At 61.1% G+C, this 65,433-nt stretch overlaps 1 protein-coding gene and 1 long non-coding RNA gene across 2 annotated transcripts; both read left to right on the top strand.

Moving 5' to 3' along the window:
• Positions 1–19,200: 19,200 nt before the first annotated feature.
• Positions 19,201–32,482, top strand: LOC133233805 (uncharacterized). The gene is made up of 2 exons (XR_009731874.1): positions 19,201–20,053; positions 26,964–32,482. It is a non-coding gene; the product is annotated as an uncharacterized LOC133233805 (long non-coding RNA).
• Positions 32,483–42,369: 9,887 nt separating this feature from the next.
• Positions 42,370–62,896, top strand: NKD2 (NKD inhibitor of WNT signaling pathway 2). The gene is made up of 10 exons (XM_061393934.1): positions 42,370–42,502; positions 42,599–42,634; positions 42,898–42,995; positions 58,462–58,522; positions 58,888–59,015; positions 59,312–59,407; positions 60,016–60,163; positions 60,624–60,708; positions 61,124–61,251; positions 61,371–62,896. Exons 1-10 carry the CDS (start codon positions 42,478–42,480, stop codon positions 61,919–61,921), a joined length of 1,356 nt encoding a protein of 451 aa, XP_061249918.1. The 5' UTR covers positions 42,370–42,477; the 3' UTR covers positions 61,922–62,896.
• The last annotated feature ends 2,537 nt before the right edge of the window (positions 62,897–65,433 follow it).

Here is a 65,433-nt window from a genome sequence, read left to right as displayed (position 1 = left end):
CTTTTGGCTGGACGTCTTTTTTCTCCATTACCTGAGTATGTTTTGACAGGGAACCACTATCACCTTACTTATGATTTGGGACTAGAACCCTTTTCCTAACACCTGATTTACCATTTATGACTGGAGACCTTTCTGAATTATTTATGACTGGAACTTTAGCCTCAAACATCTGAATGATCATTTCTGAAGTAATGTTTTCTTTCTCTATCACCTTGGTTATAATTTATGACTTCAAATCTTACTTCTCTATTTACTGAGTGCTTATTTTTGTAGGCACTGGGCAAAGAAAGGTATTCAGTTGCAAGAGAATTTCAGAAAAACGTCTACTTCTGCTTCATTGACTAAGCTAAAACCTTTGACTGTGTGGATCACAACAAACTGTGGAAAATTCTGAAAGAGATGGGAATACCAGACCACCATACCAGCCTCCTGAAAAACATGTATGCAGGTCAAGAAGCAACAGTTAGAACTGGACATGAAACAACAGACTGGTTCCAAACTGGGAAAGGAGTAATTCAAGGCTGTATATTGTCACCCTGCTTATTTAACTTATATCCAGAGTACATCATGAGAAATGCTGGGCTGGATGAAACACAAACTGGAATCAAGATTGCTGGGAGAAATATCAATAACCTCAGATATGCAGATGACACCACCCTTATGGCAGAAAGTAAAGAATAACTAAAGATCCTCTTGATGAAAGTGAAAGAGGAGAGTGAAAAAGTTGTGTTAAAGCTCAACATTCAGAAAACTAAGATCATGGCATCCAGTCCCATCACTTCATGGCAAATAGATGGGGAAACAGAGGCTGACTTTATTTTTTTGGAACTCCAAAATCACTGCAGATGGTGACTGCAGCCATGAAATTGAAAGACGCTTACTACTTGGAAGGAAAGTTATGACCAACCTAGACAGCATATTAAAATTAGAAACATTACTTTGGCAACAAAGGTCCATCTAGTCAAAGCTATGGTTTTTCCAGTCGTCCTGCCCTGCCTGGTTCTGAGTCCACTTCTGGGTCTCCTCTGACAGTCGTCCTGCTCTGCCTGGCCTTGAGTCCACTACGGGTCTCCTCTGGCCAGTCATCCTGCCCTGCCTGGTTCTGGGTCCACTTCCGGGTCTCCTCTGACGGTCATCCTGCCCTGCCTGGTTCTGGGTCTATACTTGGATACTTGGTTTATCTCAGGGTCCTCCCACGTGTGTGCTTGTCTCTCATCCAAGATGGGTCCCAGTGAAGGGCCTCGTGGGTGGGTTACCACGTACTCTGAGGTGACACCCTCCGTTTGACCTCCAGAGAGCGTTTCTGTTCCTGTGCAGTCAGGAAAGTCTCCTTGACTTCAGAATGAGGAACATGTGGGCCCTGTCTCTTCTCTGGGCAGAGTCCAGCCTACTCGCTCGACTGTCCTGCTATCGAAATTTGGAGCATCTGTCCACAGGGGCTGAGCTGCTCAGCCTGGGGCCCACCTACCCCCACCTCAGTGCTGGCTCCCAGGCCCACAGGGAGGCGGGGCCAGGACCCCAGAAGCCCTGGGCCAGGGTGGCCCCTGTGTCTGTCCTTTCCCCGACTCCAGGCAGACCTAGTGTGGTGGGCGTGAGGAAGCTGGGGTTGGAGGTCTGGATAAGTATTAAACACAGGCACAGAGAAAGACGTGGACGTGAGTTTGAGTGAACTCCGGGAGATGGTGATGGACAGGGAGGCCTGGCGTGCTGCGATTCACGGGGTCAACAAAGAGTTGGACATGACTGAGCAACTGAACTGAAGCCACCTGAGGCTGCCAGCCAGAAAGAGCCAGAGCTGGATTTGGACCCCAGGGAGGTGTGCCCCCCAGAGGGGAGAGGGGCAGAGCTTGGGCCCCAGGGAGGTGTGCCCCCCAAGGGGGAGGGGGGCAGAGCTTGGGCCCCAGGGAGGTGTGCCCCCAGGGGGAGGGGGCCACACCGGTCGACAGGCTCGGCTCCTCTGGGCTCCCTGAGTTCCCCTTGAGAAAGAGGCTCCTTTCCTTCCTCTTGTGGTTGCTGACCCCTCCAGGCCTGTGTCCTGGGGCTGGACATGTGCCTGTCGTGCGGCCACTCGCTTCTGTGCAGTCGCCAAGGTGCGGCACACTTGCTGCGGGCGTCCTGTGCACGCAGGCCCTGGAGGGGGGCTCCAGCAGTCCCGAGGGGGCTGGCCCATGTCCAGGATGACAAGAAGGTGTCCAGGCTAAACGGGGCCCTGAGCAGATGGCCAGTGCCCCCACCCCCATCTCCTCGGTCTTACAGAGCCCGGCCAGGGATCCTGGCGGTGACCTGGAGGCCAGATCAGCGCAGACGTGTGACCTATTGTCCCACAGAGGCCACTAGAGCCCCAGGGGTGGCTGTTCCACTCCTCAGACAGCCTGGGGAGAGGGGCTGCGCCCGCCACTCCAGCAGACCCTCACAGCGACCCTCACAATGGACCCCACTCCAGCAGACCCCACTCCAGCGGACCCTCACAGTGAGGACCTTGGGGTCAGGAGCTAGATTTCCTCTGGTCCTGGAACACGACCACTCATATTTATCCAGTGCATCTCAGACTTTAGAAAATCCAGGAAGTTTCCCTCAAGAGCCGTCTCTCCTGAAAGCCCCGTCTGTGACAGCAGTGAGACTAAGCTTCCGCGGCTGGGGGCAGGACGCCGGCCCCGCACTGGTTCTGTGCCCCCCTACTCCCTGCCGCTGCGTCTGCGGCAGCCCAGGCCCATTGTGAGGTCCCCTCGGAAAGGATGAATTCCTTCTCTGGCTTGGGGTGAGTCCAGAAAGCAGGGATCACGGGAGGCAGGGCTGGGAGGGGAACTGGTTCCAGGAAAACCATTTTGTCGGCTTCCCAGAGAGGCGGGTGGAGGGTTCTCAGGAGCTTGCAATCCTTCCCCCACATCGAGGGGCAACAGAAGGCTGTTTGGTGTCCCCTGGGCAGGCGGGAGAGTTTTTAGGGCTCAGCCCGGAGACCCCAGGCCCTGCGTTCCCCTGGCAGAGGCTCTCCCAGAGTCGATGCCTCTCAGAGGCCACCTGAGCATCACAGGGACCCAGGGGACTCCAACCCAACCAGGCGGGAGTCCTCGCAAAGGGGGCAAGGTCAGAGGGCGGCAGCGCCCAAGGACTGAGGCCTCTGTGCCAGTGTTGACAGCCAGGTGGGCCCACACGGACCTGGAGTGATAGTGACCTGCCACCCAGGGGGCAGGGGTCACGGCCCATGGCCACGCTAGGGTCAAGGGGGCAGCTCCAGGCAGCACGCAGGCGTCAAAGCCTCCAGCGGTGGACTTACCAGGCGTGACCTGTTTCATTTGACCCAGGGTTTTCTTTTCATAACAATGCTGGTCTGTGTCCAGTACAACTGGCCTGTGTCCAGTACAACAGGAAGGTGTCCGGTCTAAGCAGGGCCCCTGAGCAGATGGCCGGTGCCCCCGCCCCCACCTCCATGGTCTTAGCCCGGCCAGGGCCCCTGGTGGTGACCTGGAGGCCAGCTCAGAGCGGATGGAGGCTGCGGTCTTGACCAACATTTGGAGCATCTTTCTTTCGCAAGTTTCGCAAAGAAGTGACTGTGTGAGCACGGGTCACAGGGCCGCGTGCCAGGACCACAGTGTGAGCTCGGGGTGTCGGGAAAGTGGAGCTCTAAGCCCAGGATCGGGGCACAGACCTGGGGGTCTGGGGAGGGTCTCTGCTGAACCTGAGACAGAGGCATCCAGGGACACTCCCGCTGACCCCCGGCCACTGGTCCCTCGTCAGCCTCCACAAGCGGAGCGTCCGCCTCCCCTCAACTAGACACAGAGCGCTGCTGGCGTGGCCCATCAGCCTGCCGTCAGGACGCGCCTCAGAGACCGGAGACCAGGCAGCGGTCTGGGTGGGCGTGGTGGCTGGCGGCTGGGCCCAGGTGACCAGGGCTCGTGGGCCTCGGGTGGCATGGACGCCCCAGCCTCGTGGGCTCTGCTCTGGCCCTGGGTGGGGGGATGGTGGCCCCACCCGCCGAGCCTGTCTCCCCTTCTTTTCTGCACGGGTGGGAGGGTGGGCCTGGCCTCACTCGCCCATATTGTCTGTCTCCTGCCAGACATCAGATGAAAAATGCTGCGTGGAAATCCTACCCCCAGCATCGGTACCATGCCCACCCCTCACCACAGCAGGCACAGCATCGGTGCCATGCCCACCCCACACCACAGCAGGCACAGGGCGTGGTTTGCACACCCTGTCGCCCCCCACTGTCAGTGGGGCGTGTGGCTGCATCCAGCGTCCGGCCCCCTCACAGCCGGCCTGCGTGAAGCAGGACGCGTGGAAGGGCCTCAGATCACCAGGGCCTCAGGGCCACCTGCATCAGCCCAGGCCCTGCATCCACACGGGCCAATCGGGGAATGGGGCCACCCTGCTCCTCCTGGGGAGACGGCCGCTCAGAGACGCGAACATGGGCAGACGCGACCAGGCAGGGGCTGGGCTCGTGTGAGGGCCCCTACCCCGCGCCCCGTGCTCCATGCCCCGCCAGCCCTCCAGCCGCCTGGCACCCCGAGCAGCAGTGGGTCACGGAAATCGCGCCAGGAAAACAGCCTCCTGTTTCCAATTGCACGGCTCGCAGCCTCTTCTCCGAGCAAATCCAGGAGGGCCCCTTGTTGTCATTATTGTCTTGGCTGCGGCGGGTCTCTGTGAGTTCCAGCTGTGAGGAGCCGGGGCTCCCCTCTAGGGGTAGTGCCCGGCTTCCTGTGTGGAGCCCAGGCTGCACGTTCCCCGGTGTCAGCGGTTGCTGCTCCGAGGCTCCGGAGCACCGGCTCAGGGGCTGTGGCGCACACGCTTCAGTGCTCTGAGGCACGTGGGGCCTTCCCAGTCCAGGATCGCACTCGTGTGCCCTGCGCTGGCAGGGGGCGCTCAACCCCTGGACCACCTTGGAAGCCCCCCGAGGCCGTTTCTAACTGAATGGGCCCCTCCATCGGGGAAGGCTCAGCCTCTGAGCGCAGTCTGTGTCGACCCGGTGGGGGTCCCCCTTCCCTCCTGTGTCGACCCGGCAGGGGTCCCCCTTTCTTCCAAGTCCTAGGGAGGCTGGTGTCTGGGCTGTGACTCTCCCTGCTGGCTTTGCCGGCTGCCCTGAAACTGTCAGCTCCCCAGGGTCTGCGTGCAAACCTCCGTCCACGTGTCCTTTCTGCTTCATTCAGACTCAGAGTTGCCAGGGCCTCTGTCCTCAGGGCGCCCTCGCCGTGGGCAGATGCGGAGGCCAGCAGGGGAGGTGAAGGGCAGGGCCAGGGCCGGGGCACAGCCCCACAGTGGCCAGCCCTGCGAGCTGTCCCAGGGCCCAGCTGCCTGCTCCTGAAGGCAGGTGTCGGGCTCCCGCAGTCCAGACCAGCACCAGGGCACTGACCTCCGCCTGAGCATTTGAGGGCAGGCCTCCTACAACCAGGAGACGACCAGCAGGGACCCGACCCAAAGCCCAGGGCTCCGAGTTCCGTGACCTCGAAGGTGCTCTCCATCGTGGTGCTGCCTCGCGGGGGCCCAGGCCCCCTCCAGCCCTCCTCTTCTTGACGCTGAGGTCACCACAGGCCTCTTCTGTTCAGACACTCCAGTTTGCTGGTATCAATGGGGCCCAGAGAGACTGAGTGACTTTTCTGGGGTCACACAGTCAGGAGTGGCCAGGAGAGGCTTTTGAGTGGAGAATGCCTGGTCTTCACAGTCTGGGGTTTGAAACCGGGGCCATTCCCCTGCCAGCACACAGGGCTGCAGGCCATGCCCACCGTTATCAGGGGCCACTGACGGCCCCCTGTGGTGCCCATGCTGCAGAAACGGGCAGATGCCTGCCTGGACTGTGGTTTGGTCGAGACTGGTGACCTCCCTCCCTCCCTACCGCCCCACCACGCGCATGAGAACAGGATGTGAGAAGCTTTATCTCTCATGTAATACGGCTTTCTGGGGGAGAGCCAGGCTGCTCCAGTGGGTCTGAAAACAGCCTGAGGGGCTGGGAAAGGCCCTCACAGTGGTCGGGGTGGGGCCGGGGGTGGGCCCTGCACACGGGACGCTCACACGGCTTGACTCCTGCCAGTGCCAAAGGCAGGAGCCGTTTCCCAGCAGCCTGTCCAGGAGGGGACGGGGCTGGACTGCTGGCAGACCAGACGCCACAGGCAGGGTCTGCATCGGTCACAGCCCAGAGGGACCTTGTGAGTCTGAGTCCCACCTTCACACACACATGCGGACACACACAGAAACACAGATATGCAGAGACATAGACACACACAGACGCACATGCACATACATGTAGACAAACAGACACACGTGCATATAGACACACACACACACATACACACACAGATACACACACAGATACACAGAGACGTAGAGACACAGACACACACAGACAGACACATATACATACACAGAGATACACTGAAACACAGTCACACAAATACACAGAGATAGACACACACGTGTACACACATACACACGGACACACACACATAGACACACAGACACACACAGAAACACAGACACGTAGATACATGGAAACGTAGACACACACATACAGACACACACACATATAGACACACAGAGACACATGTGCGTGTAGACAGACACACACAGACAAACACATATTCATATAGACACACTGCTCGGCAACCCACTCCAGGGTTCTTGCCTGGAGAATCCCAAGGACAGCGGAGCCTGGTGGGCTGCCGTCTATGGGATCGCACAGAGTCGGACACAACTGAAGCGACTTAGCAGCAGCAGCAGCAGCTGCTCATATAGACACACACAGAGACACATACAGACACACATATACACACACAGACACACACATACATATGGACACGCAGAGACATGCACAGAAACACAGATACATGGAGACATAAGTGTGCACACACACACCTGTAGACACACAGACACACATGCTCTGTGCCAGGAGCACAGGCTGTGGGTGGGACGTGGGGAAGGTTCCTCCCAGGTCGCAGGGTGCGGCTGACTCCAGGCCGAACCCCGGACGCCTCTGTCTGCATCCAGACTCAGCTGGCAAGGGGCTAGGCCCTTCTGTCTGGTGAAGGTGGGGCAGCAGGGTCTGGAACCTGGCCTGGGCAGGGCTGGTCTTGAAGCATCTGTGCCACCCAAGGGCAGTGGAATTGCCACAAGCTGCGGGGTGAGGGGTGCAGGTGGGAGGTTTCTGCCTCCTGACTGAGGCTCTCACGCACCCAGAGCCAGGGGTCTCTGCTTGCCCCTAATGCTCGGGAGGTGGGGACAGTACGGTCACCAGGGGCTCTCATCCAGGCTGTGGACGGCGCCCCCACGAGCTCACACCCCACCCTAGCTGGCCAATCCAGGAACTGCACCGTCTGGGCACCCTGCCTTAGTCCTGTCTGGAGCAGGCACCTCGGGCTGTGGGCAGCTGAGGACGGGAGGCTGGGGCCGGGGAAGCCTGCGAGGTCATCAGGGCATGGGCCTCCACCCAGGGCGTGGCCAGGCCAGTTGGCCCTGCGGAACCTCCACGAGGGATACTTGTGTCCTGGGCTGAGGGGCCAAGCAGCTGCTTCCCCAGATTTGACCCAGGAACCATGGGAACCCTGATTCAAGGGGGCAGGTGACGTCTGGGGCAGGGAACTCTCTGGTCCCTGTGGGCCAGTGGGTCTGGGGGCTGCCCAGAAAATGTGGGGCCCAGCTGGATGCCAGCCGAGGGAGAGCTAACCTGATTATTTCCAGTGGGGGCGCCTCACACGCTGAACCAGGGCCCTCTTGTCTTCAGGGTAGGAGCGTTTCCTTAAAAAGGTTTTCACCTCTTTTATCTTTACTACACTTTTCACTTGCAGAATTTCCATGTGCTTCTTTTTGAGCACGCTCATTTCTCTTTCAAAATATTCCACCATTTTTTCACTCACTCTATATTTTTTTAAAAGAAACAATTTCAGAATAGTTCTGAAGTTACAGGGAAGCTGCTGAGGCGGCACCTCGAATCCCTGGACACAGGCACTGTTCCCCTGAGTTAGTGTCCCACGTGGGTTAGTGCGGGACGTTTGTCTACCAGCCACATTGCTTGTTGTTATTCTCCAAAGTCCACGGTTTTTCAGACTGCCTTAGTATTTCCCGGACGTCCCAGGACCTTGTCCGGAACGACCCAGCACTGGCTCTCTCGGCCGCGACAGCTTCTCAGACGTGGCCTGCTTTGAGGGAGACGGGCCAGGTGTCGCGTAGCCGTCCCTCCAGCACGACTGTCCTGAGTGTTTTGGCATCAGATTCGGGCTCCGTGATTTGGAGGAAGACCACCAGATGCGGTTCCCTTCCCCTACTGTTTCACTGTCTTGGAGAGGAGCCTGCACCCCTGCAGAGGCGAGTGTCCCCCGCCTCCGTTCACTGCATGTCCCCGTTCCTTCTGTCTCCTCCCGTCCATGTGGGACGTGTCTGCGTGTGGATTTGGGGAATTTACTCTCTCTGCTGCGCCCTGAGGAGCTTCATGCCACTGTGGTTTGGTGCCTGTCATTACTTACGAAAAGTTCCCAGCGGTTGTTGCGTCAAATTCTCCTCCCTCCCCGCTCTCCCCTGTCTTCCCGGGGCCCCAGGGGCACACTGGCTGGGCTGCTGGACTGTCCTGCGGCCCCTGGCCCTCTGGGTGTCCCGTCCTCCTTTCTCTATGACGTCAGCCCGCCTTAGCTCGTGGACTCTTCCATTGCCATGGCCGACTACTGCTGAGCCTGTCTTCGTTCCTGTAGCGACCGACTCCTAGCATTTCCTTGGGATCTTTCTGAGAGTTTTTTCTCTGCTGACATTACCCATTACTCTGCTGTGATCTTGTCCGTGTTCTCACTGGGGCCTCCGTGGGTCGTCACAGGTGTTCTAGATCCCTCTTCTCAAGGTCCTCACATCTCTGCTCTGTCTCGTTGGGTCTTGCCCTGATGGCTCGCTTGCTCCTGACCATGTTTCTCTTGGCCTCTTCCCGCCTTGTAATGAGTTTCTGGAAGACAGACCTGCTGTGTGGGGTCTGCATCTTTCGGCTTTCTCAACTATGACCCCTAGGTCACAGTGGGCCCCGGATGGTGCGCTGGTCAGTGGCGGGCACCCATAACCTTGTGATCAAACTTCATCCTCGGTGGAGACTGGCTCTCTGGGCTGTCTCGCTGCCATTCTTCAGCGTCCAGAGGGGATGGTTCTGGATCTTCAGCACGAGAACCTGGTGGGGCTCCTGAAGGTCAGGCCACGGAGGTTTGGGGAAGTCTGTCTGCCACTGGAGCAGCCCCCTGGTCTGTGACCCCCCTCTCCAGATTCAGGGAGGTGGCCTATCGTGTGACCTCAGTCCTCTGGGGGTTACGCTGTGACCGAGAGGACAGGGTGAGGACAATCCTCCCCAGTGATCAGGACAGGGACCCTGCCCCCTGCCTGGGGCCCTGGTCACTCAGACCCACCGGCTCACCGCCTGCCCTCCTGTGGAGAAGCTGGAGGGCAGTGTCCCCTGTTGCCTGGGGGCCGAGTCCACCCCCCACCCCACCCTCCAGGCCTGCTCTGTCCTTGCCGTCATCCCTCACCTCCTCCCCCGTCACACTGCAGCAGGTCAAAGAAGGGGGTGGGGGTCGCTCAGCCCCCTCGAGACTTCCCAGGGAACTCCTGGAGATCAATCCCTTTTCAATGAACAAGGCACGAGGCCAGAGGGAAAGTGTCCTGAGGGTGGACAAGCTGTGCGGGGGTCCCCGGGAGGCTGGCCTGTGGCCTGGGTGTGATGGGTGTTGCCCAGGGGCAGGGGAAGGGGTCTCCCCGAGCCCAGGACAGCATCTGCCCTCAGAGCCGGGCATCTACCACTCACATGGGGCTCTGGGTCCCAGAGCAGAGAGTCTGGGTCCTCACCAGTCCTGACTGTGTGGCCCCTGCCCCGCCCTGGGCCCCGAATGCCCCCCGACTCCACAAGGGACTGGTCTGACACAGTCTCCCCCACTGGCCGTGTAGACCAAGTGGAGCATCGAAGCTGACTCGGGACCCGGGGTGGGCGTGCAGCGGCTGACCTGGAGGCCTGCGGGCACCTGGAGCCACCCCTGCGGAGACAGGCACTGCGGGTGTGAAGGCGCCAGGCGTGGACGCAGGGCAGCTCAGCAACAATGTTAACTGTTGTTATAGGCGGAGGGTGCCTGGGGTTAAATAACATGTACTGCTAACATTAGTATCATCTATTTCTTTCTGATTCCTTTAATACAGCTGCTTGAAGGTCTGTATTTATCCTGGCGGCTTGGCTGGCGCTGATCCGGGTAGAGAGAGCCACCCAGGCGATGAGTCTGCAGCCTTTAATGTGAGGAGAAAGGGCTTCAGAGGAGGCCAGATGGACACCTGGTTAAAGCTCGTGGTCCGGCCGGGAAGGGTTCACTGCAGCCTGACCCTTCATGGTCTCGCGTGAGAAGGTGCGCACGCTGGGAGAGGGGCCCTGAGGCCTCCGTGCTCTCACGTGTTATATTTTAGTTTTGGCTCTGCTGGGTCTTGGGAGCAGCCTCTCAGGCCCCAGATCATCGGGAGAGGTTCTGGGGTGGGAGGGAGGACCCAGGGAGGACAAGAGGCTCTGCAGGGTGCAGGCAGCGATGGCTGGGGGGTCCTCCTCCTTCCTCCAGGTGCCTCCCAGGAGCCCCCGCCCTTCTCTCTCTCCTATTTGGATCTGACTTCCCTCCTCTCTGGGCTTCCCTGGTGGCTCAGCTGGTAAAGAATCTGCCTGCAATGCAGGAAACCTGGGTTCGATCCCTGGGTTGGGAAGATCCCCTGGAGAAGAGAAAGGCCACCCGCTCCAGTATCCTGGCCTGGAGAATTCCATGGGCTGTATAGTCTATGGGGTTGCGAAGAGTCAGACACGACTGAGCGACTTTCACATCACTTTCCCTCCCCTCTAGGCTTCCAGAACTTCACAACAGGAGCCGCCTCCCCAAGGCCCCCACAGCGGCTGAGCGCCCTGCACACAGCAGGGACCCAGCAGATGCCTCAGGGGAGTGGTGAACCGCCTGGGGCTGGGCCTGCAGGAGGCCCCAGCCTCACCCAAGCTCCCAGCCATGGTGGACTGGGGGCAGGGAGCAGGCTCGGGTCTGCCAACCTTTCTGCAGGAGAACGGGGCAGGGAGGGCTGGCCTCCCTCACCTGGGCAGATGGCATCACCCAGCACAGACCAGGCGAGGGAGGAGGTGACGGGCAGCGTGGCCGTCTCCTCCTGTCCTGGGAGACACTGGGAGGCCGCCCTGCAGCTCTAGGGGCGGAGGAGGCTCCTGCAGCACGCCGGCTGCCTCCTGAGCCGGGAGCTGGCGAGAAACACGGGCCCAAATGCCCTCAAAGGCACGCGGGTTGGGATGGACCATCCAGGGCCACAGCCACGTCCTACAGCCCGTCAGCTCAGTCCACAGAGAAGCCCCACGTGGGCTGGTGCCTCCATTTTTCCCTTAATTGACTCAACATGGTGGTGTCGTGGAGACGTTGACAAGGAGTGAGCTCCTGGCCGGAGCTTAAACTTCAGAACAGCTTCCCGAGAAAGCCTCTGTTTTTCCCTGGCCCCCAGCCCCAGGGACTCTGCAGGGTGTTTGCGCCGGAGGCCCAGGACTCAGGGTGGAGGAAGACAGGGAAGAAGCTGAGAGCGTTAACTAGGATGGCTTCTGCCCTTCTGGACCCTGGAGCCCTGAAAGGAGAGCCAGCATTGATGGGTACATTTTGAAGGATCGTGTGTGCTTTCAGGAGTAGTGGGGGGGTCTCATGAAGCCGAGGACTAACTGTCACACAGTAGGGCTTTGTGATGGACACTTACAGTCAACCTCTGTGCATCTTATTTTATTTGTTTTTTAAAGGCTGTACCAATTGTTAAAACTTTTTAAGAGACGTGTTTATGTATATATATTTTAGTTTTGGCTCTGCTGGGTCTTGGGTGCTGCTGTGGGCTGTCTCTGGCTGTGGTGAGCAGGGGTGCTCTTTGCTGCAGTCTGAGGGCTTCTCAGCGCAGTGGCTTTTCTTGTTGGGCGCAGGCTCTATAGCTGTGGAGCATGGGTTTAGCTGCTCCACGCATGCGGCACCTCCTGGACCAGGAGTCAAACCCGCGTCCCCTGTTTTGGCAGCAGGTTCTTTAATCACTACACCATCGAGGAAGCCCACCTCTGCCCATTTTAACACGGAGCTCATCTTTTTGACAGACTAACATTTAGTGAATACAATAAGTCCTCTGCACACGAACCTTCAAGTTGTGAGATTAAAGATGCAAATGTGTATTGTTGTCCGTTCACTTGCCTGGAGTTCACTGCCACGTGCGTGCAGCATCTGCAGGCAGGTGTGATTCTGTGTACTTTACAGGTCTGTGTACAGAAACTGAGCAGTTAAGTTGGACTATAAAGAAGGCTGAACACCAAAGAATTGATGCTTTCAAATAATGGTGCTGGAGAAGACTCTTGAGAGTCCCTTGGACAGCAAGGAGATCCAACCAGTCCATCCTAAAGGAGATCAGTCCTGACTATTCATTGGAAGGACTGATGCTGAAGCTGAAGCTCCAATACTTTGGCCACCTGACGCAAAGTGCTGACTCACTGGAAAAGACCCTGATGCTGGGAAAGATTGAAGGCGGGAGGAGAAGGGGATGACAGAGAATGAGATGGTTGGATGGCATCACCGACTCGATGGAAGTGAATTTGATCAAACTCCAGGAGATGGTGGAGGACAGAGGAAGCTGGCCTGCTGCAGTCCCTGGGGGCGCAGAGTCGGACACGGCCGAGCGAGTGAACAGCAGCAGAAGCCTACGGTAGTTCAGGACCCTTATTTCAAGCCCAGGACGTCCGGAAGCAACTGGTTCAGTTCTTCAGAAGTAACTGAAGAACCAAAGAGGGTCAGGACACAGGGAATGGCGAGGAATGTGAGGAGGCACTGCTGGCTTTTAAGGCGCGGAGCCTGAATCGGGAAGAGCACAGGAAGACCGCAGCAGCCGTTCAGAACACAACCCAGCGCTAGGGGGTCATTTACGGCGAGAAGAGAAGTGCCCAGACATCACTGGGTTATTTTTTCAAGACAGTAGATGGGGTTGAACGCAGCAAGGACCTGAAACCTATCCTTTGACTTCGGTGTGAGTGCTGCTGCGGCTGGCCCTCCATCCCCACTGCTCACGACGCTTCAGCTCTGCTGCCCCCGCCCCCTGCTCCAGCCTGTGACCCTTCTCACCTATTCACGGATGCCAGCCCCTGGGTGCCCACTGTTGTCCTGGACTACTCTACTTCTCAAAGTGCTGTGCTGTAAGATTAAAAGCGTTTTTGTTATTTTTTCACGCTTGTTTTTCACGTGTTATTTGTGCGGAAAGGCTTCCAAATCTACTACAGCATCGTACCACATAGCCGACTGTGTTCGCTGGGTCCCTGGGCTAACTTTGCTGGACTTAGGAACACACTGGACTTACTAATGTGCTCTTGGAAGGGAACTCACTCGTTTGTAGCAGATTTACTATACTCATCTGCTTTTCATTTCCCAGGCATCACAGGGAGGCCCGAGGTCAGCAGGGAGGCCCTGAGGTCACGCTGCTAGGAAGGTCCGGACCTGAAGAAGGGAGTGGTGTTGCCTAAGGTGGCCGTTTGGGCAGCGTCTTGCTGGGCGCTGGGCAGCCTCCGCTCTGAGCAGTGGGAGTTTCTCTTCTTGGAACAGAGTAGACAGCCATCCTTCTCGTCCTCCTGGGCATGCAGCCGTGTTGTGGCTGTAGAGGCGGGGAGGGCAGGGGTGGCCTCCTTCCAAAGTGTTTCGCAAGCCTCCCCTCTAGATTAGACCCTGGGCCACTGGTCGGGTTTCAGATCCCAATTGGAAACAGATTTGTCTTCTCTGCTTTGATGAAGTTTTGCTATTTTTCAGGGCTTTGAAGTTTATTTATTGTTTTAAATTGCATTAATTATTTTTGAAGTTCATACTTTTGTTCATGACTTGAAGGCTCTAAAGGGCACAGTGTGACAGAGATTCAAATAATTCAAAGGAATGCGTCCAATCCTTTCTTTTAATTGGCAGCAGAAGACGGCATCCAATTTACTACAAACTTACATGCTGCGATTTAGGACTAATTTAACTTCCTCTTGAAGCTGGAATTCAAAACCTCACTCATGGCCCGCCACGGTGTTACCCGGGGAGAAGGCGTTTCATAAGCTGCAGCAAGAACTAGGGTCTTGTGCGAGGCCCAGCGTTACTTCCATATGAGGGGGCTGGACGGAAGGACAGAGCTGGACGCCTGACCAGGGTGCCCAGGCTTGGAGACCAGGGACCACTCTCCACGGTACCTGTCTTCTTGAGCTGAGATCCAGCCGGGGTGCACGCGCTGGGGTCACAGGAAGGCAGTGACGGAAGCACCCACTCCCAGTTCTCCCCACCCCCAGAGGGGGCAGGCCAGGCCCCTCCCCCACGTCCATCCTGGCAGGCACCTCCCCTGCCTGCATGGAGCAGCTGCCCTTGCTCACTCAATCCATAGTCTTTCTTTCTTTTTTTTCTCTTTCTCAACAATTTTTGGGGCACCTGCTTGGGAAGCCCTCTTCCAGGCTCTGGGTACCCAGCAATGAGATAATGTCCCCACCCTCAAGAGGGTCAGTCCTCCAGGGGATGCAGCGGGCACAGGTTGCCTCTCGTAAGCTGGCAGGGGCCCATATGGGTCAGAGAAGGGAAGCAGGTGTGGTGTCCCCCACACACAGACCCCAAAACAGGGCATCGGACACAAGCACATATCTGGGAGGGACCCCACAAAGCATAATGGCCTGACGGCCCCAGAGGGGGACTGCAGGCAGTCTCCTCCATCACCACTGCCCTGGGGTGCTGGAGCCTGCACATGGGGTTGCCCAGCTCTGGGCCCAGGGTGCAGCCACCTGGTGAGGCTGGGGAGGCATGAGCACGTCTGTGCGGTGTCCACACGGCGGCTCTGAGCAGGGCCCAGGGGGCGGGGTGCCCATAGTGCAGCCTCCTAGCAGAAACCCAAGGCCTGTGGGACCTGGCCTCTGCACTTCTCGGGCAGACAACCCCTGTCCTGGGGCAGGACCAGTGGGTTTGGCTGGAGGAAGCTGAGGTGGGCAGGCAGTGGCCTGTGCTGTGGGCACTTTGGGGACTCTAGTCCTACTGGGAGGCTGAAGTGTGGGCCTGCGGGAGCTGCTTAGGGGTGGCTGGGCCTGGTTCTAGGGGTCCTTTGGCTCCCCATGATGGATACACTATGGGAAGCATAAGAGCAAGACCCACCAGGAGGGTGGTCAGTGCCCAGAGCACCTTCTGGGCCTGGACAGGGCAGGGGTGGGGGTTTCTGCGTCCTGGGTGGGCTACAGGAGAGCTGAGAGCATCTGCCAATGGGTGGAGTGTGAGGGGGCAGCCAGGACCATCCTGGGGTTTATCCGGAGGCCCAGAAGGAGGCAGGGGCTGGTGCCCAGGAGCAGGGAGGGCTGTGGGTGGACATGTGTAGCGGATGTGCCAGAGGGGCACCCAGAGAGGATGTCAGAAAAATTCACGTCTGTGGTCCCAGGGAGAGGACCCAAGGTCATCACATGTGGGACCTTGGAGAGGCTGGGGACCAGGAGAAGTGGTCAGCAAGGTGATGGGAACCGAGAGCGGGGGCAACCAGCAAGCCTGGAGGCTGGGCACAGCCCTGCCAGCCCACTCAGGTTTTCAGAGTTCACTGACTATTTGGACATTTCCTGTCATCTCTTAAATTTCAATTTGCTTTTCTCATTCATTTTTCTTATTTTTGCCTTTCTTCAGGTTGACAGCAAATGCTCACCTGATCAGAGGAGGGTCTCATGGCCTCTCAGAGCCCCTGGTCTCCATGTCCTGGCCCCTCATCCCCCAACACTATGGAGAGTTCTAGTTCTGGGCTCAAGCTTGTTTTTTTTCTTTGGTCTTAATTTTTTCTTAAGACAACAATAAAGTTATATAAAGGTATAGTTTTAACCTTTCTCTTTTTCTTCTCATATCTCTTACAGCTTTTCTGGGTTTGTTTCTTTTTATTTTGAGGTTTCCTCCAAAAATATTTTCACTGTGGGTTTCGTTGGCAAGTCTTTTGAAATCTTATGAGAATAGCTTCATTATGCCCTCAAAATCGTTTGTCTTTTCAACTATTGTGTACCTACTATTTCTACTTTCTTCCTTTTTCAGGATATTTTCCTTTTTCCTATTGCTAATATCTTCCCTTATTTTTAGAGGATATTTGTCATGCTAATTTCAAATAATTTGTCCGTCCTAACATTTCTGTTTCAGATGTTATAAGCTCGCTTGTTTGTGGCTTTCCCTTTGTGATTTTTTAAACCTCTCCAGAGTTTAGATTCCTCGACTCAGGGCTACGTCCCCCTAGAAGTGAACGAAATGGTCTTTGGAGGAAAATACATCATCCAAGACCTCTGTTTCCATGCATTGCATCCCAAATACACCCAACGTTTTCAGCCACACCAAGGGCCGAGTGGCCAAGCACAACAAGACAAGAAGACGATGTAGCCAGAGTCAGATGCGAACAGATGCTGGCCTTACCAGACGCGGATTTTAGTTAACTGTTTTCATTCCTTCTAGACCAGTTTTTAGCAATTAACAGTTTACTAACATATACACAGAGATAAGACAAGATGGACAATTTAATAGGAGAACTGGAATCATATTTTTAATTGGTAGAAATTCTAGAACTGAAATCTACATTGATTGAAATTAAATACTTGAAAGGTTGAGACCCTGATGCTGGGAAAGATTGAAGGCAAAAGGAGAAGGCGGTGACAGTGTGAGATGGTTAGATAGCATCAGTGACTCAATAGATGTGAATTTGAGCAAACTCAGGAAGGTAGTGGAGGACAGGGAAGCCTGGTGGGCTGCAGTCCATGGGGCTGCAAAGAGTCAGACATGACTTAGAGACTGAAAGACAGCAACACTTGAGATGTGGATTTAGTGACGACTTAGAGCACAGAATAGAGGCCAGTGAGCCAGCAAATAGGTTGGCAGGAAAAAATCAGTAAGAATATAAAAACACCTGAGATTCAGTGAAAAGCTATAACATGCAAAGGAGAGCAGAGAGAACAAAAGAAAGACTTGAAGAAATGCTGGTCAAGAAATTCTCAAGCCAATGGAAGATATCAAGCCATATATTTGTGAAAATGCGGAAGAATGGAGCAATATGAACACAAAGGAAACCACACCCGAGCACATCGCAGTCCAACTTCAAAAGTGAAAGTAAAGGGAATATTGTGAACAGGGCGACAGACAGCAGGCTTTTCCACACAGTGATGGAAGGTGGGAGACCACTGAAGGGTGGATTTACAGTCCTGGGGAAATAAGCTCACCCAGAGTTCTCTATCCAGGTAAAACGTTTCTTTGAGAATAAACATAAATGAAGATGTATTAAAATAAAAATTAAGAAAATTTGTCAATAGTGATTTTCATTAAAGGTCATGTTAAAGGAAAATTTTTAGGTAGAAGGGAAATATTGATTTTTTTAAGGTGAGAAATTTATGGAAAACTATAGAAAGAATAAATGTGAAGGGAAACCTAGATGGCTACTGGCTTACTGTAACAATAATATCATGTAGACATTAAATATGTGTAAAATCAGGTACAGAAAAAGAAAGAAGCTGGGATAGGTGAGTGGGATTCAAGAGCTGAGGTGTGGTTGCTTTGTCGAGAAAGCTGGGAGTACTAACTCTAATATATCAAGGATACATGTGGGAAATCATTGAAAGAGATATAGAAAACGTATCTGGGGAAAATAATAAATTAATTGATTAGCCAAAATCTGGCAGAGGAAGATTTAAAATGGACAGAGAAGATCCCTACAAAGCAAACTGTAACGCGGTAAATTTGACACAAATATATCGTTTATTACACCAAAATAACACGACCATCATTTTATTAAATAATTAAAGCACATTAATATTCTAATTGAAGACAAAGATGGTCAGGCTGGATTACAAAAGTGAAAGAAAATAAGCAATTGTTTCTCCAATAACACATATAAATGTGAGCACAGATATATAGAGGAGGGGGAGAGGTACCACAAGCAGAGGAACAGTGGTAGGAAAAATGAAGATCTGAAAATCACGATAAACAGCTCTGACCTGGTTAGCGTGCACAGAGCCCTGCGTCTGGCGGATGACTGCAGTACACACTTTTCTCCTGAGTGTACAAGGAACGTTCGCCAAAGCTGATGACCTTTTGTGTCATTAAAATCCCTCAATGAATTGTTAAGTGTTGAAAACATACAATGATCAATGACCACACTGCAATTAATCTAGAGATCAATAACTGAAAGTTACGTGTGGAAAATCTCAAATGTTTGAAAATAACATGCTAAAGTTCTAAATGATCCATTAGTCTAAGAGAAGTCTCAATGAAAATTAGGAACTATTTTGAATTGGATGATATAAAAACTTGTGTGATGTACTAAAGCTGTACTGAAAAGAAAGTGTCTAACTTTTAATTGTGTATATTAGACAAAATGCTGACTATCAAAGAACTAATTACTTTACTCAAGAACTTGAGAAAAGGACAGAAAAGTAAAAAAATTACACTCAATAAATTAGAAAGAATACAGCAATGATAAAATCAGTAATTAATGAAATATAAAACATATAAGAGAAAAAATCGATAGCCAAATGTTACTTGCTTGAAACAGAATGATAAAAACAAAATTATAAACTCCTGGAAACTTTAATCAAGGGAGAATGCAGAGGCACAGTTAACAGTGTCAAAGATGAGAAAGGAGACGTCACTAAGGGTCTCACAGACGTTCAGTCATGAAAGGACCTGCTGAACAATTGATGCCAGTAATCTTGACAGCTTAGACAAATTGAGCAAATTCTGGAAAATGCAACTTTCCAAAACTAATACAAGAAAAAAAAATTAAGTCCATATAGTCCTACTAAAAATATTCCCACAAAAAGTCCAGATCCAGTTGGCTGTAGGAGTAAACTCTTCCAGATGCTGTGGAAGAAATCACAGCAGTCTTATATGCACTGTTTTAGGGAAGAGGGAAGAAAAATGTGATACTTCACAACTTGATTTATGAGATCAGAATAGCTTCATAAATATCTGACCACGGATAGGAACGTCACGGCAATCTCTGACATGAGCACGAACATGAAAGAGCTTTAATATTGGCAAATCACAGCAGAATACAGATGGCTGTGTGGCATGTTTTATACGGAAATACACCACAGCCAACTGAATTATAATCCAGAGGCACAAGAATGGTAAAACATTAAAAAGGAAATCAATATATAATCATATGAAATCAAGCAAAAATTTCTGCAGCACAGGTGAAGCCTGAGGACATAACTGACAGAAACACCCTGGTCCTAAAAAGACAGACAGCAGTGACGTCATGTACCCGAGGCGCTCAGAGCTGCCGACGGTGGGGCTAGGAAGCAGGCGGAGGGGCCGGGAACCGGGGGCAGAGGGAGTTACCGCGTAAGGATAAAGGGTTCAGCTGTGCAAGGTGAACAGTGGTGGAGACGGTGGAGGTGAGGGTCACACCGTATTCTGAACAGAGAGCACACAGGTCAGTCGATGAGCTGTCTGGACTGACCCAGGAGAGTCAGCACTGCCACGTCATCCTCTGCCGGGAACAAGAGACAGGAGCAGGCTCTGTGGGGCAGCGGGACCAGAGAAGGAGACGTTCTTGCTGATACCGACTCGGAGACGAGGTGTGGATGAGGCCCGGGCTGGCCTGCACCAGGGGGAACCAAACGCAGCCCCGTGCGGGGGCCCGCTCTGTCCTGGGGCATGGCGGACATCCACGGAGGAGGCTGCCCCGGCCAGGCAGCAGTGTGAACGCCGCTGCCCCCGTGGGACCCCCACCTCACACCCTGTGCGAAATGGGGAGTGTGGAAGAGCCCCAAAGGGAAGGCACAATCCTCACAGCTAACAGAAGATGTCAGCCTGTCTTCACCACCTGAAAGCCACAAACGGCAACATGGAAACCTACTGCGTTTGCCTGCATCAAGGTTAGATGTGTGTGTTCCATGGAGGACAGCCTATGAATGAGCTGTTTCCAGCGTCAGAACCCTGCGGGGGTCTGCCCCCCAGACCCCTCCAGAGCTCCTGCCGCTACCGGGCAAGGAGGAGCTGGGACGTGGGCAGAGGACGCAGGTGGGCAGGTCACAGGCGGGCTTTCAGGAGGGTGAGCAGCCTCACAGGTGAGTGGAGGGTGGTGGTCATTTCATGCCCACTGGCCAGGGTGGGGAGGGGAGGAGGTGGGGGCAGGGAAGCCCTGCAGGGTGTGGGGAGCATCGCCCAGTGGGGACCGGCATCGCAGCTTCTGGTAGGCAGCTGAGCAGACCTGGGCAGAGGGTGCTCACCCTGCCAGGGGCACCGTCCGGGGTGCAGGTGTCGGGGGTGGCTGGTGTCACCGCCACCTTCTCTGTGGGGGGAGGAGGGTGGGGTCCCCGCCTGAAGGGACAGGTGAGGTGGTGCCTAACCCATCCACATGGGCAGTGAGGAGGGGGTGCCCCAGCCTGTGCGAGGGGCAGCCCCAGGCCCTGCCAGCCACCATCTGCGGGCTAGGATCAGACAGGTTTGCTCCGAAAACCCCAGGCTGACCCAGACACGGTGGTCTGAGAAATCAGTAAACCAACTGAGTGGACGACAGCACAAATCTGGACGTGGCTTTAAAATAGTGTCGACTTTAGAAAATTAGCCACTAAGAGTAAGATAAATCACAGACACCAGTTATGGCACTAGAGTCAGGTCAGGCAACACCTGGTGTATGTGCGTGGTTCTTACACAAACAAGCGGGGAAGGCAATGGCACCCCACTCCAGTGTTCTTGCTGGAGAATCCCAGGGACGGGGCAGCCTGGTGGGCTGGCCTCTATGGGGTCGCACAGAGTCGGACACGACTGAAGCGACTTAGCATAGCATAGCATACACAAACAAGGACTTGCCCGGTCGCAGGGTGGGGTGAGTGGGACTCGCTGGAGGGATGGATGGGGGTGGGCAAAGCAGTGTCGCTGAGCCAGAGGTGACCCTCGAGGGGGACAGCACACGGGCCAGACCTGAGTGGTTCAGTGAACTTTGCGTCCAAGCTTGGGAAGTAAGCAAAGGGCAGAAGCTAAACCATCGGGATTAGAACAAAATACAGACGTTGTTGTCAATGTACTGGTTGTGGCAGAAGACTCCAAGAAGAGATCAGTGTTACCTTCCCCCAAAACGGTTTTAAAAAGCTCTGTCTCTTCACGCCCAACCTGAAATGCCGTCTTTACCAGCAGTAACTGCGGAAACCCTGGGATCCACTGCTGACTTCACAGTCCTGCCCCGCGGAGTTTCTTATGTTTTAACACCTTTTAGGGAGAGTCACTCTTCTGATTCTTTTTAAGATTCCTTGGCTATTATTGGATTCTTGCTTTTTTATTTTTTTAAACATAAACTTAATTATTTTGTTGCAAGTTTCCAACAGTGCCCCTTGGGGTTGGCTTTACTGGTTCTCTGAAGGGTGTTCAGCTGGACTCCCCTCCTTCCCATGACATCACGGCCTCTGAAGGGTGGGCTCGCCGTGGCCCAGCCCCTGTGGTGGCCCCGTGGCTGCACCTGTGGTCTCACATCCGGCAAACAGCAGCTCTTCACAGTGGGGGCCACTGGGGCCCCTTGTCAGCTCGAGACCCCGTCCTTGTCCACGCAGCCCCAGTGGAAGGCAGAAGGGGGCACCACTGCCTGGGGGTGGGTGAGAGAGCCCCCAGCTCAGAAGCAAGGAGCCCGCTTCCTGCTGGTGGGAGGCTGGGTCTCCTCCCCAGTCAGGGCGCCTCTGCAGACAGTTGCCAGGAGAAGGGAATGGTACCCCATTCCAGTGTTCTTGCCTGGAGAATCCTGTGGACAGAGAAGCCTGTTGGGCTGCCGTCTATGGGTCTCACAGAGTCGGACATGACTGAAGCGACTTAGCAGCAGCAGCAGCCAGGATCAGGTGTGGCTGCTGGAGGGGAGGAACCAGCTGGGTGAGGACCCTCCCCATCAGTCCATCCACAGGGACCCTCGGGGGGGCTCTTGGGGACCCACATTCTCACGGCACAGTTGCTTTGGGTTTTCTTTTTTCCTGTGCATTTGTGGATACGTCAGGCATTCCTTCCCTACGGCAGGGATGACAAGGGCAATTCTCAGGGAACCGTCCACTCTCCCCTGAACGGCCTTCAGTGGGGAAGCCATGAGCTCTGTGGCTGGCCGGGTCATCTGTTTGTTTTGTGGGCTCGACCTGTTTATGCCGCCTTTGAGAACAGGAGTAAGTCAGGAGCGTCCTGGTTCTCCTGACACGCACGCGTCCTTCTCCTCCTGACTCTGGTGGAAGTCATTTCCTCTCATCACTGACAGGCTGTAGCACACGTGTCGTCGGGGGAACCGCCGGCCACTCTCCGGGGAAGCCGCAATGACAGGTCTGTAAAAACTGCCGAGTGGGACGTTTTCAAATGAAGGGCCCGACTGTGCTCATCTACTTCTGTGCCGTCTTGGCTGGAGGGCCTCGTTACACACTTCCCTGGAAAACAATGCATTCTTCTCTCTTCTCCCGGGAGCGCTGCGGCCGCCCTGGCATGGCTTACAAAGGGCCCTCTGTGGGGCTGTACCCACGGGTGGCGGGACGCAGGTTAAGGGGGCATGACCGTCTCCTCTCCCTGCCCCCAGCTTCCGCAGGCAGAGCCCGACGCGCAGGGCCCTGACTCCCGCTGTAGACCCCGGGTGGGGGTGCAGGGCTGTAGGCTGCCCAGGCCCATCGGGGCAGAAGGAGCAGGTGTGGCAAAGGCCCCGAGGGGGTCGCAGCCCCAGGGGCCACGGTGTGGACGGGGCAGCCACGTCCTTCCCACCCCGCGGACTGAACGTAGGCGCCAGAGGGGAACGCGAACCTTGACCCGTACTTCATGTCAAAAACAAAAATACATTTAGAAGAGATCTGAAAGACACAGGAAAAGGCCCTCATGGCCCAGAGGCACATCTCTCAAACCAGAGAAAGCATGACTCAGGAAAAAAAAGGACGAACGGGGCTTTATGGGAGCTGAGAGCTCCTGTCTGTCTGAGACCCCAGGGAGGAAGCCCTGCCCAGGCTGGAGGGACATGCGACACGCGGTCTGAGGAGCGGCCGGAGCCTGTGGGCATGCTCGTGGCTCATCCTGAGGTCTTTCCAGCCCACAGCGAGGGCCCTGTGTCCTAGTCACCCGAGGATGCGGCCTGGACCTCAGTGGTCCTCTCTGCAGAGGCCACTGGCTGGTGGAGCCCCAGGGGCGGGAACGGGGGTGTCCCCGGGTGAGACAGCTGGCGTGCTCCCCCCCCCCCGGGGCTGCATCCCCAGATGGAAGCTGCACCTCCAGATGGGGGCTGCACCACGGCCCCAGGTGGAAACCAGAGTGGAGGCCAGCCGGCCGGCCAGGGTGGAGGAATGGACAGAGCAGCACCGGGTCCGCATCCCGGGGGCTGGCCCATGGTGGCCACTGACAGCGGGGCCCGGAAGCCCACACCACTTCCGTGTCCAGTTACCGAGACACCCAGGGGGCCGCAGGTGCTGGTCCTCCCGGGGAGCATCACCTCGTCCCAGCGGCACGGCTGGGCTTGTGTTTTTGTTTCCCAGTCGTTTCACCTGCAGGAGCAGCTCAGAGCCCCACCCTGCATGCAGGGCTGCTTCTGGCTCTGAGCTGCTCCTGCAGGTGAAACGACTGGGAAACAAAAACACAAGCCGTAGGCGCTCTCAAGGGCAGACCCCCTCTTGCCGTGTTCAGATCAGGGCCCCCAGGGCCGCAGGGAGCCGACCCACGCTGCCCGCTGCGCCAGGGATCTGCACCCCAAGCCTTGGCCTCGGGGTCCCCTAAACAGAAGCCAGCAGCATCTCTCCCTGGACACGGCTCAGCCCCCGGGACGCTCACTGCATGTGCCCTCTGTCTCTTTGTTCATCTCTGTCTCTCTGTCTCTCTCTCTCTCTGTCTCTGTATCTCTCTGTCTCTCTCTCTGTCTCTATCTCTCTAGGGGGATGTGACCCTGGGTTATCTCTGTGGTCTGGTGCAGTCACAGGGGTCCATGCAGGCAGTGGCGGAACAGGAGGCAGAGTCTAGGAGACACTGGGCCGTGAGCCGTGGGCTGGGAGGGGTGTCCAGAAGCTGGGCGGGATCCCCGGGGTCCAGCCAGCACACCCGGAGCGGAGCCCATGAGTCCTGTTTCCTGTGGCCTCCGGAGCCGCGGGGCAGGAGACGTGCTGTCTCACAGCAGCCCCGGGCGCTCACCACTGGTCGCCAGGAGCTGGCCCTACAGCCCATCCGGATGGGGCCAGGTGGGCGGGGAGGCCCGGGACAGCCCTGCATGCCTTCGTCCCTCGGGAGCCACCCCAGTCCAGCCTCGGGGCCCCTCCTGCCAGGCCAGCCCAGGGCTCAGTGGGCTCCCGGGGTCAGGGTCTCCATCTCCAGGGCCGCCTGGCCCCACGCCCAGCTGACCCCTGGGGTCTGTCTGCCCACGGCGGTCCTCACGTTGCCCTGGCGTGTCACACGCGCATCCACTCTGGGTCCAAAGTGCTCTGCAGTTGCCACCGGTGGGCAGGGAGCTGCCCTGCGGGGCTGCCCTCCAGGGGTCAGAGGCCCACACCGCCCAGCCTGGCCAACCTCCGACCCCAGCTTGCCCCTTCTCGCGGGACTCAGAGGAGCCCACAGCTGCCAGGGGGCGTCCCACAGGGCTGCGGGGAGGGCGGAGCCGCACTGCGACCCAGTCCAGGCCCCCTGTCCACCCTGTGCTCTGGGCTCCAGCTGGCGCAGGGGTGGGGGCAGCCCCAGGAGACGCAGGGGGCAATGGATTCACTCAGCCAACCCAGCTGACAGCCCAGCATCTGCCATCTGATGCTTGGATAAGCACAGAGCACTTAGCTGCAGAGAGGAGCAGGCTCTGGAGCGACCCTGTCAGGGACGAGCCTGAAGCCGTCGGGAAACAAGCCGGGCACACACTCCCCGCCTGTGAAGTGCCCGGAAGAGCAGTCACGGGAGGTGGGGGGTACAGGGGGCCGGGGACCGCCCAGCTTCTCCCGGCTGAGACAGCACTCCAAACTCGCCCTGTCCGCTCTCCCAGCCTCTGGGCCGGGAGTCCCCATCCTCGGCATCTGCCTCTGGTCCTGGGGCCTCTGTCCACTGCCCAGGCCCCTGGTTCCCCCGCCCTCACTGTGTACAAGGTGCCGTCAAAGCACATCTGCAGCTGAGAAGGAAATGACCGCTTTTCTTTCCCTCCTGCTTCTCTTGGGTCTGGACTACTCGTGTCTTTAAAGCCAGAGAGAGGCTCTGCTCCTTTCCCTCTACTGAGAGAGGAAAGCCCACCCTTCCCAGCCTGGCCTGCATGGCTGGTTTACGGAACCATCTCTGAAGACAGAGGTCGGCCCTGGGCCATCCCTGCAGACAGTCCCCACCCCAACTCCAGGGTCTTCTCCAGAGGCAGACCTGCGGCTGGGGTCCGAGTTCCAGCCCTCGAAGCTCAGGCGTGGTCGCCGGGCAGGGCGGGGGCCGGAGCCTGTTGCTGGGGGGACTTTGGCCTGGTGGCCTGGCGTCATGACCTCTGTGTCAGCGCGCACCCTGTGCATTAGCGGGGAATCTCGGTGCTTCTTCCCTTTGGGACTTGAAACCAGGTGAACGATAACGCTGTCCCACCACGGCCGCCGCCTTCGGCCGTGCGCTGGCCTGGAGAGAGCAAAGCCTGACGCGCCTCCCGGGGGTCTGTTTCAGGAACCCCCTCCCCTCGGCCCCTCGCCCTGCCAGGAGCCGCAGAGCCGGTTGGTTCCCTTAGAACCAAAGCGGACCACTGAGCATAGTTAACCAGCTCACCTCTGAGCAAGGCGCCCCCGCTGAGGGCCCTGCGTCCAGCCCCACAGCCACGTGGCTCACTCCCTGGAGAGAGGGGCCCCCACTCTGCCCAGGCCTCTCCTCAAACTTGCGATTTTTAAAGTTTTTCCCCATCTGTTAAAAAGACATGTGTTTATTGTAAAGGAATAAAAAGTCCAGAACTGAAACAAAAGTCTCCCCCCAACCCCACAATAGGAGTAACTTCTGCTAACAATTTATTATGGGTCTTTCCATAATTTGGAAATTTTCTCCACACAAATGCAGATAAAATTATTTCTGCACAAGTGGGATGGATCATGACAAAAATACGCTATGAGACCGGCTGCGTTTTTCACTCAACGAGGCATCCTGGACATTCTTCCTCAAGAGTCAGCCCAGATCCTGACGGTTTAGGAGCTGGGGGGTAGGGGGTGGGGGTCCTGCGCTGCGGGGGTCCTGGTGCTGGTTCCCACCGGGGCCACCTGTTAGAGGCAGGGCTGCGGCGAGGACGTGCGGACGTGCACACACACTTGTGCACACACACACTTGTGCACACCCCCCAGTGTGTCTGTGGGAGCGCCCAAGAGCAGGCCCCTGCTTCTCCCTGGAGTGCTGGGCTTGACGAGGCCATCGTGTTCCAGTCCCAGTGTCCCCCTCGGACAAGTGGCCTGCTGGGAGGAGGGGTCATCGAGCCCCAAGGCCCCCTCCTTCTCCATCACGTCGAGTCTGGTGCCCACCCTGAACTCGATGGCTCATCACCAGTATCAACCGAACGCCCCCGGGCTCGGCACTCACTGTCGCTGGCATTAACTGTCGTCAGGGGCCAGCGCCGGGCAGAGGGTGTGGGTTTCTGAGGGGTGGACAGAGCACTGGGCCGCTCCTGGTTCCTCCCAGGTGGCCGTGAAAGAGGGGCTAAGATGACCTCTCGGTGCCCAAAGATGAATGTGACGCCTGGAGCCGAACTCCACCAGGCTCCTTCCAAGCGTCCCCATCAGGACGGCCACGGTGACCCTGGGGCAGGCCCACCAGGTCTGAGGGGCCGGCCCTGACCACCCAGGGGGTCAGGAGGCCCCTCAGTGGGACCCACGTGGCTGCGCCCCGGGAACTCCTCCGAGGGCCCGAGGGCCCCAGGGCTCAGCCATCGAGAGGCAGGTGGCCTGACAGTCACGGAGCTGGGTAGCGTTCCCCTGCCGGGATCACTCTGCTCCCTGTCACGCGCAGGGAGGAGGGACGCTTCCCCCGGCCTCCTCGTCCCCATGGTCATCCTCCTCTGCTTTCTGCCTCTTTCAGGGAATTCTTCTGGGCGGTGCTTGCTGAATAGTTCCCAGAAACCAGCCTCCAGGTGGTGAGAGCCAGAGCAAGGTTTTCCCTGGAGCCCCGGGGAGCGAGACTGCAGAGAAAGTCTGAGGGGCTCCCAGTGAGGCCCACCTCCACCCGAGAAGGTCCTGCTTTCTCCAGGAGGACGGAGCACAGGATGCAGCACCTCGGCCAAGGGTGTCCAGCGGGAGAATGAGGACCTTAGCGAGCAGAAGGCAGCACAAGGGACCCGCCCCTCCCCGCTGACCTCAGGGCCAGGCCAGAAAAGACCAGCCTTTCCCTGGATGCACAAGAGCCATGGGCCTTCGCCACCCCTCCAGCCCTGGCTCCCTGGTGTGGGGGGAAGGAGACACGTGAGGAAGCCACACCTCTTGAGAGCCCCGCTTTGTCACCCCAAACAGGGAAAGTGGCACAGTGGGACGGAACACACCCTTACGGCCCCTGAGAGGACACTTCAGGTCCAGGGACCATCAGCTGTGGTTTCCTCATGCTGCCCACCCCCTTACGAAGGCTGATGTCCACTTGAAAACCGCTCAGGACAGCTCCCTGCCCCGACCAGAATCAGCCTGGTAAGTCCAGGTTTCTCCTACGGAATCACATGGGGACTCCTCCTCTAGGCTGGATTTGAAATATCCTCAGTGTCTCCCCTAGACCCCCACCTCTGGCATTTAAACTACTTGATTTATAACATTTCTATGACCACGTGCCATGGACTGGGTGCCGTGTCCCCCCAGTTCATATACTGACCACGTGCCATGGACTGGGCACTGTGGCCCCCCAGTTCATATACTGACCACGTGCCGTGGACTGGGTGCGGTGTCCCCCCAGATCATATACTGACCACGTGCCGTGGACTGGGCACTGTGTCCCCCCAGATCATATACTGACCACGTGCCGTGGACTGGGCACTGTGTCCCCCCAGATCATATACTGACCACGTGCCGTGGATTGCGTGCTGTGTTCCCTGCCGGGTTCATTCAGTCACTCGTCCACCCATCCAGCAAGTGATTTCTGAGAACATGTCCTGTCCGGGCTGAAGTCCAGACACTCACCAGGCTCCGTGGAACTTAGAGTGGCCAGAGTGAGTGGTCAGGCAGCAAAGAAACATGCAGGGATGAGGGGCTTCCCGGGACCAGGGATGCACCCCCTGAGGGGAAGAAGCAAGAGAGGCCGTGGAGGTGTGTGCAAGGAGCTTCCAGGTGCAGGACACCTGTGCAAAGGCCCCAAGGCAGGACTGTGCTCGCACACATCAGCCAGCAATGCAGCTGGTGTTGCTGGAGTGGAGGGGCCAAGGACGCAGCACAGGAGGGCCTGGGGGTGGGGGTTCTGGGACAGTGGAGGTGCTGGGGGAGCGGGGCTGCCAGCTGGACACTGGGGGGCCCTGGGGGGGACGGGGCTGCCAGCCGGGCACTGGGGGCCTTGCGGGAGGACGGGGCTGCCAGCCAGGCACTGGGGGGCCCTTGGGGGGGCGGGGCTGCCAGCCGGGTGCTGGGGGGCCTTGAGGGGGACAGGGCTGCCAGCCGGGCACTGGGGGGTCCTGGGAGGGGGGACAGGGCTGCCAGCCAGGCACTGGGGCTCCCCGGCCCTACACTCCCATGGACACACCCCGCTGGTGTGAGGGAGACACTCTGGGCCCCGCCTCCCCCACAGCGAGGGGTCCTGCCTGCTGACGGCTGCCCCCTCATCCTCATGCCCGTCTTTGGCTGGAGGAGCCATGGCGATACCTGTCCCTGGGTGACAAGGTCTGCCCAGTGTCCAGGGCCACGGGGAGCCCCGATCCAGGACATCCCTCCACACGCTTGGCCATGCACACCCTGGCACCCCGGGGCCGTGAGAAACACAGTGTGCGGCCCAGCTCTCTGACCCACTGACTCTGAGTCCTGGGACTCTGGGGGCTCCCCTCCCCCTGGGGGACCCAGACACGGCGGCCTCGGGAGGGGGTCCCAGCAGCACAAGGGAGCCCCCACCTGGTGCCACCCTGGGGCAGCCTGCCCTTAACTCCACGCGTCTGTGAGCCGTCCAGGCCGACGCTCCGGAAGGCTGGAGACCCGGAGCACGCTGCAGCAGGCTGACCGGCCTCAGGACCCTGTGCTCCAGACCACAGCGCGAGGGGGCTTCGCCCTGTGCAGCTCATGCCCAGGACCTGCCCTGTCCCGCAGGGCTCGCCCCCCACAGCCGTCCACCCCCACCCCACCTCCCCGGGACCCTCTGCTGCAGAGGCTTCCCACCTCCTCTGGGCCCTGGGTGCTCTCTGAGTTCCCAGGGCAGCCTCAGTGTCCACTCAGCCAGCTTGCCCCCCTTCTGCAGAGGCAGGGGAGGTGGGACAGAGAAGGCTCCCGGCTGCAGCTCTTGCAGCATCAGCCCTCTAATCATAAGCGGAAAGCCGCTCTCACCCATCCTGCACCCCTTCAGGGGCCGCCCCCGCCCCAGGCTGTACCCCCAGACTTCCGGCTGCCTCCAGCCCGGGGCCTGTCCCGCTGTTCCCGCCATGCTGGCCTGAGTGGCCCCCGCTCCATCTCCAGCCCTGCTCTGGCCTCGCACCTGAGACGAGCACCCACTCCTGAGAGTAGGGGACCCACAGGAGGGGCTTGGCCCAGGGCTGACCCTCAGGTCAGGGGTGGGTCCAGCTGCTCCCCGGCTCCCTGGGAGGTTTACGTCGGGCTGGGGGGACGGTGGTCTGAAGCGTGTCTTCCACCTTCCTGCCCCCAGCCGCTCTCAGTGGTGAGTGGGGCCATCAGTCAGCACCCCATTTCCTGGGCCTGATGGGCAGGGAGGGCAGTACCTGGCCCCAGTCAGGCTGCAGCGGGTAAGGGCTGAAACCCCCTTCCTGGGGGCGCAGAGGGAGAAGCCCTCCCACCCCGGGGGTCCTCGTGCGGAGCCCTCGACAGAGGTCCCGTCAGCAAGACCAGGGGGGCACAACACCGACAGCTTGGGCTGGCCAGGACCTGGGAAGCCCAGGAGAGGCCAGGTCAGCCACCAGGCCCCTGCTCTTGCCCTGAGTAACACCAGGCCCTACCCTCGGGGGTGACAGTCACCAGGTGCCGGCGGGGGAGCCCACAGGGGGCTGAGTGGCACCCCTGCCCAGGTCCCCGCCGCCCCCAGCCACCATCACCTCCCCTGTCACATGCCACGTGTCCCGTGGACTCCAGGACTGGTGGCTGAGAACACTGCCCCCGCCCCTGCGACAGACTGCTGGGTCTGGGGTCAAGGTCCGTGCTGCATCCATGGAGGAACAGATTCTGGAGGCCCAGCCTGGCTGAACAGCTGTTACCAGCTGGCCAAGCACAGTGCTGCCTCCATGCCCGAGTCCAGGCCGTTCTGGCAGGAAATCACTGGAATAGCACTGGGGAGACAGGAGGAGGTCAGAGTTCACCACCGCCCTCCCCCAGAGGCGGCGGGGGTGGGGGTGGGGCAGAATCTGTGGTTATTTCCTAACGACGTTGCGCAAGCGAAAAGCAACTGGACCGAGGTGCTGACAGCTTCAAACCTGCTTCGGTTTCTCGGTCGATTCCGCATTTCAGAGCCCCGTGGGCATGTCAGCAAGCCCGTGGGCCCCGCGGGCAGGCGGCTGAGGATCCCGCCGTGGACTCGAGACCGAGGTTGCCGAGCCCTGAACAAGCGAGGGCCAGGGCACGGGGGAACGTGCAGAGGGCAGGACCCCTGGGAACGCCAGGGTGCCTGCTCCCACTTGTGTGCACGAGTGTGTTTGTGAGCCCAGCTGGCAGTCCCGTCCCCCCAAGGCCCCCAGATGTACAAGCATGTGTACAGGCATGTGAACGCGGGTGTGCTTGTTCGGGTGTGAGCACACGTGTGTGCGTGTGAGCGTCTTGAGGGGGTGGAAGGAGGAGGTCCTCCTCCAGCCCCCTTCTGCTCCTGGACCTTGAAGAGGACATGGTGAGGCCACCATGTGGCCCCCCCCGGCAGTCACCCGAGAGAAGGCGATGTGGGCCGCTGTGAGGCTCACTGAGGTCGTACAGGCGCTGCCGAGGTTGGGGGGGACACCAGGGAACCTCTGGGCGTCACGTGAGCAGGTGGCGTCCTGACCAGCCGGCCACGAAAAGGCCCCAGAGCAGACACTTGAGAGGTGCGTGCGGCTCTCTCGGCTGGGCAGGGGGCCTGGTCCTGTCCAGAGGGCCTGAGCCCAGGCCGCCTACCTCCTGACAGCGCCTCCAAGGGCGTGGGCTGACCGGACCTCCTCCCTGGGGCCGGGAAGGACGACTCGGACCAGCAGGGCTGTGAGCACTCCCCACGGCCCTGGGGGAGGGAGCGCGGGTCCCCACCCGGCACCCAGCCCTGGGAGCTTCTCCCCTGGAGTCGGAGAGCTGGGCCCCCGGCAGCACAGGAGCTGGGGGAGGCTTCTAAGGGCGTCCGGCGTCCAGGTGGGTGGCAGGGTCTCCTTCCTTCAGGGAAACGGTGGCTGGGCTGGTTCTGCGGATGGGAGGGGGTCCGTGCCAGGCAGCTCAGGGAAGGCCCCCACTTCCCCGTCTCCTCTGATGGGGGCTTTGCAGGAGCTGGGGTCTGGGGGCTCCACTCACAGGGGTCTCCCTCCAGCTGGACATCCTGAGCCCCGGCCGTGGGTCCACTCTGAGCCAGCTCTGCCTCTGGGACCTCAGGAGACGCCCTCGGGACTCCTGCTGGCCGAGGCTGGGCAAGCACGTGCAGGACGATGGGAGACCCCTCAACCAGGCGCTCCGCCCCAGGGACACGCTCCGGCCAGGCCCCTGGCGCTCCCGGCTGGATTCGAGCAGCAGGTGGTCACCCTCACCCATCCTGCCAAGGTTGCCAGTCCAGGGGAGCGGAGGACCCGAGCGCCTGCTCAGTACTGCCGGACCTCCGGCCGCTCCAGGCATGGACGGGGGCTTGGGGATCCGGGCAGCTGCCGTCCACAGCAGACTAAAGCAGCTGCTCCAATGCGCTAAGACTCGCCAAGGATAAACACATCCAATCACAGAAGAAGAGAAGGTGCAGGGATTTTTTTTCCTACATAGAAATATTAACCTTCCGTAAATCAGAAACAGAAAGCAAGTCTGAGAGCAGACTGGGTGAGTGTTCGCAGCAGAAGACGGGCAGACAGGCCCTTCACGTGCAAGGAGCTCCCGTTGTTTAGGGCAGATAGGTCCTTCACACGCAGAGAGCTCCTGTTGTCTAGTTGCTAAATTACGTCCGATTCTTTGCGACCCATGGACTGTAGCCCGCCAGGCTCCTCTGTCCTTGGTTTTTCCCAGCAAGAATAGTGCAGTGGGTTTCCATTTCCTTCTCCAGAGGATCTTCCTGACCCAGGATCAAACCCGCCTGCACTGTCTCCCCCACTGACAGGCGGATTCTTCACCCCTGAGCCACCAGGGAAGCCCAGCAAAAGCCCTCACCCACGAATAAAAATTATGCTATAGTAACTATAGAAATGTAATTAACGTAAGCATTAATATAGAAGCCAATCTTGATCATAGCCAAAGAAATAAATACTAAACAAAATAAAAACTAAACAAAAATGAGACTTTTTCAGTTTCTCATTGGTTTTGGAATGCCAGGGGCTTGCCTGTAGGCTGCTGCTGCTGCTGCTGCTAAGTCGCTTCAGTCGTGTCCGACTCTGTGCGACCCCATAGACAGCAGCTCACCAGGCTCCCCCATCCCTGGGATTCTTCAGGCAAGAACACTGGAGTAGGCTGCCATTTCCTTCTCCAATGCATGAAAGTGAAATCACTCAGTCATATCCGACCCTCAGCGACCCCATGGACTGCAGCCCACCAGGCTCCTCTATCCAAGGGATTTTCCAGGCAAGAGTACTGGAGTGGGTCACCAGTGCTAAGGGAAGTGTGAACTGGCGAGGGCGTTCTGAAAAGCAGTGTAGCTCGGGACATCACCAGCGTGAGAGCGATTCCACACCTCTGCCAGGCAGCTCAGGGGACAGTTGGAACAGGGTCAGTGATTTGTGACAAAGACAGGCGTGACTCAGCACCTTCAATCATAGAGCGGGAACGCTGTGACCGAGGCAGGTGGGAACCAGTGCCCATCCTGTGCCGAGCAGCTGCAGGCAGGAACGTAGATCTTGCTTTTAAGGAACCTTTGGTTGTGTAGAGAGTGACCATGAAAAGTTTTCAGTAAAACGAGCAGACACAAAACTCTGGCTAATGAAGTAGTTATGTTGGGGAGGCGGCACTGGGGAAATTTTCATTTCCTTCTTCTTATTTAATTTCTACATTTTCTAAATTTTCCGTAGTGGTCAGAACTTTTATAACGAGAAAAGGTAATGAACTTCTCTTTTGACCAAAATACAACCTGGAAAAATAATTCTGATGAACGTGTACAATGTGTGCTGTGAATATTAAGAAGCTTTCTGATCCATATGGGCAGATCTCAAACACCCCAGGCATTGCTGCCAACGCACTGGCCCTTGGGCACGGCTTGGGCCCTGGGTGGCTCTGGGTCCACTGCCCTCGCCTGGCCCCCGGTGACCAGGGCAGGAGGTGGGAACATACCTGGGTGGGGGCACTGCTGGCTGTTCTGTGCTGGAAAAACATGTACCCTCCACTCCTCGCCATCTGGCTTGAGTGGAAACACCCAGCTCCGCTCAGCTCTGCTGATTGCAACGCACTCGGCACCTGCTGTGGGAATCTCGCCTCCAGATCCCTGGTCCTCTCCCGTGTCATCCTTTCTGGACAAAAACATCCATGAGGCTGCGTTTACGATAACCTGAGTCAGCTCTGTGGTGCTGACCACAGAGAGGGTGGGGGGCTAGCCCCATGCGGAGGCGACCACAGAGAAGGTGGGGGGGCCAGCCCATGCAGAGGCGACCACAGAGAAGGTGGGGGCCAGCCCACGCAGAGGTGACCACAGAAAGGATAGGTGGGGCAGCCCCACACGGAAGTGACCACAGAGAGGATTGGGGGGGCAGCCCCATGCGGAGGTGACCACAGAGAAGGAGGGGGCCAGCCCCATGCAGTGGTGACCACAGAGAAGGTGGGGGTTAGCCCCACGCGGAGGCGACTACAGAGAAGGGGGGCCAGCTCCACACGGAGGCAACCACAGAGAAGGTGGGGGGGCCTGAGGGTCAGAGACTGAGAACTGCAGCCCCCTCCATGCCCTGCCCCCTGTTCTCAAGGACACTGGCCTCTGCTCTGCCTGGAGGCACTGGCTTCTGCTCCAACCTCGGCTCTGACCTCCACTCTGACCTCAGTTCTGACCTCCATGCTGACCTCGGCTCTGACCTCCATTCTGACCGCTGTGCTGACCTCTGCTCTGACCTCTATACTGACCTCAGCTCTGACCTCTGTGCTGACCTTGGCTCTGACCTCTATACTGACCTCGGCTCTGACCTCTATACTGACCTCCATGCTGACCTCCGCTCTGACCTCCGTGCTGACCTCTGCTCTGACCTCCGCTCTGACCTCGGCTCTGACCTCCGTGCTGACCGCTGTGCTGACCTCTGCTCTGACCTCGGCTCTGACCTCCATGCTGACCTCCGCTCTGACCTCGGCTCTGGCGGAAGGCTCTTTCAGGGCCCAGGAGGTGACCATGCTTCTTGGCAGAGGAACCTACTGATTCCAGTCCGGCCTCGTGGGCGTCTGGAAACCGCACAGGAGGAGAAGGAGGAGGGGAAAGAGGCGGCTCCCGGCCGTGTTCTGGGAAGGTCCAGGTGGCTTCCCAGGCTGCTGCCCGACCAAGCACGTAGTCTGGGACACCACCCCTCCACGCTGTGGTGTGGACCCCTGTCCTCGGATGCGGGTCCCGCAGGGGGTCAGCAGGGGATCCCGGGGCGCACCCGCACCCACCCCATCGCCAGACCCCACGGCAGCCGCGGGCGGGCAGCCTGGGAATGCCACCCATCCACGGGGCTGTGACCGTTTCTGAGAGCAGGAGCGCCCTGCCCTGGAAGGGTCCAGTCTGGCCTCCTCCATGCTTCCCACAGGACACTTTCCCAGTTAGCCAGCTGTCCACAGACCTGCTGGGTGGGAGGCGGTGGGGAGGACGGGACAGGGCCCGAGCGTCCCCCCTCGGGCTCAGCCCCACTGCAGACGCGTTTCCTCGCCTTGAAGACGAGCCTGGGACCTGATGCGATCTCAGGAAGCACTTTCAGAGGCTGCAGGGTGGCAGACTAATCACGGAGGACGCCGCTAAGCCCAGCCCTGCTCTTTGAAAGCTCTGAGAACTGATTTTATCAACAGAGCAACTGTCCCGCAGGCCTGGAAGGGAAGACACGGGCTGGGGCAAGGACCCCACCCGCCGGCCTCCTCCCACATGGCCATCCTGGAGACCAGATGGGCAGGGCGGTCAGTGGCCCCGCACCAGGCTTAGGCCTCTGAGTGAGCCTGAGCTGGTCTCAGCTGCCAGGTGGCCCCACACTCTCCTCCTGCAGAAGACAGACAGGACACACCCACCTGACCCACCTCCCCGGGGGCTGAAACACACAGGGAGACTGAGTCCAGCCGCGGAAGGCCCGCAGCAGGAGCGGGGAGCCCAGGGCAGAGTGTGCACCCCAGGCAGGAGGCTAACAGGGTCCCACAGGCAGGCCGTGGTGAGGACATGCCTGTCGGGGCCACAGGAAGGGCCCTGGGCAAACAGCCCTGGGCTGACCTCGTGGGAAGGGCTGACGGCAGCCTGGCAGGGGTCATAGCGTAGCAGCAGCACCATCACGGGCACACATCACGCCCACCGAAAGGTGGACGACAAGGGGGGGCCCCAGGGAACGTCCCCCGGGGATGGTGACTGACAGCCCCATGGCCAGACGGGGAGGAGGCCACACCGAGGACATCATGACAGACGTCACAGTGCAGGAATGGTGGCCAACACGGCCCCACTGAGGGGTGGGGGCGGCCACGCTGCCGGCATCACAGCCGGCACCACAGCGGCTCCAGCCCGAGTGTCAGGGAGATGGAAGCACTGGCTTGGGGGTCACCAAGGGCTGGCGACATGTCCTTGGGGGTCCGTGCCAGGCCCAGGGGCTGGGGCTGCTGCGTCCCAGGGTCCCCTCTGACCTGGGATCGCTGCCGGGGGTGGGGGTGGGGGTCCTCCAGGACCAGGGTGGGTTGGGGTGTGGGCAGAGGTCTGGATTTAGCCCAGGGTGCCCCCCACCCAGGGGATCCGGCCCCTCTCTCCGGGTCAGCACTTGGCCCCTTGCCCACCATCACGGCTTCTCATCTACACCCCTCCTAGCCAGCGAGGGCCTCACTGGGCGGCAGTGCCTGTGGGTGGCAAGCACTTAGTTGACCAGCCAGACCCCTGGCATTGCAGCCTGGCCTGCTGCCATCCATGGGGTTGCAAGCTGTGGCTTCAGCCTGAGACAAGTGCCTCATGACGCTCCGCCTGCAGATTCTTAACTCAAGGTGTCTCCTGAAACCACACCAGCACTGCTCAGCTGGGCAGGGCATGACTTGCTTACCCCGCCTCGTGCCCCCCGGTGCAGGCAGGCGGCCTCTCCCAGGAGCCCAGGCTTGGCTGGGGGCCCACTCCCCGCCCCCGCGGCAGCCAGCAGGACTGGGAGCCTGGCGGGGTATGTCCCCAGGCGGGGTCTTCTGCCTGCAGCCCAAAGACGGGGGGACCCAGCCTGAACCAGCTTCCCCAGAAAGGCCCAGCAGCTGGAGTCCAAACGGGGGGCGCAGCCTCACCCCCCCGGGCTGGGCAGGCTTGGTCAGCGAGCGGCCGAGACAGCCCCTTTGGGGGCTGAGGCTGCAGAAGCCGGGACAGAGGAGCCTGGTGGGCTGCCGTCCGTGGGGTTGCAAGGAGCTGGACTGAAGCGACTGAGCACACCCGTGCTGAGGAGGCAGCTGCCGCAGGGCCCGGCCAGCACGGAGAGAAGGCGGTTCCAGTGCTTCCTCCGGAGGAAAAGGCCTGCGGAGGCCAGACTGCCTTCTGGCTGGTGAGCCCAAGCGCCAGGCGGATGTCCCTGTTTCCTGAGCCGGCCTTCCAGCCCCTCCTGGCTGGGCTCCAGTGGCGAGGACACCCTGAAATCCGGGAGCGGGTCTCTCCTCACCTCCCAGCCTCCTCGGGCCTGTTGCTGAAGCCCCTCGGGCTCGCTGGACCCTCCGTACACCCTTGATCCTGTGGGGACAAAGAGGGACGCACAGCGGCTCCACAGGGACTGTGTGTCACAGGGACCTGACTGCCCCAGGCGGGGGGTTGCCAGCGGTGCGGACAGCCAGGCCCGGAGGCTGAGCTGAGCAGGACGGGGTCCCTCTGGCTCCTTGAGGTGCCCTGAGCTGGAAGCCAGGCAGACGGGTGGGCGTCCCTGCTGGGGCTGGCGGATGGCGCTGTGGGCTGCAGGGTCCCGGGCAACATGGCCTTCGGGCACCTCTGAGGTCACACACCCTGAGCGAGGGAGTCTGTGCTCATCCCACTCCAGACACAGGAGGGGCCTCATGGGGCCGGCAGAGCAGCCGTCACTGGGGGAACAGGAGCCCCGGGGGCCTTTCCGAGGAGGAGGTGGGGGTCCCCCAGCTGAGCTGACGAAGGCAGCAGACGGTGGCCAGGAGGCAGGAGCAGTGAACAAAGGGCAGCCCAAGTCAGGGCTGGCCCATCTGAGCTGCCGCCCGAGGCCCTGGGACCTGGGCCTCAGGGAAAGGGGCCCCAGTCTGCCGCCCCGTTTCCTGTCAGCTGTCTCTCCGGCTGAGGGCAGCCAGGTAGCCAGGCAGGCAACGGCCACTCTCTGGAGACTTCAGTTCAGTTCAGTTCAGCCACTCAGTCATGTCCGACTCTTTGCGACCCCATGGACTGCAGCACACCAGGCCTCCCTGTCCATCACCAACTCCCAGGGCTTACTCAAACTCACTTCCATCGAGTCGGTGATGCCATCCAGCCATCTCATTCTCTGTCGTCCCCTTCTCCTCCCGCCCCCAATCCCTCCCAGCATCAGAGTCTTTTCCAATGAGTCAACTCTTCGCATCAGGTGGCCAAAGTATTGGAGTTTCAGCTTCAGCATCAGTCCTTCCAATGAACACCCAGGACTGATTTCCTTTAGGATGGACTGGTTGGATCTCCTTGCAGTCCAAGGGACTCTCAAGAGTCTTCTCCAACACCACAGTTCAAAGGCATCAATTCTTCTGCACTCAGCCTTCTTCACAGTCCAACTCTCACATCCATACATGACCACTGGAAAAGCCATAGCCTTGACTAGACGGACCTTTGTTGGCAAAGTAATGCCTCTGCTTTTCAATACGCTGTCTAGGTTGGCCACAGCTTTTCTTCCAAGGAGGAAACTTCAACATACGCCCTGTTTCTGCACCACTGTGGGCCACCTGGAGGCCTTGCTTGGTGAGGCTGGGGAACGATGGCCACTGTCCACCCAGAACAGGGCCAAGTGGAGGACGCAGGACACAGCAAAAAGAAGGCCCTTCCACTGGCCGACGCAGAGAGGGTGTGGGGATGCGGTCTGTCGTCCTGGGCCCGGGAGGCGGGTGGGGCGGGGCCTCAGTCCTGGTGGGGTCCTCCCTTGACAGGACCCTGTGAGGTGACGGCCATTGTCCACATCAGCCCCGCCCTCTCCTGCCATCACACCCGCCCCGAGCACGGGGGTGCAGGTGGAGCAGGCCGCGGTCACTGCACAGGCCCTTCCTCGGGACCCTGGCAGCCAGAGCGGGTGGGACGTCCTGGCTTCCTCCCGTTTCCAGGTGTGGGTGTGGGTGCTAACGCTGCCCCGGCCGGGTCCACGCCCACTGAGGAAGCCCGAGTGTCCTGGTGGGTGAGCCCCCCTCGAGTCGCCCCAGGGAAGCCCCACCTCCGCTCACCTGTGTCTCTGCCATGTGACCCTCCTAGGGTTCATCGAATCCGAGTCAAGAGTTCCCAGCACCAGTGACCTCGAGGGGCTTTCAGGATATCTGGCTGTGCCCCACGGACACGTGGGCAGAGGATCAAACAGACAAACCAGAAGAATGCAGAGGCGTGCCACCAAACCACGAGCAACAAAAAATGAATCAGACAAACTGGAAATATCAAAATTAAAAGAACACCATGAAAACAGGGAAAAGACAGCCCACAAGATGCGAAAAAGATATTTGCAAATCATATATCTGATAAAAACTTTAATCCATAATATATACAGAACATTCACAACTCAATGGTTAGAAGGACAAAGATTTAACAGACAGCTCTCCAAGGAAGATACGCAAACAGACAAGCACAGACAACGATGCTGGACGTCGGCACACGCTGGGGAAACGCAAACCAAAGCCAGAGAGACACTGCGTCACCTGCAGCGTGAACCACACGCTCGGGGACAGGATCCGCGAGGGCGTGGAGCCGCCCCACGGCCGGCCGGTCGGGAGTGTGGAGAACGCTGGGCCTCAGCGCGCTCGCGTCCCGCAACGCGAAGCAGAGGTCCCTAGGGACCCTGAGAGCCCACGCCAGGTGCCATCCACAGGCTTATGCGTGAGCGTCCGGAGCCCCCTGAAAGTGGAGCGACCCAGGCGTACACGGTTCAACAGAACAGGGCCCACCCGCAGCACAGCACGCCACTCAGGCACCGAGAGGCACAGAGCCCCGACATGTTACAGACGAAGCCTGGATGCACTACGCCACGTGGAGGAAGCCGGACTCACAGGGCACACGCCACAGGACGCCCTTCACGTGAAATGTCCCGAATAGCGTGATCCACGGAGGGTGGGCACGCCCCTGGCAGCTGGGCGTAGGAAGATGGGCGTGCCAGGGTTTCTCTCTGAGGCGCAAAGATGTGCTGAAACCGTCAGGGATGGTCGTGCACATCCATGAAAACACGGATGTCGTGGGCCGTACAGAGCTCGCGGGCACCCTGGGGCGTGTGCACTGAGCTCGAGGAAGCCAAAGAATGAGCTCAGAGGATAACGTTTAAAGTTGCCAGTGAGTCCAGGTCCACGTGGACAGGGTGAGGCTTCTGCTTGACGGTCCCGCTGCCCAGCGCTCTGTGATAAGGTGCCCGTGAGGCCAACGCCAGGCAGCCCCGGAAGGTCAGCTTCACTCCCACCCTCCCAGGACTAGATGACCCCGCGCGTGACAAAGACCAGAGCCTCTGCCGGAAGGGACAAGGCTCGCCGGTCTCTGCCAGCACACCTGGCAGGCATCCTCGCCAACACCCTCACACTGCAGGGTGGGGAGCCAGAGGGCACGCCAGGGCCCCTCCAGGGGTGGGTCCACACGCGGGGTCACAGCCGACCCCCGAGCCGCTGCCCGGTGTGGATGTAAACACGGTGCATTCGGAAGGGCTGCCGTCCCCACGCCGACTGTCTGCGTGCACACAATAGTGTTATTATCGTCACAAAGACACTGACAGGGCCCGTGAAACCAGAAGATGACGAACGCCGCACCCTCTCCTCTCTCTCTAGTCACTCAGTCGTGTCTAGCTCTTGTGACCCCATGGACTGTATCCAGCCAGGTTCCTCCGTCCATGGGATTCTCCAGGCAAGAACACTGGAGTGGGTTGCCATTTCCTTCTCAAGCTGCACTCTCAGCTGGGGGTTAAAGGCCATAGTGGAGTCAGAGGACAGCGGGGAGAGCCAGGGAGCATTGCTGGGAGAGAGAGGCCTGGGCCCCCATCTGCAGCTGGGAGCCACATGGAAGGCGGCCACCACTGGGTCAGGGCAGGGCCACCTGCAGGGCCCCGGAGACCCTGCCTCCAGGGCCAGGGTGGGAGGCAGGTCCTGCTTGAAGGGTGGGCCCCTCTGGGGCTGGCCTCCAGCTGGGGTCTTGCAGAAGAGACAGTGGGAAAGGCTCATGGGCCAGGCTGCCAGCGGCACCGTTCATGACACACGCTCACACCTCCACGGGCAGCGTGCTTCCCGGCTGACAGTCGGCCTGGGTCAGGAAAGGGCTCCAGGTCAGCCTCCCATCCGGTTTTGGACTAGCTGTGCGGCCGAGGGAACCATGGGGCACCTGTGGTGGGAAGCTGTCCGTCACTCAGTCACGTCCAAATCTTTGGGACCGCCAGGCTCCTCTGTCCATGGGGTTCTCCAGGCGAGAACACTGGAGTGGGTAACGGTTCCCTCCTCCAGAGGATCTTCCCCACCCAGGGACTGAACCCAGGTCTCCTGCATTGGTGGTTCAGCTGGTAAAGAACCCACCTGCAAGGCAGGAGACCTGAGATTGATCCCTGCGTCGGGAAGATCCCCTGGAGGAGGGCATGGCAACCCACCCAGCATTCTGGTCTGGAGAATCCCAAGGGCTGTACAGTCCATGCGGCCGCAGAGTCGGACACCACTGAGCGGCCTTCACTTTCACTGTCTTTACCGTCTGAGTCCCCAGGGAAACCCTGGGGCACCTGGACCCTCTAAAACGAGGCAACAGCAGCACCCACAACTGGACAGCCCGGAGCCTGGAGCACAGAGTACGCGTGGAGTGTCGCTGCGCTCGGCTGGGCGGGGGCTGGTCAAGGCCTGTTGCCCCAGCAGTGAGAGGTGTGGGGCGGCCTGGTGGGTGTGGGGGCTGCGCCGGGGAGGCCCAGCTCCTTGAGGGGGTGGGCCAGGCCCGGGCAGGGGACGGACCTCACCCATGTCCAGGGCACCAGCCGGCCTTGGGCCATGTGGGTCACCCACGGAGATGTGGCCGTGACTCGGGACGACAGGCACCTGCTGGGTTGCAGCTGCTGCAAGAGACGCAGGCCACTGGCCAGTGAGGGGCTCAGCCGAATCGAGAGAAGCTGAGTGGCAGTGGCAAGCCGGGGTTCAAGGAGGTGAGAAGGGGCGGTTTCTGGGAAGGCAGACTGATAAGCCTTCCCGTAGGGTAGGCAGCGGTGGGACGGGGCAGGGCTGCAGGAGAAGAGCTGGAAGGGAGCTGGTGGTGGGGCTGGGGGGGGGTGGGCGCGCTGGGTGCCAGAGACCCCAGGTCGCGGACACCCCTCACTGCCCAGGAGTCTATCCCTCCGCCCCCCGGGTCCTTGCCTGTCCTTGAATACCACGAGGTAGAAAGAGTCCGGCGGGTCCCCAGCAGTTGGGCAGGGACTGCAGTTGGCTTTTCCCAGAGCCCCGGTCCCCACCTCCTGTCCTTCCAAAGGACCCTCCCCACAGGCCTCTTGCCCTCTCCGGCCCCCAACCTCTCCCCGAGACCAGCTCCACCAGCAGCCAGGCACGTCCCCTCTAAGGTCCCCTCCCGAAAGGGGCAAGGGCGCTGGGGTGCCTCTCGAATTGGGGGTGCCAGGACACGCCGTGAGAGGGTGGGGCTGGGAGCTGTCCCCACAGCGTCCACCGCAGCCCCCGACTGCCTTGTAGACGTCCTGTCGGGGGTCCTGTCGCGGGCGGTGCCACCCCCGCGCCCAGGGCTTGGCTCGCGCCCCCGCAGGAGGCGGGCAGGAGGCCGGGCCCGTGCGCTGCGGGCGGCGGCCGCGGGGGGCGCTGCGGGGGCCGCGGTTAAAGCCGGGGCGCGGGCGCGCGCGCTCAGAGGGAGCCGGGCCGCCGCCGCCGCGCCGCGCCCCCGCCCGCCCGCCCGCCCGACCCCGCGCGCCGGGTCTCCGCGGCCCCCTGGACCCGCAGCGGATCCCGGCCCGGCGCCCGGGCGCGGCGCCGGTAGCGCGGGCGGGCGGGTGGGAGGCGACATGGGGAGAATCCAGTCCAAGCACGGTGAGGCGCGGGCCGGCCGGCTGGCGGGCGGGGGCGGACGGGCGCCGGCCACTCACTGTCCCTTCCCTCTCCCCGCGCCCTCCGGCCGCGCCGCAGCCGCCTCAGCCTTCAAGCGAAGAGAGAGCCCGGAAGGTGAGCGCGCGGGGCAGCGGCCGGGGCGCGGGGGACCGAGCCCGGAGCGCGGCGCGCGTGCTGCCCCCGAGGCCTGGGGTGGCGGCAGGGGCCTCGGCGCGGCGCCCCCGACCCCGATCCCAGCCCCGGGCCTGAGCCCCGTGCCCCAGGCCTCGCGGAGAGGGGCGGACGCGCAGGGCGGCGGGCATCGCCAGGCGCAGCGCCCGCGGGCTCACGGGCGTCTCCTTCTCTCCTCGGTGCCGCGTCCGCCCGCGGCCCCGCAGGGGACAGTATCGTGGTGTCTGCGTACCTGGGCGGCCGCAGAGGCGCAGAGGAGGCAGAGCGGCGGGGCTGCGCGGAGCACGGCGCCAGGGACAAGCAGGTAGGCGTGGTGGGCCCGGCTGGCTCCTTGGGCCGCGAGCACCGAAGCTGAGCCCCTGACCGGGACCCGGGGTCCGGGGACAAAGAAGGCGGCGGCGCAGATGGCCGGCAGACGGACTGCGGCGGGGCCTAGGGAGCCCCTCCCGCTCCCGGACGGGGGCCTGTGGCCGCAAGGCCTGCGTATCCCAGGCGGGAGCTGGGCGCGGGGCTGGGGCTTGACTTTCTTTAGGATCCATGCGCTGCACAGCCGTGGTGGCGAGTTAAAAGCCACCACGCTGCCCATCTGCTGTGTCGGGGGCCGCTGGGCTCAAGGGAAAGCCAGGCTTCAGGGGCATGGCTGGCCCCCCCAGACTGAAGTTGCTGTCAGCATCAAGGCCCCCATTCCGTACACAGCGCCCCTGAGAGTGGGCGTGGAGGGTGTCCATCCAGGCCTGGGGCGCCAGAGGGGCCTTGGGTGAACCAGACCCCACCCGTCTGCCAGGGTGGGTGGCTCCAGGCACCAGTGTGGAGTGGGTTCGGGTAGATGGCCAGGCCAGACAGCTGAGACCCCTCCTCGCCCACTGCTCGCTCCCCAGCGGCCCCAGGAGTCCACTGCAGACAGAGCGCACCCACTCAGAGGCACGGCAGCTCCCTTTTTGGAAGGACACTCTCTGGCCAGCTGGTAAATGAAACGCTCGGAAGGTGTTTGTAAATGCTCGTGAGGGGCAAGACATGCCCTAAGATCAGGCCCACTTGAGTCGGAACTCCTCCTTTCTGGGAGTCAGGTTTGAATCCCACACCTGTAAAGGCAGGAACCCCGTTAGAGGATTTGCTGGGCACGTCACAGTGCGGCTGGAGGCTGTGTGCTCCTCTGGGCCAGGGGGCCAGGGTAGGGCCGCCCCTCCTCTGGGCCGATCATGTCTGTCTGGGGAGGTGAGTGTTGGTGACGGGGTGCTGTCTCCTGCCTGCTTGGTCCTCCTGCGCGTGAGGAGTCAGAGATGCCGGCAGGTGACGCAGAGCGGTCCCGGGCTTACGCCTCCTCCTCCTGGTGGCCGTCCACCTGGGGGCTTTTTCCCGGGCAGGGGCGCCTCAGGCCTTGAAGCAGGTGGACGAGCCTCCGTCAGCGCGGGATGTGGACCACACAGCAGGTCCCAACACGTTGCCCGCGCGCGTTATTTATGGAGATCGAAAACGACGCTCCCGCTGCATGGCCGTGAGGTGGTGGAGGCCGCCGTGCCGGCCTCTGAGGCCCAGGGACCCCACGCTGCTGGGACGCGTTTGAAGGAGCGGTGTGGCGTGTGGCTCGGGTAGTTCCCTTGTTTTGTTCTCTGCTGTGGTCTGAGTGTTGGCGTCACCCCGAAATTCAGCCTCGCCTCCCTCCACGTGATACCTTGAGGAGGCGGTTAGGGCCCGGGGCCTGAGCCCTCACTGTGGATCAGCGCCTGTGTGAGCCCCAGAGCGCTCGGTGTCCCGTCTACCACGTGGGGTGACAGGCAGCGGGCACCGTCTACGCACCAGGAAGGGGCCCTCACCAGACGCCAAAGTGGCTGGGGCCTCGGTCTGCGACATCCAGGTGCCTCGATCTCAGATGTCCAGCCTCCTCGGTCTCGGACGCCCGGCCTCCTCGGTCTCGGAGTCCAGGCGCCTCGGTCTCGGATGTCCGGCCTCCAGGACTGTGTCATGAGTCCTCTTGTTCATTAGTCACCGGCCTGGGTGTGTTGTGGCAGCCGCACGGGCTGAGTCTGCTTTCTAACCCTGAGGGGCAGGCAGAGCGGAGCCTCAGAATAACGGATGGCCCTTTGTGTTTAGCACAGGTCATTGTTCCCCGTCTCCTTCCGTCCTTTCCTTGTTTGGCCGTGGGCTGAGAGCCCCCGACCTGGAGCATGGACCCCTGGCCCGGGAGCTCAGGCGTCTTGCTGCCACGCTGCTGTCCCCTCCCCGAGCACCCCACCTTGGCTCTCCCCGGAGCGTGTCGGTCGGGGGACACTGGGGCCGGCTCTCCCTCTGTCTCGTCTCCAGCCCCAGCTTTGTCCCTGCCTCCCGGGGGAGGCTCCGAGGATGCCCTGCCTGACCGTGCTGTGCCCCCAGGACCTCCAGCTGGGGCCGGCGCGGGGACACGTCCCCCTTCTCTCAAGGCCACCGTGTGCTTCCTTGCGGGTTGCCATGTGGCCACAAGAATGGTGGCCAGTGACCTTGTGCAAATTAAGTGCACATCCCCCCACCTAACCCACCCGCTCCCACGACACACACACAATAAAGGGAACGCGACTGGCTTTGCCCACAAGTCAGGGAGCCCGGCTGGCTCCCAGTGCTCCCCTTGTGCACGTCCAGAATGTCTGGTAAACGTTAGTTTCCCGGCAGGTGGATAGCTGCCTCACGAGCTAGAAGGGTCCTCCTTGTGAATCCGAGAAACGCTCTGTGTTGCTTCAAGGCCACGTGTCCCAGAGGGTTGGGGAGGCTGTGGGGCATTGGCGGGGATGGCACCGAGGGTCCTGGGAGGGGCGGCCGAATCTGCAGGTACCTCATGGAGTCACGGTGCACCATTTGGTGATGCTGTTACCACAGGTGGGGCGGTGGGGGCTGAGGTCACGGGGGGAGGCGGGGTCGGGGAGGCTCTGGGGAACCTTGCTGCCCCTCCAGCACATGCATGACCTGTGGGGTCCTGGCAGGCATGTGTGGGCGTCGGGGCACCACGCCAGCCCCAGCAGACATGTTTGGTTTCCTCTCGGGCCCCCTGGGCACCCAGGGCCTGGTGTCTGCTTTCAGACGTGGCCTGGCCATGTGCAAGGCCAGCACAGGTGTGCACACAGCCCTGGGGGCTCCTCAGGGTTTGAAAGCACCAATCCTAGCCCTGGGGGCCCAGACCCTGCAGATCAGGGAATCGGGAACCCCCCCGAGGTCGGGCAGCGTCCGTGTCCCTCTCCCTACCTAGGCTTCCAGAGTTGCAGATGTCCCCCTGGGACCCCACTCAACCTAAGGATGAGCTGCCTGGTCCCAACTAACCCTCACCTGATGAGCCACCCCTCTGGGGACCTCGGAACCATGAGGCCGCTTTGTCAGAAATGCCTGGAGGGGCTGGGGGCAGGGAGGGGGCCTGAGGACCCTGGGAGGGGGCTGCTTGCGGGTGGGCGTGTCCAGGGTGAGTGGCTAGAGTTTGCCTGTTTCTCACCTAGAAACCGGGGAGGGGCTGCCTGCAGGTGCGTGTCCTGGCGACATGCTCACCGGGATCCCCTTGGGACCGGAGGGGCGGTGCAGGGCTGGGGGTCACCTACGGGCCTGCGGCCAATGGTGCTGGATACCCGGGAGGGCCTGAGGGCACCCGGAAGGGCCAGACCCCATGCATGCAGTACCCACTCCACCCAGGCTTCCATGGACAGCACCAGGGCAGCGTGTGTGCCCGTCTCCCTCGTGCTGAGCCACCCTCCCGTGGTGCGGCCAGGACTCTGGGGCGTGGACACAGCCAGGCCGTAGCTGGTGCCCCCACCTTGGCCGCAGTGCCGCTCCAGGGGACCATATCGGCCGTGGTGTGGCCAGAGGCTGGCGGAGCCCTCCTGAGGGCAGGGCAGGAGGGGCAGCGCCCCCAGGATGGGTGGGAGACGTGGACTCACTGCCTGCCCCACGGACACATGGCCTCAACCTCCCCACCTCCATGCGTGCTCTGGGGGGCAGCCCCAGCGAAGCCGCACGTGCAGACCAGGGCCGGTGCTTGGACGGAGGGTGGGGAAGCGCCGGGAGCACCCTGCTGGGGACACTGCTGTGAGAGGAGGGGCCCGCAGGCGGGGGCGGCTCGGGGAGGCCCGTGCACTGCTGAGGCGTCAGAAACACCAGCTTCCAGAAGTAAGAGAAACGACCGCGCTGCCCGCTCACCTCGGGACGCGTCCAGGCAGCAGGTGTCCTCACCCGCCTCCCCACCCCTCGTGCAGAAGGAGCTCGAGTGACGTAGGGGGCTTCTGCTGCAGGGCTTGCTCTTTACCTGGTAAGCTGGTCGTGGTCTGCATCCACGCTGCCCACGCTGGTCACTGCTAGCTGGGCTGGAGCCTGAACTGTGACGGCTGACGGGACCCGGACGTCTAACGTGGCTTCGTTCATAAATTTAAGTGGCCACGTGGGCGGCCCAACTCCGGACGCTCTGTGTGACACCTCACGGGCCCAAGCCCGCCCCCAGCCAGCTCGGCGGGTCTCACGTGTTTTGCGGAACTGTCCAGAAGTGGTGTGGAGGGTCCCGGAACTGTCCATGAAGCGGTGCAGAGGGTCCCGCAGTCCCCGCTCGCTTTTGAACACGCTGGAGATTTTGGTCTTGAAATTGGCCGGGGTCCTTCCGGATGTCAGGAAGCAAGGCAGACCCTTGGCACCAGGGTTCAGAGTGTTGGCTCGGTCAGCGCGTGACGTGTCAGGCATCCGTCTCAGACCACAGACGGGCTCGGTGGGGCCGGGGCAGAGGGCCCTGGTCCGGAACCCCTGCTGGAGCTGCCGAAGGAGCTGCGGGAAGGGATGTCCTGCCGCCCATCTGCCCGGTCACGGCTCTCCCCGTGGCCTTGTGAGAACGCACGCCTGACTGTAGGGAGCCGGAGTCTGGTGAGGAGGAAGGGTGGCGAAAGGGTATCTTGCAGGAGAAGATCTGGGGCCCAGCCTCCACTGGCATTGGCGTCTGCGGCTGCCTGGGCTTGGGACTGTGGGCTCAGGGCTCCTCCAGGGACGGTGCCTCCTGCCTCCCAGTAGGCGTCTGTGTGGTTTATCTGAGTCACACTAGGCCCAGGCTCTGCACACGAGCGAGGCAGGGCCCTGCAGGTCCGACCCAGAGCCCAGGTGCCCATGAAGAGCACGCAGGTGGGGTGTCATGGGGCAGCAGGCGTCACGGGGCGGTGGGCTGTCACAGGGCAGGTGGGTGTCACGGGGCGGCGGGTGTCACAGGGGAAGACAGCTCCGCAGGGGGACCGCAGTGCACGGGGCTGAGGCCTCCCAGCCTGTGTCTTCCCAGCTTTGGAGGACGGGGCTGGGGCCCTTCTTCTCCTTCCCTTGGTTTGTCTGAAGTGATTAACGCTGTTTTAAAACCAAGCCTGGCACCCACGGGTGTCCTCTGGCATGTTCCCCAGCCCGAGGCGTAGTTCCGGTTCTTTTGGGAGCTTGGTGGGTGGTTGCGGCCTTGAATTGGTGGCTTCCGGAACCCTGTGGCCCCTGACCCCATGGCCCCTGACCCCGCGGCCCCCTCGCTCCCAGGGTGGGCAGGTCGGGTGCCCTCAGCCGCAGGCCCAGTGCTGCCCAGAGGGAGGCCCCGGCTCGGACCGGGTGCAGGGCCTGCAGTCAGCTCCGCCCTCCCGCCAGGGGTCCTCCCCTAGGAGGGCACTGAGGTGCCTCTGCCCTCCCGGCTGCCTTGAGGGGCACCCAGGCCCTTCCTGCGGCTTGTCCTGGGGAAGAACCATGGGCGTCGTCTGGGTGCTGGGACGGAGGGACCCCCGGAGCTGCGCTGAGATTCCAAGGGGAAACCCGGAGAAGGGTAGGAGGCGAGAGCAGGCCTCCTGCTCTGGGGGCTCGTCTGCTGCTCCCAGACCACGCGGCTGCCCCGGGCCAGGGCCGCTTCTGAGATGAGGTCATTACGTAACATGTTTTCCGAAGAGTAAATGCAAGAGGCCAGCAGGTCCGTGAAAAGGTGCTGGGCATCCTAGTCACCAGGACTGCAGCGAGGCGTCACCTCCCCTCAGGGCTGCTGCCGCCAGAAGAGCACAGATAACAAACGCTGGAGAGGGTGTGGAGGGAAGGGAGCCCCCTCCGCTGTTGGTGGGGACGAAAACGGTGCGGCCGCTATGCAGAACACTGTGGAGACGCCTCAGAAATGACAAACAGAAGTGCCAGGCAACCCAGCAGGCTCCCTCCTGGGTACAGATCCGGAGAAAGCAAAACTAACTCCAGGAGGCGGTGTGCAGCCCACGTTCCCCGCAGCGTTGTTCACAGCGGCCTCGACAAGGCTGAGGCTGAAGCTCCAGGACTTTGGCCACCCGACGCAAAGAGCTGACTGCTTGGAAAAGACTCTGATGCTGGGAAAGATTGAGGGCAGGAGGAGAAGGGGACAACAGAGGATGAGATGGTTGGATGGCATCACCGACTCGATGGACATGAGTTTGAGCAAACTCCAGGAGATAGTGAAGGACAGGGAAGCCTGCTGTGCTGCAGTCCGTGGGGTTGCAAAGAGTCAGACACGACTTAATAACTGAGCAACAGGACACAGAAGCAACTTAAGTGTCCTTTGATGGTGGATGAATGGATAAAGAAGATGCGGTGTGTACATGCAGTGGAATATTTCTCAGCATAAAGAAAAAAAATCTTGCCCCAAACATGGATGGACCTTGAGGTCATGGTGCTACGTGAAGTAAGTCAGGCAGAGAAGAACAAATACTGTGTGATCTCTCACCTACGAAGACTAGAAATATGTAAATACGTTTATAAAACAAGCTCCCCGTTGCAGAGAATGAATTGGTTGTGGGAGGTGGGGGTGAGGGTGGGAGGAACGGGTAAAGGCGGCTGGAAGGTTTCAGCGAGGCAAGTGCAGGTCTGCTCAGGACTCTCTCTATCTTTCACGGGTGGCATCGCAAATGAATTGTTCTTGAGTCAGTTTTGGTTCCTGTTTGTGAAACCAGGGAAGGGGAGCCGGTCTCCGCTCCGGCCCCAGGGGTCTGGATGCAGCCACAGAGCCGGGTGCGGGTGTCGCCTCCCTGCAGGCGTCTCCACCTGAGGGTGTGGGCGCTTCCAGAGGTAGGGAAGCCCACATGCTTCTCAGAGCAGCTCAGCCCTCGGGGTCCTGGGCTGCAATCAAGTGTAAGCCTTCTGCGTCTCCAGCACGCTTGCCTCTGCTGGGGACACTGGCGTCACGTGTGAACATGTGGGGCCTTCTCAGCTAAAAACACAAAGCTGAAAACGCGTAGGGTTCTTCTCTACTTTGGAACTGATCTTTTGAAATGGGAAACACGAGGCTTTAGTACGGGTGGAAGGGAATGAAAGTCCAGTGGTTTTTCCAGAGGAAGAGCTCAGGTAGAGGAAGATGAACCTGAGTCTGCATTTCAGACCCGGCGGCAGGAAACCTCCTCTGCCCAAGTGTGCTGGTGGGCTCGATGGCTCCCGCACAGGGGCACGGGTGTCTTGTCAACACTCTGTGTGCGCCGTGACCTCGGCGGCTGGGGGCTCAGAGGGGAGGGAAGGGGCAGGCACCAGGAGGTGGATCCCGGGGATCTTCCTTTCTCTGCGAAGCTCCTCTTTGTTGGCTCTGAAGACTGAGCCAGTAGTGGGCACGACTGGGAGAAAATGAAGTCTGCAGATTTGTTGCAGAATGATTTTGTGTTAAATGAAAAGCCAAGTTCCAGGATGCTGAGAATTGAAATCACTGAAGTTTTTTAGTATATGTTATGGACACGTCTCGATTCTCTGTGGTAGAGATTGTGTGTGCATCCATGTATATGTGGGTGTGCATGCACCATATGCGTGTGTGTACACGCATATGTGTGTGTGCGTGTGCGCGTGTTTATTGTGTTCATGCATATATGTATGTGTGCTCACATGTGTGTGCGCGTGTGTACATGTGTGTGCGTGTGTACATGTGTGTGCGTGTGTACATGTGTGTGTGCGTGTGTACATGTGTGTGCATCTGTCTGTTGTGCTCGTGCATATATGTATGTGTTCTCGCACACATATGTGTGTATATGTGCATTTGTGCATGCGTGTATGTGAGTGTACATGAATGTGTATGTGTGCACATCGTTGTTCAGTTGCTCAGTCGCGTCTGACTCTGTGACCCCGTAGACTGTATCATGCCGGCTCCCCTGTCCTTCACTGTCTCCTGGAGTTTGCTCAAACTCATGTTCATATGTGCACATGCACATGTGTATAGGTTCATGCATACGCATGTGCGTCTGTGCACACGTGTGCGTGCATATGTTGTGTTTGTGAGTATATTGTGTGTTCACACACATGTATATACCTGTGTGTATTCATGTGTACACGTGTGTCTGTACATACATGCGTGAACATGCATGTGTGTGTGTGTGTGCGCACATGTCTGTGTGTGTGTGCTTGTATATAGGGCATATAGGGTTTCCCTAGTAGCTCAGACGGTAAAGAATCCACCTGAATGCAGGAGACCTGAGTTTGATACCTGGGTCGGGAAGATCCCCTGGAGGAGGGCATGGCAACCTGCTCCAGTATTCTTGCCTGGAGAATCCCATGAACTGAGGAGCCTGGCGGGCTGCAGTCCATGGGGTTGCAGGGAGTTGAACATGACTGAGCAGCTGGCACTTCTTTTCACGCTGTGCAGCTTCTCACTGGCTCTGCATTTATTACGTTTTCCCTGCACACACCTTAAAGGTGCAGCGAAGTCGCTCAGTCGTGTCCAACTCTTTGCGACCCCATGGACTGCAGCCTATCAGGCTCCTCCGTCCATGGGATTCTCCAGGCAAGAGTGCTGGAGTGGATTGCCATTTCCTTCTCCAGGGGATCTTCCCGACCCAGGAATCGAACTCAGGTCTCCCGCATTGCAGGCAGAGGCTTTACCGTCTGAGCCACCAGAGAAGCATGCACCTTAGGCTGGAGTTACCCCTGCGGGTGACCTTAGTAACCCCACCCCGTAGCTTGTCCACAGCCGTGGGCTGTGGGCTGAGCCGCCGTGGTGTGTGTTCAGGCCTCCCTGCCACACATGTGGAGCCCTTCTCCAACACGCTTCACAAGTGGGTGCCTGGGGACCTCTCCGGGGTCAGGGTCTTTTTGTGTGTGGTTGCCAAGAAAGAAATCCCCATAGACCATAGACCAGGGCAAGTGGGCGTGCGATACTGCTGCTAAGTCGCTCAGTTGTGTCTGACTCTGCAACCCTGTGGACCGTAGCCTATCAGGCTCCTCTGTCCATGGGATTCTCCAGGCAGGAATCCTGGAGTGGGTTGCCATATCCTCTTCCAGGGGATCTTCCTGACTCAGGGATCAAATTCACATCTCTTACGTTTCCTGCATTGGCAGGCAGGTTCTTTACTACTAACGCCAGATACATCCTGTATTTTTTTGACCAAAATGAGTGAAGTCATGAGCAGCTGTGGTGGGTAAGACGTCCTCACCCAGGACCTCAGTTACGGAGCAGGCTGGCCCATTAGGTCTGTAGGTGTTTACTTTAGGAGACCCTTTGATCCCCAGAGAACTGAGTTTCTAGGCCTAAATTCCAAATCTGGTTGTTAGGAAGTCTGGTTGAACGGCGCTCACCCAGGAGCCCTGCTGCACAAAGTCTCAGAATGTCCTCGGGTCCTGGAGCTTTGTGGGGACCCTGCAGGCCCCTTCCCCGACACTGCGTCTGCCTTAACTTGCACTTTAAAGTCAGGAGTTGACAGTCACGGCCACGCCAGCCCCTCTGATGGAGCCCCTCCGTAGGCCTCACTGCGCATGTGCTAGAATTATTAAGCCTCAAACCTGCATTGTCCCCTCTAAGGCTATTCAGCCGCTGAAGCCGCGACCCCGGCTGTTAAGCCGCCAGGCCTTTCCTGCAGCCTGTGGAGCAGCCTCCATCTCCCTGACAGTGTGTCTGTGATGTGTCCCCACCAGGCCTTCCGTCAGGGGTGCGGGTAGGTCTGCCTCTACCCTCGATCTCTCCCACCGAGGCCACTGCCTCTCCTGGGCCCTGCGCCTTCATCCCCAGCCATCTGCCCTCCCCTCTGCTGCCCCCCTGCCCTCCCACTCTCCCCCCAGTGCCCCGTCCTTGCCTTCTCCTGCAGGACCCAGTTCTTTCCAGAGCCTGGGGAGCCCAGCCGCCCCCGCCCCAACTCATCCCATACCAGTCCTGCCCCGTCCAGCGTCCTGACAGCCTGAGCAGGAGCCCAGGGGCTCCCCTGGACCCTCACTTGGCCCAGGTCACCCTTGCATGACACATCACCCCCTTGTCCAGCCCCAGGCACTGCCTGGAAGTGACCTTGGTACCTGGTAGCACGAGCCTGGTGGGCACTGCCCGGGGTCCTGGCCTCTGCCCACTCTGCCTGTCCAGGGTGTTGCCTGCCAGGGTGGGAGGCGAGGCCAGGCTCTGTCTCTGATCAGCAGGCCCCCATGGCCAACCGCTCAGGAGGCAGGGCTGGTGTGAACAGGCCAGGGTGGAGGGCCCGCAGGGCAGCAAGGGGCGCAGCCAGAGAGGGGCGCTGCGAGCCTGGGAGACAGTGGCTGGGGGTGGAACCAGCAGGAGGGAACACATGGGGCCACTCAGTGAACACACCTTCAGGACAGCATCTGTGACCCGGGGTGTGGGCTCTGCAGCCCGAGCGTCCCCCGTAACCTGAGAGTCCACCACGCCCCGAGCGTCCACCCAGCACTGGGGCCACCCTCTTCTGAGGGACTTGGGACAAGAGGCTGTTCCACCGGGAGCCGCTCGGCCTGGAGGACACCCTCACCCCCTGCTCCGTCCTCGCCCTGCGCGCGCCCCTCCTGTCCCCCAGCCTCCCCCCACCCCTGTCTTCCCTCTCTCCCCTCTGCCTGGACTGCCATCCACACTGGGCCTCTCCTGCCCCCCTGCAGACAGCTCACCTCAGGACTCAGGAACCCGCCCCACACAGGCCCTGGAAGCACCGTTGACCTTAGGTTCCTCAGGGCCAGTGTTTCCAGGACCCAGAGCTCCCAAGCCATAAGGGGGCTGCAGACACTGAGTGGACCACCTGTATTTGTAACGGAACGGGGCCATTCTGAAGGCAGCGGAGGGGCTGGGGCAGTTCCTGGGGGTTGCGGGCAGCCGGGCTCTCCGCTGGGGACCCTCTGGGTTCTGGTCACGGCTGCCAGTCGTCAGATCCGTCACAGGAAGCTGAGCCTGTCCTCTGGGGCCCCCGAGTCTGGAAGGCGTGCCCTGGGAGCAGGTCTGTCCTCGCGTCCATGGCATGACCTGCACTGTGACCCGCGCTGCAGTCTCTCCCCACTCAGGCCGGAGGAGGGGCCTGGCTTCCGCTGGGTTTCTGGCTGATGTACTTCCTGTCTGTCCCCATTTGAGGGGGACGGGGCCCCGTGAGCGTGTGCATGGGCGGTCCCTGCACCCCGTCCTCCGGGGTTCACCGCACCCCATCTTCTTGGGGAGTCACCGCACCCCATCCTCCTGGGGGGTCACCGTACCCCATCCTCCTGGGGGGTCGCCGCACCCCATCCTCCTGGGGGGTCGCCGCACCCCATCCTCCTGGGGAGTCACCACACCCCGTCCGCGTGCTGTTGGAAAGAGGTGGAGGCGGTGGTCAGTGGCCAGTCCAGACTCTCCGCTGGCTGGCGGCTCCCGGACTTCGGGGCTGCTCCCTGTCCCAGAGCCCGCGACTGTGACCTTAGTGGAAAGGGGTCTCTGCAGATGCGACTGAGTGAAGGGTCTCGAGATGAGAGGTGGTCCTGGGGCCCTGACTGTCGCCTCCTGTCTTTGTAAAGGGGCGGGCACGGGTCCGACCTCGGACAGAAGACGCACGCCCAGAGGCTGAGCGGCCACAGAGCGGAGGCTGGGGGCGCAGACATGAGCCCAGGGTCCCCAGAGCCAGAGAGGCAGGAAGGGTCCCTGCCCCCGGAGCCTGGGGGGCTGCCCTCCACGCCACGAGTCCTGACTCTGGCCTCAGGTGTGAGCTGCCTGGCTGGGGACCACTTGTTATGGCCCCGGGACACAGACGCACTGTCCCTCGGGCCCTGGGGTCCTGGGGGGCTCCTCTCTTGAAGCCCAAATCCCCAGATCCGCGTGCTGAGCCCCCAGGGACAGAGCGGGAACCAGCCTGTCTGTGAACAGGGTCTGTGAACAGCGTCGGAAGGGGCTTTGAGTCCTGGCAGCATTGGGAGGGGGGGTGGTCGGAATATGAGGGCTCCCCCCAGGCTTGCCGCAGATGCGCTGCACACAGGGGCCCTGGGCGTTTTTTCTGGGCAGGCTCTTTATCCGGGTGACGGTGAAGCGGGTTTGTAAAAGCCATCTTCCCACGTGCTCCGCCACCACACAGACGCACCGTCTCCCTCGGGGATCTTTCAGGGACTCTAGAGCCGGAGGGCCTCTACCCGAACAATAGTGGGGCTTCCTAGGGACCTGGCCGCCCTCGAAGCCTGGGAGTGTTTCCTGAGATCGCAGAGGCACTGAATCTTGAAGGAACGTGTGAATCTGGACGCTGGAAAAGTAGACGAGTTCAGGGGGTGGTCGGCAGCTCCACCAGAGCGTCCTCCTTCCTACCCAGCCGACCACCCCGCAGCCCGTGGCCTCCGATGGGCACGTGTGTCCTGCCCCTCGACCAGGCTGTGTGTCCCCCCCCCGGCCCCCCTGCAGGGTGGACCGCCCAGCGTCCCCGGCTCCAGTGGGCGGAAGGGGACCCTGGCAGAGGAAAAGTGTGGCTGGGCCTCCTGGCTTCTCAGGGGAGGCGGGGGTCCGAGCCTTTCCATGAACTCCCCCGACACCTCCGTGCCTATCGCCCCCACCTGGGCAGGTGGGCCGCCCCCGGCGTTGCAGCGGGACCTGGCCGGGCCGCAGTCACTTGCTGGGAGGGACCGAGAGTTCAGGGCTGCGCCATGCCTCGTGGGGTGGATGTGCTCTAGTATCTGGGGTTCAGGGCAGTCATGCCCGGGGAGGCGATGGTGGGCTCCCTGAGACCCCCCTCAGCCTAAGGGGCCGGGACGGGGCAGCAGGAGCCTGCAGCAAAGCCAGAGGCTGCCTGACGGTGATGGAGAGGGACGACCTGGAGGAGAAAGTGTCCGGTGTGAGGGCCTCGGCCCGTCCCTGGCAGCCAGAGCACCAGGCTGAAGGAGGGCCCCTCGGACGCTGGAGGATGGGGCACGATCTTCCCCTGGTGGGGGCCCCCGGGGTCGGCAGGAGGCCAGGCCTGGGTCTGAGCAGGCTGGGTGGTGGGCTGGGTCACCCGCAGGCCCCTGCTGGCAGGTAGAGGAGCCCCAGGTGCCTTGGGGACAGAGCCATGTCCCTCAGCAGAGTCGGAGGCGGTTGGTGCCAAGGACTGTCCAAGCGGGGCCGGGATGGGGGGTGGGAAGGTGGGGCTGGAGGGTTTGTAGGTGGAGGCTGGGGCTCCCTTGAGGAGCGGGGGAGGGCACGAGATGGGAGTTTGCTGCTGGGGAGCGTCTGCAGCTGGGGGCTCTGCCTGGGGACAGAGGCCAGCACAGGTGGCCTCCCAGGAGGGGTGGGGCCCGGGCAGAGCCTGTGCGTGTGTGGGGAGGTCATCTGTTCACCCCCAGTCTTGCTGGAAGGCCTGGGTTTTCCAGCCACGTAGGAGGTTGCCGGCGGGGTGGCTGCACGTCTGGCCAGCAGCCCTGAGCTGCGTGTCCTACGTCCTAAGTTCTTGGCCCTTCTGTTGAGCTGCAGCAGCGCAGGTGAGAGGGCATCTGTGTGTAACCAGGATGGATGGGACGCAAGTCACCAGTCACGGTGCCGAGCGTGGCTGCGCTTCCCGCAAGCCTCCTCGCCCCCTTGTCTGATGGCTCCACGTCTCAGAGACTGCTGGTGACCCGCCGGATCTCACACCGGCCTGTCCTCCCGTCGGGGTGTGTGGAGGAACGGGTGTGTGGAGGAACGTTCCGAGTGTCCTGAACCCCCAGCCCCGTTAGGGAATGCAGGCACCGTCTGGGGAGGTGGGCACGTCCGTTGCTGATCAGGGACTGCTTGGTTTTGCCCTTGGTGTGTTTGTGATCGTAGCGTTGGGAGCATCTCGGTCCCACCAAGGCTCACACAGACCCTGTCCTGACCCCTCCCCAGCCCAAAGCACGTATTAACATCTCATCTGTAACCGGCGCCGCCTACCCAAAGTAAGCGCTCAGGTTATTTTAAAACAAAAAGATGGAAGGAATTATTGAACTTTCGACTCTCTTAAGCTCACATGTAGAGGCCACGGGTGGGTTTTGCTCTTCCTTTGCACACTCGGCCGAGCCCGGCGAGCAGTGAGGAGATTCTCGGGTCCCCCACCCCATGGCCCGGGGGCCGAGTGCTCAGGGCCAGCCTCCCCGCCAGCCCTGGGGCTCCGGCGGGTCCCCAGGGGTGGGTTTGGATGCTTCCCCACTGAGACTGGCTCTTTTAAAGAAAGGCTGTGCCCAGTCTGGTCTCAGATCCTTAGATTCTGGGGAGGTGCTTCCTGCCGCTTTTCTCGCCTCTGTGATTTAAGGAGGTGAATACAGGGGCCTCTACTCCAGGTGGGGTCGTCAGGAGCCACGCAGGATCTGAGCCTCCAACCACCAGCCCAACGGGGAGGCTGGCCAGGCCCCTGGAGGGGAACGTGGTGAGAGCGGGCCATCCGAGCTGGGGGCGGAGTCCTCACCAGGCACTCCTGCCAGTGCCTGAGCCCCTGGGCCCACCCGGCTGTGTTCTGGCCCCGCAGCACGTGGCAAGGACCGCAGGGCCCACAGCCCCCCTGGATGTCGGCTGGCCCCGGCTTCCCCCTGTGACGCAGTCCCTGGGGCCACCCAACCTGCCTCTGGCCAGGCACTGCGCCTGCTCCCCGCAGACACCCGGAACCTCTGCTTCACAGCTCACTTTGATGTTATGGAAAAAATTCAACTTAAAGCCAGGGTCTTATGATTGGAATTTATCTTGGTGTCCGCGGGGCAGAGCGCTCAGGCTGGAGTCCGTTTGGCTGGAGGGCCCTTGTGTTGGTATGCGGGGCGACCTCAGGGCCCTCCGAGCTGGGCCAGCGGGTGCGTCCCATGGCGGCGGGCTGCATGGCGGAGGCAGCGGCGTCTCCGTAACCCGGTGTTTGGTTTCCTACTAAAGCGAGCTCAGGCACACCGCCCGCCTGGCCTCTCGAGGAAACTGAAAGTCACCTGCTTCTAAGCGGCGTGACCGGGGGGTGCGGCGGTTAGGGTCAGGGCCTCCGAGAGGAGGATGCTGGGGGCGCCTGGGAGCCCAGGAGACAGACGGGCAGGGCCCCCTCCGCCCTGGGTCCAGCCCCGCTCGCCCAGTGTCTGTTCTGACCCTGGGGTTGGCTCTGCCAGCTCCGGGGACTCAGTTCTGTGGTTTCCCAGCTTGGCTGGAAGGTTGGTCCTGTAACTAGCCTAAGGATCGGCCGTGGGGGGTGGGGGCGGGGGGCGTCTTCTGTCTGCGTCCTTGGGCCTTGCTGGGGCGCTCCCTGGCTCTTGTCCAGCTGGGGCGGGAGGTGCCATGTGCCGGCCAGTGAGCTCGCCCGTTCACGGCCCGGCTTCTGGTCTGTGCCCGCGTCGCTCAGCAGAAGCTGGGCAGAGAGACTTGTTCTTGCTGCCCCGTGCCCTCCGGTGAAGGCCATGTCCTTGGGGGTGATGCAAGCTGCACTGAGAAGCACTGGCCCGTCCTGGGCCCTGCGTCTCGTCCGGGGCCCTGTGTCTCGTCCTGGAGGCGGTTCTGACGGAGCCAGCCACGCCCAGGGATGGGCACGTGTCACGTTCAGAGCCCGAGGCTGAGTGAGCGTGGAGAGGCTGGTGCTCCTGCAGCAGGAGCGTGACGCCCAGGAGGCAGGTCCGGTGCCCGCCCCCGAGCTCGGGTGGGCGTTCATGGTCTGTGCCGTCCCTTCTCCCTGCAGGAGCTGCTGGGCGGGGACCTCAGGGAAGGGCCTTTCCGCGACAACCAGTGTCCCCTCGAGGGTGAGTCCCACTCCCCAGCCCTCACTAATGCCCCCTGCCCCAGACACCCTGAACCACCCTCACCGTGCACCGCTCCACTTACCCCCCAGACCCCGGCCAGCCCGGGTTTGAAGCTGCCACAGCCAGGCGGACAGGGCAGGGGTGCGCCCCAGGCCGGGGTCACCCTGAGGGCCGCTCTGGCCTCCCTCCCAGGCCACCTGATGCCCTGTGCCCAGAATCTCAGCTCAGACCCTTCTGGGGGGTCCCACCCACCCCCCTGCGCCTGGGGACACCGGGCCCACCCCCACCACCTGCCCCTGGGGACGCTAGGCCTGCCCACCCCTCCCCCTGGGCCGGGACGACAGGCCCACCCCCCAACCCCGCAGTGATGCTGCCTCCTGAGAAGGCCGAGGCCTGCGAGGGGCCAGGACAGCTCTTCTGCGTGGACGATGGAGAGAGAGCGGCGAGCCGTGAGGGCGCCCGCGGGCTGGGCAAGCGGCGCCTGAATGTGGACGTAGGTCTTTGTCCCGCTCCCCCTCCTGTGGGTGCCCGGGGCGGCAGGCTCTGCTGGGCGGAGGGGTCCCCATGCGCCTGGCCAGAGCTAGCCGCTGTGGCCCCACGTAACCCACGGGACTTTCCCAGGCTTCAGTGCCAGAGCCGTGGGAATGACCCAGAAGCCGGGTCATGCACGGACCGCCACGTCTCCCTGCCCGGCCAGGAGGGGCAGGGACTGGTCCCCGGAGGACGGGGCAGGGTTGGGGGCCCGGCGAGTGGGTGAAGATGACCCTCCGCCCACCCCGTGCCCCCCAGGCGGTCCAGTGCGACGTCTCGGTGGAGGAAGATGACCACCAGGAGTGGACGTTCACGCTCTACGGCTTCGACAACAGCGGCAAGGCCACCAGAGAGGTGACGGTCTGGCGCTGGCGGCAGACAGATGAGGCGGCCTGGGTCCCACGGTGGGGACACGGCTGGGCCCTCCAGGCGGGAGGAGAGGCAGGAAGCTTTCCCGGGTCAGGCTGCGGGGAGGGAGCCACTGCAGGGCAGGACCCAGGTCACCAGCAGGGCCGGCTGGAGCCTCGTCTGTCCCCCCGTGACCAGCCGCTGTCTGTGCCGTTCCTGGTGGAGCCCGACACGCCTGTCTCTGCCCTGGCCAGCAGCCCCTCAGCAGGGCCGTGAGGGTCCCAGGGGTGCCCCCGGCACGCCGCTCTGCTGCCTTCTGTGACCAGGAGGGCAAAGGGCCCCTCAGAAGGAAGCAGACACGGAGGATGACTGAGACAGCGTGTCTGAGTTAAAAGCAGCTCTGATCGTTTGCTTGCTAAGCCCTTTGCACTCAGACCCAGTTTGAACTTGAAAAGCTCAGAGAGACGTGGTGGTTCCAGGCGGGCTGCCGGCTCAGGCCTCTCGGTGCCTCCGCGGCGCAGAGGAGTGGGAGGCAGGCAGCGGGCGGCGTGGGCGGCCTGGGCTGGCCCCCCAGTCCTCCTGTGCCCCGACGTCTGCCCGCCACCCCCGCCCAGGACATGTCCAGCCTGATGCACACCATCTACGAAGTCGTCGACGCCTCGGTGCACCGCTGCTCGGGCAGCAGCAAGACCCTCCGTGTGAAGCTGACCGTCAGCCCCGAGCCCTCCAGCAAGAGGAAGGACGGGCCCCCTGCCGCCCAGGGTGAGGGCCCAGGCTCCTGGTCCCTGCCTCCCCGCCCCACGCTGCCGCTCCCCCGAGGGCCCACTCACCGTGCGGGATCGGGGGGTGTTAACTATGACCTCCGCTCAACGTCCGCCTCATGGCAGAGGGCTCCGTGGCATCCTGAACACAGAGAGCGAGGCGCGGGCTGGGGACAGTTCCGTGAAGGACTGGGTGTGCAGGAGCGAGTGAGGAGAGAATGAGTGCGTGCAAGACTGAAGGTGCACGAGTGAGTGAGGAGTGACCGGCGTGAGTGGGGAGTGACGAATGAATAAGGGACTGACTGAACGTGCGGATGAATGCGTGAGTGACGAATGAACAACTGGACCGATGCACGAGTGAGTGAAGGTGTGAATGAGCGCGTGAACGCGCGGGGGCTGGTGAGCACGCGGGCAGAGGAAGTGGGTGAGTGGAGGCTGCCCGCCACGTCCCCCGCTTTCAGACCGCGAAGCCAGTCGCTGCAGGGCGGAGGCGGAGCTCAGTGAGGACCCCAGGGTGGCCGACAGGAGGCTGTCCGCACACGTCCGGTGAGGGCCTGGGCCCCGGCTCTGCTCCCCTTGGACGGGAGCACCCTGGCCACACCCCTGCTTCCTGCAGGCCTCAAGGGCTGTCCCCTTGGGGTGGCCCCAGGCGCTCCCTGCCATGGGGTGGGTGGCCGGCCCCTGGGTGGGAGCTGGACAGGCCAGTGTCGTCTGAGAGGCCGCGGGGCTTCACGGGCAGCGGGGGGGTGTTCTCCGGACCCTCAGCCCGCTCGGTCCCGGGCCCCGTGGTTCCACCCCCCAACAGCAGCGGTCATGGAGCCCTCACCAGCTCCCGGGCGACGACGGTGGCAGAGGCCACAGGGTGGCACCAGAGTCCTGGGGCCCGGTGGGCCCTGCTTGTCCTCGACCTCGAAGGTCAGAGCAGCGGAGATCAGAGCTATAACCCCTCCGCTCCTCTCAGGAGGCCGAACGCCGACCCCCACCCCTGCTCGGAGCGGGGGCCCTACTGCGTGGATGAAAACACGGAGCGGAGGAACCACTACTTGGACCTGGCCGGAATCGAGAACTATGCATCCAAGTTCGGACCAGGTAAGTCCCGGGGGCCCGGCCCCCGGGCACCAGGCCTGCAGGTCACGGGTCCTGGCAGCAGCGGGTCCCGCGGGACAGACCCGGCCCCGTGGAGGCCCTCACGGCTGCTGTGTCTGCAGGGTCCCCCCCGACGCAGGCCCGGCCGGAGCCCCCCGCCAGGGCCTCGCACCCGCAGGGCCGGTCCCGCTCGCAGGAGTCAGACGTGCACGCCGCCCACCATCGCCGCTGCCCAGGGCTGGCCGAGTTCGCCCTGCCGGCCGCTGAGCCGCTGCCCCGGGCCCTGGACCTGCCGCCCCGGCCGAAGGGCCCCGAGCGGCCGTTCCTGAGGTCCCCCCAGGGCTCGGGCCGGCCCCCCGGCGCGCCCAGCGGGCTCAGGCCCGGGCGGTCCTTCAGCTTCCACCCGCCCGCCCCGCTGCCGCAGGCACCCCTGGAGGCCCACCCCCTCCCGCAGCCGCCGCCCCCGCCCTACGGCCACCGGCGGTGCCGGCAGAGGGCGCGGGAGGGCCACTCGCCGCTGAAGGCCGCGCCGGGCCCGCCCGCGGCGCTGGAGCAGGAGCTGCCGCCTGTGCTGCTGGGCGAGGCCTTCGCGGGGCCGGCCGTCCAGCGGCACGAACACCACCACCACCACGAACACCACCACCACCACCACCACCACCACCACGCGGCCTAGGGCCCCCGCCCGGCCCGCGGCCCGCGGCCCTGGGTGTCCCCACCACCACGCGGCCTAGGGCCCCCACCCGGCCCCGCTCGGCCAGCGGCCCGGGGTGTCCCCACCACCACGCGGCCTAGGGCCCCCGCCCGGCCCCCGCTCGGCCAGCGGCCCGCGGCCCTGGGTGTCCCCCCAACCAAGCTTTCCGTGTCGTCCCTAAACACGCGTTCGCTTTCAGATGCCTGCGCCTGCTTCTGTCGTGATTCCAGTGTGAGGCCCAAGGGCAGGAGGGAGCTGCTGGCTGCTCCTGGCCTGTGTTTTTTCCCCGGAGAGCAAGCGCTGGGGAGGCTTCGCTTGGGGCGGGGGGCGGGCAGGGGTGCCAGCCTCGTGGTCACCCGGGACTGGGTGGACGGGGCCCTTGCAGCTCCTACAGCTCATCCTCATGAAGCCGGGAGGGCGGTCAGGGAGCCGCTGCTGCCCGAAGCCCGGGGGTGTGTGTGGCCTGCAGACAGGGGAGGCAACTCCCCATCAGTCGTCCGGGAGCCAAGAGGAAGCAGGCTGTGGGGGTGCCCCCAGCACCCTGAGAGGACGCAGAGGCCGCGGCGGGGTTGGGGAGGTGTGGGCGCCCCTGATGATGCATGTGGACGGCTGGGCGGAGGTGGCCTCCTGTCCTCCGTGGGCTCGAACGTACCCCATGGAGCGCTGCACACAGCTTCAGCTTTGGGAAAGCGCCCTTCCCACTGGGAGGCCGGGAGAGAGCTACCGGGAGAGAGCTGCAGGGAACAGTGCGCCCAGCGTCCTGGAACCTCGGCCTGTGGATCCCCCTGAGGCCCGATGTGGCCGCCGCTTAGCCCAGGACAGGCCACTTGTGAATTTGTGCTGCTGGTTTTGTATTTCCTCCTTGGCACTGTTTTTACGGATAAAGCAACTTGGTGGTCAACCTGTGATTGCGTTTCCTCAGTCATAATAAAAATACGTGCATTTGGCAACATGTCACACCTCGTCTTCAAGTGAGTTTTCAGTAGAGCTGATAGATCCACCTCCGCCAGCGCGTCTGGCCCCAAGTGCAGACAGCTGGCCGCTCGGCCGGGACAGGCGTGCTCCTGGGGGAGACGGTGTGTCCGTGTCCATGACCTGCAGGGAGGCCACAGCTCCGTGTGTACGGCTCACTCTTGCCCCCCGTCACTGCTCCCAAAACGAAAAAGAGAAAAGCCTGAGCCCGAAGTTGGCTTCACGTCACGCGAATGCGTTTGCTCTGCTGCTTCAATCGTGTCTGACTCTGTGCAGCTCTGTGGACTGTGGCCATTTGCTCCTCCAGGGGATCCCCCTGATCAAACCTTCATCTTGAGAAGACTCCCTAAGCCTGAAATTGCGCTCATGCTGTGGGGCCTTTTCAGCTGCTGTCTGGGGGGCTGTGTGGACTGAGGTTAGGCGGCGGCGCTGGCTCTCTGCAGATAGAATGTCTGGAGAAGGCGGCGCCCTACGCCTCCGGGCCTCCCCCTCCAGACCCCGTGTTCACGGCTGCTTGAAAGACCCCTTGGGGTTTCCCAGGAGCTGTGGCCCGCACACTCAAGGAGGAGCTGGGGTTTCATTTCAGGCTCTCAGGAGGAGCGGGCCGGGCCACGTTGGCCCGGAGGCCCACGGCTGAGCGGGCGGGGTGTGGCCTCCTCGTGACCGCGTCCCGTGCGGTCATCGTGAGCCCCTCTCTGCGCTCCCTCCGCCTCCCCAGCCCCGGCCTTCCTCCGTGCGCAGACCCGGCCAGTCCTGCCGCTGCCTGCGCCGCCCTCGGGCACAAGCTTGCCGACCCGCCAGCAGCATGGGGAGGCCTGCACTTGAGCCGGAGCCCAGAGCCTGGCTTTAATAACGAAACGTAAGTGAGAGGCCACTCTCAGATGGAGCCAAAGCAGAGCATGTCTGTGGCTTGTGGCTCCCCGAGGATGGACGCCCACCGCCACCCCCCGACCCCAGCACGGGTCCAGGGTGGCAGAAGGGACAGAAGCCGCGGGACAGCCACCACACATGGGGTCCTGTGTCACATGGACGCGGTGACCAATGTCCACGTGTGGACAACGGCTGTCTCCCGGGTGCAGTGGCTTGCCCTCGGGCTAGGGGCTGGGCCCTGGGACCACCTGGGTCAGGGGAAGTGGACGCCCTCCTGGAAGAGGCTGTGATGGCCGGAGACAGAGGTGGGGAGCCGGGGAGCCATGTGCGGCCTGCTTCAGAGGCAGCCCCTGCCCGCTGACCGGAGGCCCCGGTGCCAAGTCCACCCTCTTTCTGGGCACCAGGAAGGCCTCATGGTGACCAGTCAAGGGAGGACAGATCCCTTTTGTAACAGAAACAAACAAAACAACTAACTTATTTGTTTAGACCTGGCTACTGGGTGACCTCAGAGCCGGACCAACCTGTCTCACGTTCTCGAAGCTCCTCTGGAAGGCGGCTGCCAGACGAACCTAGAGCTGAGTGGGCAAAGGTCTCCGAGACTGCAGTGTGGCCTCTGTGCCGCCCGACCCCCTGGCTGGCAGTCGGCTTGGCCGCCAAGCCCTGGTCCCGGGCAAGGAGCTCTGGTGCCCCCGTCCCCTCGGATCTCCCGCCGCCTCCTTTCTGGACGGCGAGGCTCGGGCGCGGTCTGAGGGTCCTCTGCCGCTCCGTCAGCGGCTCCGGGCGGGCCTGCCAGGCCAGCGCCACCCACCTGGACCCCGCGGCCTGAGCTCGGGCCGTGCTTCTGTCTGCCCGGCTGGAAGGCAAAGCCAGAGCGCGGCCTGCTTCCCTGGTGCGGCCGTGCAGACCAGGGCCCGGCCGGCGCCCAGCCCCGGGTCTCCCGCCTCCGCTCCCTCTGAGCACAGACGAGACGAATCCTTCACAGCCACACCCGTGGCCCCTGGTGCGGCCGGAAGACGGGCCTACCCAGGGCCCCCCAAGCCAGGACCCCACACAACCCCGGCCCACCCCACCCCAGGCCCCACACAACCCCCAGACCCACACGACCCCACACGACCCCCAGACCCCACACAATCCCAGCCCACCCCACCCAGGCCCCACAGGACCCCCAGACCCCACACGACCCCCAGACCCCACACAACCCCGGCCCACCCCACCCCAAGCCCCACACAACCCCCAGACCCCACACGACCCTGGCCCACCCCACCCCAGGCCCTACACAACCCCGAGACCCCAAATGACCCCACATGACCCCCAGACCCAACACAACCCTGGCCCACCCCACCCCAGGCCCCACACGACCCCCAGACCCCACATGACCCCACACGACCCCCAGACCCCACACGACCCTGGCCCACCCCACCCCAGGCCCCACACGACCCCCAGACCCGACACGACCCTGGCCCACCCCACCCCAGGCCCTACACGACCCCGAGACCCCACATGACCCCACACGACCCCCAGACCCCACACGATCCCACACGACCCCCAGACCCCACACGACCCTGGCCCACCCCACCCCAGGCCCCACACGACCCCCAGACCCCACACGACCCCACACGACCCACAGACCCCACACAACCCTGGCCCACCCC

Source organism: Bos javanicus, chromosome 20, assembly GCF_032452875.1.
Source record: "Bos javanicus breed banteng chromosome 20, ARS-OSU_banteng_1.0, whole genome shotgun sequence".
In the NCBI taxonomy this organism is placed as follows: domain Eukaryota; kingdom Metazoa; phylum Chordata; class Mammalia; order Artiodactyla; family Bovidae; genus Bos; species Bos javanicus.
Note: the sequence above shows the minus strand (reverse complement) of the source record. Positions and strands in the feature narration are given on the sequence as shown.

Excerpts from the sequence above, each read along its gene's own strand:
- NKD2 (XM_061393934.1), top strand. The coding sequence starts at position 42,478 with ATGGGGAGAATCCAGTCCAAGCACG. Across the intron at positions 58,523-58,887 it reads CAACCAGTGTCCCCTCGAGG|TGATGCTGCCTCCTGAGAAG; the intron begins GTGAGTCCCACT and ends CCAACCCCGCAG. Across the intron at positions 60,164-60,623 it reads CGGGCCCCCTGCCGCCCAGG|ACCGCGAAGCCAGTCGCTGC; the intron begins GTGAGGGCCCAG and ends CCCCGCTTTCAG.